This window comes from Petromyzon marinus, unplaced genomic scaffold, assembly GCF_048934315.1.
Source record: "Petromyzon marinus isolate PM22_M1 ecotype Great Lakes invasive population unplaced genomic scaffold, UKy_Petmar_22M1.pri1.0 PM_G_Scaffold_9, whole genome shotgun sequence".
NCBI lineage: Eukaryota > Metazoa > Chordata > Hyperoartia > Petromyzontiformes > Petromyzontidae > Petromyzon > Petromyzon marinus.
Window position 1 is genome coordinate 3,733,313 of NW_027423046.1, and position 60,948 is coordinate 3,794,260.

General features: G+C 45.7%; 1 protein-coding gene, 1 long non-coding RNA gene and 1 pseudogene across 5 annotated transcripts; 2 read left to right on the forward strand and 1 right to left on the reverse strand.

The window, feature by feature from the left end:
• Positions 1-393: 393 nt before the first annotated feature.
• LOC142921840 (uncharacterized) lies at positions 394-2,876 on the forward strand (annotated as a pseudogene).
• Positions 2,877-24,195: 21,319 nt separating this feature from the next.
• On the reverse strand, positions 24,196-32,264 carry LOC142921807 (uncharacterized). Of its 4 annotated transcripts, XM_076063141.1 has the most exons (8): positions 32,055-32,264; positions 29,717-29,857; positions 29,497-29,574; positions 28,371-28,463; positions 28,092-28,197; positions 27,141-27,307; positions 26,447-26,689; positions 24,196-24,952 (listed from the first exon to the last, which is right to left on the reverse strand). In XM_076063141.1, the coding sequence occupies exons 2-8, from the start codon at positions 29,805-29,807 to the stop codon at positions 24,792-24,794; spliced, it is 939 nt and encodes a 312-aa protein (XP_075919256.1). In that variant the 5' UTR covers positions 29,808-29,857; positions 32,055-32,264; the 3' UTR covers positions 24,196-24,791. The 4 variants fall into 4 exon arrangements, with proteins under 4 accessions (XP_075919256.1, XP_075919258.1, XP_075919257.1 ...); XM_076063143.1 differs by lacking the exon at positions 29,717-29,857 and having other exon boundaries at positions 32,055-32,263; XM_076063142.1 differs by lacking the exon at positions 29,497-29,574 and having other exon boundaries at positions 32,055-32,263.
• Positions 32,265-33,786: 1,522 nt separating this feature from the next.
• LOC142921808 (uncharacterized) lies at positions 33,787-38,061 on the forward strand. The gene is made up of 3 exons (XR_012939665.1): positions 33,787-33,846; positions 34,153-34,218; positions 35,350-38,061. It is a non-coding gene; the product is annotated as an uncharacterized LOC142921808 (long non-coding RNA).
• Positions 38,062-60,948: the final 22,887 nt, after the last annotated feature.

Below are 60,948 nucleotides of genomic sequence, written 5' to 3' on the forward strand. Positions count from 1 at the left end.
TGTGTGTGTCTGTGTGTGTGTGTGTGGAAGCGTAATGCATTGTAGTGTATCGGTTAGCGCTACGCTACGAACCCGGCGACCCGAGTTTGATTCCCGTTCACGGCCACCACCGGTGATGATTATTTGAACCGCTTCTGGGCCTCCCCTAGGTCGAATCAGCCTCAAACGAGTAACTGTTGTGGTGTGAACATCGCCACTGGGGAGACAAAGGCGACCGGACGTGGGGATCCAAGTCCCGGGCGAAGCCGGGTAGTACAGCTAGTCATGAATATATGAATGAATATAGACGTGTAAGTCACGTGTGACTGTATATATTAATTCCTCCATGGCTCGATACTGACGTGTAGATGGTGTGGATATTCTTATTTTCTGTCTGCAGCTGAGGCTGGTCTGATGGAGCAAAGGCCCTCAGCACAGCAGCTCGGTACGACAAGTCAACAATGCGACCGGCGTGCATACAGCACGGATCGGACTGGAAATTTGACACAGCACCAGAGAACTCACACAGGAGAGAAACCCTTTAAGTGCACTGTGTGTGACAAAGCATTTGCATGGCCATCAGTTCTTGAGACCCACCAGAGAACACACACGGGAGAGAAACCCTTCAGGTGCACTGTGTGTGGGAAGGCATTTTCACAGTCATCTGCTCTTAAAGTACACCAGAGAACACACACGGGAGAGAAACCTTTCAAGTGCAGTGTGTGTGGGAAGGCATTTTCAGATTCATCTACTCTTCAAAGACACCAGAGAATACACACGGGAGAGAAACCCTTCAAGTGCAGTGTGTGTGGGAAGGCATTTTCAGATTCATCTCATCTTCAGAGACACCAGAGAACACACACGGGCGAGAAACCCTTCAAGTGCAGTGTGTGTGGGAAGACATTTTCAGATTCATTTGCTCTTAAAACACACCAGAGAACACACACGGGAGAGAAACCCTTCAAGTGCAGTGTGTGTGGGTAGGCATTTTCAGATTCATCTCATCTTCAAAGACACCAGAGAACACACACGGGCGAGAAACCCTTCAAGTGCAGTGTGTGTGGGAAGACATTTTCAGATTCATTTGCTCTTAAAACACACCAGAGAACACACACGGGAGAGAAACCCTTCAGGTGCAGTGTGTGTGGGAAGACATTTTCAGATTCATCTGCTCTTAAAACACACCAGAGAACACACACCGGAGAGAAACCCTTCAAGTGCACTGTGTGTGGGAAGACATTTTCAGATTCATCTACTCTTAAAAAACACCAGAGAACACACACGGGAGAGAACCCGTTCAAGTGCAGTGTGTGTGGGAAGGCATTTTCAGATTCATTTCATCTTCAAAGACACCAGAGAACACACACGGGAGAGAAACCCTTCAAGTGCAGTATGTGTGGGGAGACATTTTCAGATTCATTTGCCCCTGAAACACACCAGAGAACACACACCGGAGAGAAACCCTTCAAGTGCAGTGTGTGTGGAAAGGCATTTTCACAGTCATTTGCTCTTAAAAAACACCAGAGAACACACACGGGAGAGAAACCCTTCAAATGCCCTGTGTGTGGGAAGACTTTTTCAGATTCATCTACTCTTAAAACACACCAGAGAACACACACGGGAGAGAAACCCTTCAGGTGCAGTGTGTGTGGGAGGACATTTTCAGATTCATCTACTCTTAAAAAACACCAGAGAACACACACGGGAGAGAAACCCTTCAAGTGCACTGTGTGTGGGAAGACATTTTCAGATTCATCTACTCTTCAAAGACACCAGAGAACACACACGGGAGAGAAACCCTTCAAGTGCAGTGTGTGTGGGAGGACATTTTCAGATTCATCTACTCTTAAAAAACACCAGAGAACACACACGGGAGAGAAACCCTCCAGGTGCAGTGTGTGTCGGAAGACATTTTCAGGTTCATTTGCTCTTAAAACACACCAGAGAACACACACGGGAGAGAAACCCTTCAAGTGCAGTGTGTGTGGGAAGGCATTTTCAGATTCGTCTCATCTTCAAAGACACCAGAGAACACACACGGGAGAGAAACCCTTCAAATGCACTGTGTGTGGGAAGACATTTTCAGATTCATCTGCTCTTAAAACACACCAGAGAACACACACGGGAGAGAAACCCTTCAAGTGCAGTGTGTCTGGGAAGGCATTTGCAAATTCATCAAATCTTCAAGTACACCAGAGAACACAAAAGCATCAGAAGATCCACAAGGAGTGGAGTCTGAAATCGGTTTGTGAAAGTCAAAGTGCCGCAATGAGCCCATCCCTCATGAAACACGAACCGGAAGAAAATCCCAGCTTGGACACTTTTAAAGGTATCGAGGTGAAATATGAAGAGGTGATGGTGAAGAGGGAAGAAGTGAAGGTAAAATGTGAAGATGAAGATTCAACTCCAAAATGGGACCTTCACATCGATGGAGGCAACGTGAAGCATGAGGAGAATTCTGACTGAGGCAGAGCGAGGCAACTCCCAGCAGTTTGTGGAAGTGGAGGTGTGGGTGGACTTGCTCCTAGACAATACAAAGTCAAGTGGAGACCCGGTAGATGTGTAAGCTTGAGATGATGTCGCTCCAATAGATGCACCTTTGTCATAGGCCTTTAATGACAAGAACGTGAAGTTGGACACTTTGTGGGCCCGTGGGTTGGGTAGATCTGTAACCAGGAGCGAGAGACAATAAGCTCCCAAGCATTCACTATGTTATAATAATAATTGCATTTACACGGTGCTTCCTTAACCGCCTCAGCAACTCGGAGTTTTGTGTCGTACCTCGTTTGAAACACTCGAGCATCCCCAAGTAGCAGCTGCCCCTGTGTGGCACAAGGTGGTGGCCCTGCACCAGCCTGCATGTCGACAAGAACCTATCAGTAGGGGGCGATGATTGATGCGTCATCTCAGTTGTGTAGTTTGTAGGTAATCTTGATTCGAAGCTTTCGTGGCTGCAGGAATCCACACTCTTGAGTTCTTTCGGTAAAGTCACCACGTGGGTAGAAACATAACAGATCACGGCGTTTAGATCACAACACAAGCAATCGTCATCAGGTGGGACAACCACAGCAAGAGAAACTGCTGAAGTAGTAGGCGCCTACTCCAGCAGTTTCTTATTATTGCTGCTGTGCTTGTCCCACCTGATGATGATTGCTTGTGTTGCCATCGAAGTGCCGTGATCTATTATTTGTAGCGTAATGTTTAGAATTTGATACATTTTGACCAAGACGCCAGCATGCAACGGCCTACTCATTTTGAATGACGCAACAATAGTACGGTGTACATACACTTTTGATTTAAAGCTTTCGTGACTGCAGGGATTCATATTCTTCGTTCTTTTGGTAAAGCCACGTAGAAGGGAAACAATAAAATAATAAAAATATAAAACAACAGAATTCTCACGACGTTTCGACTGCAGTGAGAATTTTGTTTTATATTTTGATTATTTTATTGTTTCCCTTCTACGTGACTTTACCGAAAGAACCAAGAATATGTACATACACTGTTAAGCAGACGGTGCGCATTTTTAAAAATAGCTTCTTGTTCATACGATGTAACCTGATGCAGGATATTTCACTGCAGTAATTAAATTTTGTTAATATGCTTGTCAATAATTAAGAATGAATACTTGTCTGATTGTGCGTGTACATGTAACATTTTTCTATGAGTGTCAAACATTGATTAAGTGTTCAAATCTAGATTAAGTGATGTTAGGACAAAGTGTGTGTGTGTGTTTGGAAGTAACCTGTACAGATCACTCGGGTGAGACCCGTTGTTCTTGTGATACAGGTCAAAGGGTACTTTTGTGTTTCACGAAGTGTCTGCCTCTCGAGCAACTCATCGTCTTTGAAATAGGGAGCACGCTCGGATCATTCATCAGTTACAAGGCATACCACTTGAAAGTTACACGTATAGGAGGAGGTACATTCCCTACAACACGAATTGTAGTTTTGTCTTACGTGTTGACGTAGATTTTGTCTAACTGGGACTAGAAATGCTCTTTGCTGATTAACGTCTGGATGTTCGGACCTATCGGTTGAAGCAAACCCCACTGCTATTGTTGAGACGCTGTGCACCAATAATGGTCCAACACATTGACGGCCTTCAGGCCAGGAAAGTCACAACATTTGCACACGAAGGACGCATTCACGCAAGTACCCCATGCTCCGTTTTGAAGTTTTAAAATGAAACATCTTCGAATTGTGTTGTTTTGAATTAGATGATTTTATTTACTCATTAAAAGCTTGTATCAATTTACATCTGGAAGACTTCATTGAAAAGTACATTTCGTGTGAATTTTCTCTCGTCATTAAGTAAATGGCCTTGCCGGGGGTTAGGTTCAATGTGGACACAAACAGGGTACATACACAGTGTATACACACAGTGTATACACAGTGTACACACACAGTGACACACACAGTGTACACACACAGTGACACACAGTGACACAGTGTACACACACACAGTGTACACACTCAGTGACACACACTGACACAGTGACACAACAACAACCGCCATTCGCCACTAAGTGGCGGTGACGTCACCACGACGCTTGTGCCAGGCACAGTGACACACACACAGTGACACAGTGACACACACAGCGACACACAGTGACACAGTGTATACACAGAGTGTACACACAGTGACAGTGTATACACAGTGTACACACACACACAGTGTACACACACAGTGACAGTGACACAGTGACACACATAGTGTGCACACACAGTGACACACACACAGTGACACACAGTGTACACACACAGTGTACACACAGTGACACAGTGACATACACAGTGACACAGTGACGTAACAACCGCCATTCGCCACTAAGTGGTGGTGACGTCACCACGACGCTTGTGCCAGGCACAGTGACACACACACAGTGACAGTGACACACACAGCTACACACAGTGACACACAGTGACACACACAGTGTATACACACAGTGTACACACGCACAGTGTACACACAGTGTATACACACGCAGTGTATACACAGTGACACACAGTGTACACACACACAGTGTACACACACAATGTATATACGTACACACAGTGTACACACACTGTACACACACAGTGTACACACACAGTGTACACACACAGTGACACACACAGTGACACAGTGTACACACACATAGTGTACACACACACAGTGTACACACACACAGTGTACACACAGTGTATACACAATAATGTCCACGTTGCTGAGCCCACGCACCCAAGGGAGGGAGCTATGGAAAATGAATCTAAATCAACTTAAACTCCAACCCTGTGACGTCACCACTCTGCATTACCTCATCGGCGTGAAACGCCAGGGGGAGGTGTACCTCGCTAGTGACGTCATGTCACCAAGGTATTCACCCCAACCCCGCCCACCGCGCTCTTGAGCGTGACGTCACCGCTTGGGTCACTGTCGATATCGTTCCAGTGGCAATCCTTATTTGGGCAAAGCTACGCCCAGTACTCTTTGGTTCTATTGGGTAAATTCTAGATTTAAAGCTTTCGTGACTGCTAGGATCCATACTCTTTGGTTCTATTGGGTAAAGTCACGTAGGTGAAAATAAAATAAAAAAATTAACAAAAAATCACGACGTTTCGGCCACAACACAAGCGGCCTTCATCAGGTGAAGGGACGAGACTGTCTGGAGGACAGCGCTGGAGTGGAAGAAGCCACGCTTAGATCACGACCTTTAAGCTGTGTGAGAAGAAAAAGACCAATCGCCTTGACAAAGGAATTAGCATATAATTTGGCATTGAAATGGCTCATTGAAATAGCTAAGTTAAAGTATACACATCCGCAGAGGTACCCCTTGATAAAGGAATTAGCATCGAATTTAGCATTGAAATAGCTGAGTGATTAGCTTGTAACTGGTCACAGAAATAGCTATGTTAAAGTCAGAGCATATACATTCAACGAGGCACCTAGTACTCATCACGCCCAGTGACTGGCGGCTCATTAACATAATGTGTCCGTTAAAGCCGTCGCGAGTTTATTGCGACGGGTTCAGCGCTCACGCCCCTGTCCCTCCACTATGGGCCGGCCTCATTAACATAATTTATTCAGTTGTAGAGCCGCTCTTGGGAGGGAAGTGACGTCATACTACTTCCTGCTGTCGCGAGGTAACAGGAAGTTGCCGTTTGTGCGCTTGCACTGAAATGAGAAATTCTCAGCGTTGTGGTGGTTGTGGTGGTGGTGGTTGTTGTTGTTTACCAAGGTAGAGCCTCTCTCTCTCGTAGGGATGTCAATTGAGTAGCAACGAGCATGGGAATCGATGTCCAGGTTGGAACTTTACAACGCGGGGCCTAGCCACGCGGGGCCTTGCCTCCTGCCCTCGCCTGATTGCATTCACTTTAATTATCTCGCTTAAGTTTAATTTGTCTTCACCCGGCTCGCCACTTTGTAACTTTGTTTTATTGTCAATATTCACGCAGTTTTTATTTTCGTTCTTTTGTTACCAGGCCAAGCCCGCTTGAGCTGCTATACCGCTCTTGTTATCAGAAGCGACCTGCCCACAACAACACAAGGTGAGGCTTTGTCAACGTGTGTGAATGTTTTGACTTAAAACTTTGGTGACTGCAGGAATTAATATTCTTGGTTCTTTCGGTAAAGTCACGTAGATAGAAAATAAAATTAAAATAACAATAAAATAAAAAATTGAAAATAAAGCAAAAAACCCACGACGTTTCGATCGCAACACAAGTGGTCTTTATCTTATTGAATTTAATCTGTTATTTTTATTTTCTATCTATGTGACTTTACTGAAAGAACCAACAATACGTGTGTCAATGTGTCTATCGGTCAAAGACGCTAAGCGCGTGCCGCTGTTGACTCTGAATGTGTGGAGGGGAACACTTCACCACGGGGAGAGAGAGAGAGAGAGACACGGATAGCCTCGGCTATGTTGATGATCCTCGATTCATTACTTGGTGGAGTGAGGAAGAATTAATGCTGAGCAGATGAAGGTGGCCAGGCATGGTTCTGGTCACACCGCCACCTGTTTACCCATGGCAGTGTGTGACAGTGTCAAGTTTGTGTTTGAAGTAAAGTCTATTAACTCTGTTGAACACGGAGGTTATATCAAAACAATAGTTTATTTTTGTTTTCCTCTGGAACTCTTACTAAGAATGGAAACAGGAGGTGAACACAGCACACACATGCAGCTGAATTCGGAACTGTTCATCCCAGCATTCAAGGACATCTGAGCCTGGATTCACACCTCTAAGTTGTGATTGAACATTAATTCATGCATTTATGCAAACCACAAATAGTATTGTTTTCAACACCATTTGCTATGTCAGCTGAATTTAGCTTTCATAAATATTCATTTTGTAGTCAGACAGCCAAATTTGTGTGCTTAGAGTTTTGGGTTAGCATTCATCTTGGAAGATATGAAGGCTTCCAGGCATATTAATGACATTTTCCCTCTCATTGTGTGCCATAGCAGCCCGTGGAGAGAAACCCTTCAGGTGCACTCTGTACGTGAAGGCGTTAGCACGTTCATCAAATCTGATGAATTTGAGAAAATTTTCATTACATCATGAATATATTAATAAGTATAGACGTGTAAGTCACGTGTGCATTCCTCTGTGCCTGACGTGTAGATGGTGTGGATATTCTTTTTTTCTGTCTGCAGCTGACGCTTCCTCTGCAGAATTGGTCTGATGGAGCAAAGGCACTCAGCGCAGCTCGGTACGACAAGTCAACAATGCGACCGGTGTGCATACAGCACGGACCGGACTGGAAATTTGACACGGCACCAGAGAACTCACACAGGAGAGAAACCCTTCAAGTGCACTGTGTGTGGGAAGGCATTTTCAGATTTATCTACTCTTAAAAAACACCAGAGAACACACACAGGAGAGAAACCCTTCAAGTGCAATGTGTGCGTGAAGGCGTTTACACAGTCATGTAATCTTGTAACACACCAGAGAACACATACGGGAGAGAAACCCTTCAAGTGCAGTGTGTGTGCGAAGACATTTTCAGATTCATCTGCTCTTAAAAAACACCAGAGAACACATACGGGAGAGAAACCCTTCAAATGCAGTGTGTGTGGGAAGACATTTTCACAGTCATCTCCTCTTGTAACACACCAGAGAACACACACGGGAGAGAAACCCTTCAGGTGCAGTGTGTGTGGGAAGACATTTTCAGATTTATCTACTCTTAAAACACACCAGAGAACACACACGGGAGAGAAACCCTTCAAGTGCACTGTGTGTGGGAAGGCATTTCCAGATTCATATAATCTTCAAAGACACCAGAAAACACACAGGAGAGAAACCCTTCAAGTGCAGTGTTTGTAGGAAGGCATTTTAACGGTCATCTGCTCTTAAAAAACACCAGAGAACACACACGGGAGAGAAACCCTTCAAGTGCAGTGTGTGTGGGAAGCCATTTTCACAGTCATCTGCTCTTAAAACACACCAGAGAACACATACGGGAGAGAAACCCTTCAAGTGCACTGTGTGTGGGAAGGCATTTTCACAGTCATCTGCTCTTAAAAAACACCAGACAGCACACACGGGAGAGAAACCCTTCAAGTGCAGTGTTTGCGGGAAGGCATGTGCACATTCATCAAATCTTCAAGTACACCAGAGAACACAGAAGCATCAGAATATCCACAAGGAGTGGAGTCTGAAATCAGCTTGTGAAAGTCAAAGTGCCGCAATGAGCCCATCCCTCATGAAACAAGAACCGGAAGAAAATCCCAGCTTGGACACTTTTAAAGTTATCAAGGTGAAATATGAAGAGGTGATGATGAAGAGGGAAGAAGTGATGAGCGAAGAAGTGAAGGTAAAATGTGAAGATGAAGATTCAACTCCAAAATGGGACCTTTACATCGTGAAGCAGGAGGAGAATTCTGACTGAGGCAGAGTGAGGCAACTCCCAGCAGTTTGTGGAAGTGGAGGTGTGGGTGGACTCTCCGAGACAATACATAGTCAAGTGGAGACCTGGTAGATGTGTAAGCCAGAGACGATGTCGCTACAATAGATGCACCTTTGTCACAGGCCTTTAATGAAAAGAATGCGAAGTTGAACACTCAGGTCCTAGGTTCAACCTGCAGAGTAAGAGCGGCCAGTCTTTGTGGACCTGTGGGTTGGGTTGATCTCTAACCAGGAGCGAGAGCCAATAAGCTCCCCAGCATTCACTATTTTATCAATTGCATTTATATGGTGGCTGCTTAATCGCCCCTACGTGACTTTACCGAAAGAACCAAGGAGTATGGATCCCTGCAGTCACAAACTTCAAATAAAGATTACCTCAGCAACTCTGCCCCTGTGTGGTACAAGGTGGTGGCCCTGCACCGGCCTGCATGTGAACAAGATCCTGTCAGTAGCGGGTGTTGGTTGATTTGGCATCTTAGTTGTGGAGTTTGTAGGTAATTTTTCTATTTAAAGCTTTCGTGAAAGCAGGGATTCTTCGTCTTGGTTCTTTCGGTAAAGTCACGTAGAAGGGAAATAATAAGATAATAAAAATGAAACATAAAATAAAATTCTCACGACGTTCGCAAGAAGCCAAAACGTCGTGAGAATTTTATTTGATTATTTGATTATTTTATTATTTCCCTTCTACGTGACTTTGTAGGTAATGTTTAGAATGTTATCAATTTTGACCGAGATGCCAGCATGCAAATGGCAATAGTACGTTGTACATACACTGTTAAGCAGACGGCGCATATCTTTTAAAAATAGCTTTTTGTTAATACGATGTAACCTGATGCAGTCTATTTCACTGCAGTAATTCAATTTTGTTAAAATGCCTGTCAATAATTTAGAATGAATACTTGTCTGATTGTGCGTGTGCATGTAACATTTTGTCTGAGGGTCAAATCTAGATTAAGTGATGTTAGGACAAAGTGTGTGTGTGTGTTTGGAAGTAACCTGTACAGATAACTCAGGTGAGACCCGTTGTTCTTGTGATACAGGTCAAAGGGTACTTTTGTGTTTCACGAAGCGTCGGTCTCTGGAGAAACTCATTGTCTTTGAAATAGGGAGCACGCTCGGATCATTCATCAGTTACAAGGCATACCACTTAAAAGTTACACGTATATGAGGAGGTACATTCTCTACAACACGAATTGTAGTTTTGTCTTACGTGTTGACGTAGATTTTGTCTAACTGGGACTAGAAATTCACCTTGCTCATTCACGTCTGGATGTTCGTACCTATCGGTTGAAGCAAACCCCACTGCTGTTGAGACGCTGTGCACCAATAATAGTCCATCACATTGACGGCCTTCAGGCCAGGAAAGTCACAACATTTACGGCACACGAAGGACGCATTCACGCAAGTACCCCATGCTCCGTTTTGAAGTTTTAAAATGAAACATCTTTGAATTGTGTTGTGTTTTGAATTGGATGATTTTATTTCTTCATTAAAAGCTTGCATCAATTTACATCTGGAAGACTTCACTGAAAAGGACATTTCGTGTGAATTTTCTCTCGTCATTAAGTGGATGGCCTTGCCGGAGGTTCGGTTCAATGCGGACACACAGTGTACACACACACACACAGTGTACACACAGTGTAGACACACACAGTGTACACACAGTGTACACACACAGTGTACACACAGTGTACACACACAATGTACACACACACAGTGTACACACACACAGTGTACACACACACATCCCTCCCAAATTATATGCTAATTCCTTTGTCAAGGCGCGTGGTCTTTTTCTTCTCACACAGCTTAAAGGTCGTGATCTAAGCATGGCTTCTTCCACTCCAGCGCTGTCCTCCAGACAGTCTCGTCCCTTCACCTGATGAAGGCCGCTTGTGTTGTGGCCGAAACGTCGTGATTTTTTGTTATTTTATTTTCACCTACGTGACTTTACCCAATAGAACCAAAGAGTATGAATCCTAGCAGTCACGAAAGCTTTAAATCTAGAGCTTGAGACAGGTTCAACCTGCAGAGTAAGAGCGAGCGGCCAGTCTTTGTGGACCTGTGGGTTGGGGAGATCTCTGACCAGGAGCATTCACTATGTTATCATAATAATTGCTTTTACACGGTGCTTGATAAATCACCTCAGCAACTCGGAGTTTTGTATCTCGTCTGAGACGCTCGAAGAGCATCCCCAAGTAGCAGCTGCCCCGGTGTGGCACAAGGTGGTGGCCCTGCATGAAATAAAATAAAGATTCATCTGTTTGTGCGAAGCGGCAAAAACTCTCGAACGCTGACACTCCGACATCATGAAATTTCTTCTTTGGTTCTTTCGGTAAAGTCACCGCGTAGAATGAGAATAACATAATAAATTAATAGAATAAAATAACACAATAAAATTCTCACGACGTTTCGGCCACGACACAAGTGGCCCTCTTCAGGTCGGACGACAGGTCTGTTCCTTTCACCTGAAGAGGGCCACTTGTGTTGTGGCCGAAACGTCGTGAGAATTTTATTGTGTTATTTTATTTATTATTTTATTCTCATTCTACGTGGTGACTTTACCGAAAGAACCAAAGAAGATGAATCCTTGCAGTCACGAAAGCTTTAAATCGTCATGAAATTTGCACAGCTTACGCCGTCTGGAATTTCTAAGGGAACGCGACAATTTTCAGCTCTTCTTTGTTTTTTTCGGTAAAGTCAGATAGAATGAGAATAAAATAATAAATTGAAAAATGAAATAACACAATAATATTCTCACGACGTTTCGGCCACAACACAAGCGGCCTTCATCAGGTGAAGGGACGAGACTGTCTGGTAGCACAGCGCTGGAAGCTTTAAATCGAAATTTTCAGCTCGCCACGTCATTCCCCTTCCGAGTTGCCTGGTTAAGGTTCAATTTCCTTAAGTGAAAGACATCCGATTTAGTTAAATTGATTTGTTTTGAATGTTTTTCCTTCTTGCAGGCATCAATGTTTTTTCAGGGTTTTCCACTGAAATAAAAGGGAATATTAAATTAATCCAAGACGATAATCCAAGTCCCCGGCGAAGCCGGGTAGTAAAGCTCGTTCATAATAAAGGCTGTCACAAGTCCTACCTGCCTCATGTGGATTTACAATTCCATTTACGTACGAATAAGGTACGCAGAGGTTGATCAAATACAACTGTAAAAGCGAGGTATTGTTGTATAAGCTGAGCAGGATTAACTTCGTATTGTCTTACTCGGGGCCAAGAGGTTGATCAAATACAAATGTAAAAGCGAGGTGTTGTTGTATAGCTGAGCGGTATTAACTGCGTATAGTCTTACTCGGGGTCAAGGGGTTGATCAAACACAACTGTAAAAGCGAGGTGTTGTATAAGCTGAGCCGAATTAACTGCGTATAGTCTTACTCGGGGTCAAGAGGTTGATCAAATGCAACTGTAAAAGCGAGGTGTTGTTGTTTAAGCTGAGCAAGATTAACTGCGTATAGTCTTACTCGGGGTCAAGAGGTTGATCAAATACAACTGTAAAATCGAGGTGTTGTTATACAAGCTGAGCGGTATTAACTGCGTATAGTCTTACTCGGGGTCAAGAGGTTGATCAAACACAACTGTAAAAGCGAGGATATTGTTGTATAAGCTGAGCGGTATTAACTGTGTATAGCCTTCCTCGGGGTCAAGAGGTTGAACATTCAAATGAAAGTCGAAGGTCGACTTAGGCCATAATACGTCAGAGGCGATAACAAAAAAACCGAGCACCACAAAGGCCCTTCTCTCTTAAAACACACATCCCGAGTAGGCGTGTGTATTAATATATAACGCGAGACACGGTCGTGCACACATCAAACTCTCCCGTGCCGCAGCCTGAGCTGTCAATGCGCCCAGTCGCCGCTGTCCACATCTTCAGTTGCATTGTCGTCGTAAGACGCTGTTTGTAATCGGTCGTCTTTCGCGTCGCAGCAATGAGGGATCTTCACGACGAGCTCGCAGCTGCCGATCTGGGAAGGGTGGCGGCAATGCTTGGGTGAGCAGCAGCAGCAGAAGAAGAAGAGACGCTTTGAAATGGGTTCCATTGCCAAAGAAGTCAGCGGCTCTCGTCTGGTACGGCCACCAAGGGAGGAGGAAGTGGGGCAAGCCCCCCCAAGTTTCGGGTTTGCTCCGACAAGCCCACAGCTGCGAGCCACAGCGGTCTCCGCCGCTGGCAGCAAACTCTGAGTCTGAACCGACGACGTTCCACAAATACGCAGCCCCCTACGCGCCAACACCGACGTCGCATCGAACAAACATCCACTGAATTAATCATTGTTTTTTTCGGTAAAGTCACGTAGAAATAAGAAAAAATAAAATTACATAACATACGATGTTTCGATTGCAACGTAAGCAATCATCAGCAGGTAGAGGAAACACGTAACCGCAGATATATATACAGACCTTAAGTAGAGGGAATTAACACAGATATACCAGGGGATACAGAGAGACGGAGCATCACACTTATCAAACAGGGTTTAGCAAAATTTTGAAACTGTATAAAGCAACACAGACGGTCGGTTAAAACACAATTAACACATGGTCTGGTTGAATACACTATTTCAAGATTGTTAAATTGTAAGTTGAGTGTGAAATTTAAGATAGTGATAGAATACATACCATAGAGAGACCTATGGGGGGAGACACGCACACAGTTAAGAGGTGAAGCAGCTCTGTACCGAGGCCTTAAATAGCCAGATATGGAGGGACTGGGTTTCAGAGAGAATGGGACACAAATTAGCATGTACCGAGGCGCAAACCGTTTAGCTATTGCGAATCGTGTGTTGTGTTTCACATCGATATTCTTGGTTCTTTCGGTGAAGTCACGTAGACGTAGACTGCAAATGAGGAATATTTTAATTCCTGCAGCCGCGAAAGTTTTTGGTTGTCGCCGCGGTGAGCGCGGTGCGCGATGAACTCGACCGCCCGAGTTTGATTCTCCGTCACGGCTAACCGTCAAGTGGCGAGTGACACCTGAGCCAGACCTGGACACCCCCTCATTCAGTATTTGATCCCCTGCTGATTTTGTACGTTTTCCCGCAGACGAAGAAATGATCAGTCTGTAATTTTAATGGTAGGTTTATTTGAACAGTGAGAGAACAGAATGACAAGAAAATCCAGAAAAACGCATGTCAAAAATGTTATGAATTGATTTGCATTTTAATGAGGGAAATAAGTATTTGAACCCTCTGCAATTTGTTGCTAATGTTTAGAATTCGCCAGCATGCAGTGGCCTACTCGTTTTGAATGAAACTATAATAGTATGTTTTACATCCACTGTTAAGCAGACGGTGCATATTTTTTTAAATAGCTTCTTAATCTGATGCAGTATATTTCACTGCAGTAATTAAATGTTGTTAAAATGCCTGTCAATTATTTCGATTAAACACTTGTCTGATTTTGTGTGTACATGCATCATTTCATTTATAAGGGTCAAACATTGAATAAGTGATGTTAGGACAAAGTGCGTGTGTGTGTTTTGGAAGTAACCTGTACAGAGAAGTCAGGTGAGACCCGTTGTTCTTGTGATACAGGTCAAAGGGTACTTTTGTGTTTCACGAAGCATCTGGAGCAACTCATTGTCTTTGACATAGGAAGCACACTCGGATCATTCATCAGTTACAAGGCATACCACCTTAAAGTTACACGTATAGGAGGAGATACATTCTCTACAACACGAATTGTAGTTTTGTCTTACGTGTTGACGTAGATTTTGTCGAACTTGGACTAGAAATTCTCCTTGCTGATTAACGTCTGGATGTTCACAACCATGGCTTGAAGCAAGCCCCACTGCTGTTGAGACATTGTCCACCAAAACCGGTCCACAGTTGGCTTGCACACACAGTGTACACACACAGTGTACACACACATAGTGTACACACACACAGTGTACACACACACAGTGTACACACACAGTGTACACACAGTGTACACACACACATAGTGTACACACACAGTGTACACACAGTGTACACACACAGTGTACACACACAGTACACACACAGTGTACACACACACAGTGTATACACACAGTACACACACAGTGTACACACAGTGTACACACACACAGTGTACACACACAGTACACACACAGTGTACACACAGTGTACACACACACAGTGTACACACACAGTACACACACAGTACACACACACACAGTGTACACACAGTGTACACACACAGTACACACACAGTACACACACACACAGTGTATACACACACAGTGTACACACACAGTGTACACACATAGTGTACACACACATAGTGTACACACAGTGTATACCCTGTGTATGTACATACAGTGTATATATACGTACACACAGTGTACACACACACAGTGTACACACATTAATGTCCACGTTGTTGTAGCTGAGCCCACGCACCCAAGGGAGGGAGCAATGAAAATGAATCTAAATCAACTTAAACTCCAACCCCACTCTGTGACGTCACCACTCTGCATTACTTCATCGGCGTGAAACGCCAGGGGGAGGTGTACCTCGCTATTGACGTCATGTCACCAAGGTATTCCACCGCGCTCTTGAGCGTGACGTCACCTCCGCTTGGGTTACTGCCGTTATCGTTCCAGTGCCAATCCTTATTTGGGCAAAGCTACGCCCAGTGACCGGTAGCTCATTAACATAATGTTTAAAGCCGTCGCGAGTTTATTGCGACGGGTTCAGCACATATATATCGAATGGTACATTAACATAATTTATTCACACTCTAATTTATTTATTTACGGAGAAGCTCATTGTGGGAGGAGCGTGTCTCGTTCCCCGGAAGTGATGTCATGTCACCTGCTACCGCGTGACGTCACGAGGTAACAGGAAGCTATCGCTTCCTGCACTGAAATCCGAGGTGAGAAATTCTCATTGTTGTGGTGGTCGTTGTGGTTGTTGTGGTGGTGGTGGTTGTTGTTGTTTACCAAGGTAGAGCCTCTCTCTCTCAGGGATGTCAGTTGAGTAGCAGCGAGCATGGGAATCGATATCCAGGTTGGAACTTTACAACGCGGGGCCTAGCCACGCGGGGCCTTGCCTCCTGCCCTCGCCTGATTGTGTTCACTTTAATTATCTCGCTTAAGTTAAATTTGTCTTCACCCGGCTCGCCACTTTGTAACTTTGTTTTATTGTAAATATTCACGCAGTTTTTATTTTCTTTTTCACCAGGCCAAGCCCGCTTGAGCTGCTATACCGCTCTTGTTATCAGAAGCGACCTGCCCACAACAACACAAGGTGAGGCTTTGTCAACGTGTGTGAATGTTTTGACTTAAAACTTTGGTGACTGCAGGAATTCATATTCTTGGTTCTTTCGGTAAAGTCACGTAGATAGAAAATTGAATAAAAATAACTATTAAAAAAATTGTAAATAAAGCAAAAAAACTCAAGTCGTTTTGATCGCAACACAAGTGGTCTTTATATAATGTAATTGTATTATCTGTTATTGTTATTTTCTATCTGCGTAACTTTACTGAAAGAGACAAGAATACGTGTGTCAATCTCTATCGGTCAAAGATGCTCAGCGGAGAGACACGCAAACTCCAAATATATAGCAGGCGTCAGGGTCGGGATCGAACCCACGACTTCCTGTATACCAGGTGAGGTAGTTAACATCTCACCACGGAGAGAGACACGCAAACTCCAGTTAGCCTCGGCTATGTTCGTTGATCCTTAATGACTTGGTTTAGTGAGGAAGAAATAATGCTGAGCAGATGAAGGTGGCCAGGCATGATTCTAGACACGCCACCAACTGTTTAACCAGTGACAGTGTACAGTTTGTGTTTGCAGTAACGTCTATTAACTCTGTTGAACACGGAGGTTATAGCATAACAATAGTTTACTTTTGTTTTCCTCTGGAACTCTTTATAAGATTGGAAACAGGAAGTTTACACAGCACACACATTCAGCTGAAGTCGGAACTGTTCATCCCAGCATTCAAGGACATCTGAGCCTGGATTCACACCTCTAAGTTGCGATTGAACGTTAATTTATGAATTTCTGCATAACACAAATAGTATTGTTTTCAACACTTTTTGCTATGTCAGCTGAATTTAGCTCTCATAAATATTCCTTTTGTAGCCAGACAGCTGAAATTGTGTACTCAGAGTTTTGGGTGAACATTCATTTTGAAGATACGAGGGCTTATAAGAATCCACCCATTTTTTCGCCATATAGCATTGTGATATATAACGACTTATGGTTGGTAGCTTAGCTGATTGGAGAATATAGAGTTTATTGATAACATGAAGGTAATTTATATTTTAGTTTTTATTGGTTCACTATATAGTACTGTGAATAGCTCAGATGTGTAGTCATTTCTGTGACCAGTCACTAGCAAATCACCCAGTTATTTCAATGCTAAATTCGCCTAGTTATTTCAATGCTAAATCTCCTGTTTGATTTGTACTAAGTGCCTCGGTGAATGTGTATGCTCTGACTTCAACGTAACTATTTCTGTAGCAGTTACAAGCGAATCACTCAGCCATTTCAATGCTAAATTCTATGCTAATCCCATTGTCAAGGGGTGCCTCTGCGGATGTGTATGCCTTAACTTAGCTATTTCAATGCTAAATTCTATGCTAATTCCTTTTAACAATGGGTGCCTCTGCGGATGTGTATGCTTTAACTTTTAACATAGCTATTTCTGTGACCAGTCACAAGCTAATCATTCAGCCATTTCAATGCTAAATTTTATGCTAATTCCTTTGTCAAGGCTCTTTGTTCCTCTCACACAGCTTAAAAGCCGTGATCTGAACGTGGCTCTCTCACTCCAGCGCTGTCCTACCAGACAGTCTCGCCCCCTTCACCTGATGAAGGCCGCTTGTGTTGTGGCCGAAACGTCGTGAGAATATTATTGTGTTATTTTATTTTATCAATTTATTATTTTATTCTCATTCTACGTGACTTTACCGAAAGAACCAAAAAAAATGTTTAGAATGTTATTAATTTTGACCGAGACGCCAGCGTGCAAATGGCAATAGTACGTTGTACATACACTGTTAAGTAGACGGTGCATATTTTTTAAAAATAGCTTATTGTTAATACGATGTAACCTGATGCAGTATATTTCACTGCAGTAATTAAATTTTGTTAAAATGCCTGTCAATAATTTAGAATGAATGCTTGTCTGATTGTGCGTGTGCATGTAACATTTTGTCTGAGGGCTAAACATTGAATAAGTGATGTTAGGACAAAGTGTGTCTGTTTGGAAGTAACCTGTACAGAGAACTCGGGTGAGACCTGTTGTTCTTGTGATACGGGTCAAAGGGTACTTTTGTGTTTCACGAAGCGTCGGCCTCTGAAGTAACTCATCGTCTTTGCAATAGGGAGCACGCTCGGATCATTCATCAGTTACAAGGCATACCACTTAAAAGTTACACGTATAGGAGGTACATTCTCTACAACACGAATTGTAGTTTTGTTACGTGTTGATGTAGATTTTGTCTAACTAGGACTAGAAATGCCCTTTGCTGATTCACGTCTGGATGTTCGTACCTATCGGTTGAAGCAAGCCCCACTGCTGCTGCTGCTGAGACGCTGTGCACCAATGAGGGTCCAAGCATTTTAGGGCCTTCGGCCAGGAAAGTCACAACATTTACGGCACACGAAGGACGCATTCACGCCAGCGCCCCGTGCTCCGTTTTCAAGTTTTAAAATGAAACATCTTTGAATCGTGTTGTGTTTTGAATTAGATGATTGTTATTTCTTCATTAAAAGCTTCTTTCAAGCATATTTCGTCTCTAACAGCGACTACAGGGACCACGTGATTGTTAAAAAAAAATGTCTTTGATTATAACTATATTTGCCTACAATTCGTATTGTGTAGCTTATTTAGACTATAATTTATTCACTACCCAAACTGTATTGACTTGAAAACATAGGAGCTGATATTTGTAAGCAATGTCTTTGTTATTTATACGTTTGACAAAAAAATATTTGCACAAATTGAACTTGTTCAGATACAAGGTGAATTCACAAGGCTTTGTAAAAAATCCAATATTTCAGAATTTTGCCTTAACGGAGAATATTTTTTTTAAATGTTGGTAAAAATAAAGATTCAGAAATATATATTGTGCCGTGTCTACAATTTTATTGTAAAGTGGAATTGGTAAAAAAAAAAATGTATTTGTACACGTAGAGGCGTTGTGGTCCATAAGTCTGGTGACACAGAAGTTTAATTTATTAGGTATAGCCCTGTGAGCCATGCGGCTCATAAGTCGGGTGCAACCGCAACAAACATAAGTCTGGTGACACAGAGACGTTGTGGTCCATAAGTCTGGTGACACAGAGACGTTGTGGTCCATAAGTCTGGTGACACAGAGGCGTTGTGGTCCATAAGTCTGGTGACACAGAGACGTTGTGGTCCATAAGTCTGGTGACACAGAGGCGTTGTGGTCCATAAGTCTGGTGACACAGAGGCGTTGTGGTCCATAAGTCTGGTGATACAGAGGCGTTGAGGTCCATAAGTCTGGTGACAGAGGCGTTGTGGTCCATAAGTCTATGGGCTGTGTTGAGTCTATGGCAGTGTTGAGTCCATGGGTAGTGCTGAATCTATGGGCAGTGTTGAGTCTATGGGCAATGTTGAGTCTATGGTAGTGTTGAGTCTATGGTAGTGTTGAGTCTGTGGGTGGTAGTGTTGAGTCTATGGGTGGTAGTGTTGAGTCTATGGTAGTGTTGTGTCTATGGTAGTGTTGAGTCTATGGGTGGTAGTGTTGTGTCTATGGTAGTGTTGAGTCTATGGGTAGTGTTGAGTCTATGGTAGTGTTGAGTCTATGGTAGTGTTGAGTCTATGGTAGTGTTGAGTCTATGGGTGGTAGTGTTGTGTCTATGGTAGTGTTGAGTCTACAGTGAGGGAAAAAAGTATTTGATCCCCTGCTGATTTTGTACGTTAGCCCCATGACAAAGAAATGATCAGTCTATAATTTTAATGGTAGGTTTATTTGAACAGTGAGAGACAGAATAACAACAAAATCCAGAAAAACGCTTCGCTACGTGGCCACGAGTGACGGTGAAATATGAAGAAGGGGCGACCCTGAAGCGTGAAGGTCAGGAATCTTCTCCGGGTGCTCCTCCTCCCACGTTTGCAGGCGCCTATCACCGTCATCACAGCATCCCAATGGCAGTATTCTCGACACGAATATCTCGAGACTCAAGGAGGCTATTCTGGACAAATTCATTCGCGTTATTCTTATTATTATTGTAATCCTCATGTGTGTATGTTGAACTTCTTTCGCACAGTACGTAGCAAACCTTGCTATACATCCTAAATAGAAGAGTCATCCTATGCAGAGGCCGGTGCCTGCCAATAAATGTATAATTTCCACCCTCAAGCTCAGATGAGAGCCGTCAAATGTATATTTGACAATGGTGACACTTTGATTTGTGTTTCTGGATAAGGTTAACATATAGGTTGCATTTTGCATTCAAACAGATGCTTATACAGGAATACAGCTTCTGACCTTCAAGTGTGCATAACGTTAATTTTATTTAAGCCGAGATGCCATTCATTAATGTGAATGGAAATAAGCTCAAATATATGTTTTATGGAAGTATACCACATTGATGAAATGTATGGTGTGCATTATTGAAGGTCTGTGAACTTTCTAACAGTTTTCCCAGGAAGTGAAGAAACTTGTCAAGCATTTCTAAAACACTTTATATAAACAAGGTTAATGTTTTAATGTTATCTGTGAAAGCAGAGGATGGAGCTCTTTTTTCATCAGCGGAGTACGGTGCCCACACTCCTCTTACACAGCAACTCTTTGAGTTATGGATCACGCAGAGATCGTAAAACTCTGCACGCCCGACTTGCAGGGCAGCACTGTGGTGTCTGTAAGAGCATTCATTTTTATCTATGCACGTAGTCTTCAGTCTCAGTGGTGCTTTCCTGGGTAAATATTCTAATGAAATATGGATGATGAACGTTAGCAACTGCTCAATCTGCTGTGTGTGTATATTTACATTTCTGCTCTAATTTGATGCGTGAGAAGGGGAGATCCATTTTTCACTTAATGGGAACCAGTCTCCCCGAAAAAAGACTGCAGTATAGTGGTTGTACAAATATACTTACAGCTTTGTTGAACAGCACCACTCACCTTCATTACAGTGGAGATAACCCATGTATATCAGTTCACCAACATTGATCTGTTGTTCACACATTACTAAGGTTGTGGTTATGGTGGTGGAAACAGAAAAATGCATTTGTGGGGGCTACCGTCCCCCGCCATCACCGAATTGTCGGGGCCGTTGGCCCCCGACTCCCCCGTTAAATTCATACCACTACCACAACTGCAACACCCGTTGTATGATTATGCCCGTGGGTACCCGTGTACCTCACGGCGCAGCTCTACTCACGCGGTAACCACCGCCAGCAGCATCGCGTGCTTGAATTGTGTAATCTTGTTTCATTTACCTTCGCAGCCGGTCGGAAGCAACTAATTAGGCCGCGCTGCGCAATTCCCGGCACGCGCGGCGCGTGCCGTGAGCGCCGCTGCTCCTGCACGTCCCCGTACTGGCGCGGGCGAAGTGCAACCAGTACCACACAATGCAGAGGCTCACCACACCACGCACGAGTGCATTTAATGATCGAAGGACCCGTACTTTAATTCCCAGGGCGATAGCACGTTGCTGCTGCCCCGGCATGCGCGTCAAGCCCCGAGTGGACTCACCCGTGCGAGCGTAAACACGTGGGTAAAATTACTCACTCACGCGCAAACAAAAAAATCACCGCGGGCAGGCTCGCCACACCACGCACCGCCCCTCCGTACTCACAGAGACAACACGATACGGTTTATACCCTACGGACGGTTTATTCCCCACGAATAAACGAACTAGACTGTGCGTGTCAGTACGGACCAGCAGGACAGGTCTAACCTATCTCGCTACTGCCTGATACTTAATCGACCTGTCTGCCCTCTATTTTCTCTCCCCGTGCTTCCCCAAAGCGTCCCTTTTTATCCTCCTTTCAAAGCCCTCGCACCGCCCATCCGCGGTGCATCACGGGTCAGGCCGTTAATTCGCGGTGCATCATGGGTAGGGCCGTTAATCCGCGGTGCATCATGGGTAGGGCCGTTAATTCGCGGTGCATCATAGGTAGGGCCGTTAATCCACGGTGCATCATGGGTAGAGACGCTAACCCGCGGTGCACCATGGGTAGAGACGCTTAACCCGCGCTGCCCCGCTCCCCACCTGTCTGCTGGTCCGCGTGTGTTCTAGGCATCTCCTCACTGCAGTTCTCAGCGAGTTCTCCATGGTCATTTAATTCTAAGTTAAGCCACGGCGCCGCAGTGCCATTTGGCCTGGGGGGGGGGGGTGCCTGCCAATTCCCTAACCCTGAGAAACCGTGGAGCACCCCCACGAGGGGGCCTCTCGGGTAACAACTCAGGGCAGGTGCCCCCCCCCTCCCCATGAGGCCCTACTTGAGTGTGTGTGTGTTTAGGTGGGGGGGGGGGGGCAGGGGAAGTGCTGTGATGGGAGCCAGGTGGCTTCTCGGTCGCAGCAGCACAGCGACTGCCCCGGTTTCGACGGAGCGGCTTCTCTGTTGTGGCACCACAATGGCAATTGTCATCCCGGCCGAGGGGCGCCTGACAGCGAGGGACATCCGTCGCTTCATTACTGAGAACTTCCCCTTCTATCAGAACAATGACAAGAAGCGGGGAAACTCTGTCCGTCGCTGCCTCACGTTTGAAGACTGCTTCGTTAAAGTGCCCAGAAGGCCGGGCCGGCCGGGCAGAAGCAATCACTGGGTCGTGGACCCGGCGGCTGCGAACATCTTTGATGACGGCTCGTATCAGCGCAGGAGGAAGAGGTTCAAACGGTGCGGTGTGGTGTGGGGTGAGTGGGCGAATGACTGGATGGGTAGGTGAGTGGGTGGGTAGGTGAGTGGGTAGGTGAGTGGGTGGGTGAGTGGGTGGGTAGGTGAGTGGATGGGTAGGTGTGTGGGCGAATGACAGGGTGGGTAGGTGAGTGGATGGGTAGGTGAGTGGGCGAATGACTGGGTAGGTAGGTGAGTGGATGGGTAGGTGAGTGGGTGGGTAGGTGAGTGGGTGGGTAGGTGAGTGAGTGGGTAGGTGAGCGAGTGGGTAGGTGAGTGAGTGGGTAGGTAGGTGAGTGGGTGGGTAGATGAGTGGGTGGGTAGGTGAGTGAGTGGGCGAATGACTGGATGGGTAGATGAGTGGGTGGGTTGGTAGGTGAGTAGGTGGGTAGGTGAGTGGGTGGGTAGGTGAGTGGGTGGGTAGGTGAGTGAGTGGGCGAATGACTGGATGGGTAGATGAGTGGGTGGGTGGGTAGGTGAGTGGGCGAATGACTGGATGAGTAGATGAGTGGCTGGGTAGGTGAGTGGGTAAGTGAGTGAAAGGGTGGGTGAATCGGTTGGTGGGTGAGTGGGAGGGTGGGTGTGGATGTGTACTGTGATGCATCTGCCAATTGTCTCAAGTGAGTCAACCCATGGCATCTGGGTCTGTCCCGTGACCTGTCAGCGAACTTGGCCTAAGCTCCGTGGTGATCTCACGGGTGGTCGGGGCATTTAAACTGGAGCATGATGTTTATTTTGCTCCCCATAGAATGTGGAGATTTTACGTGGTAACAACTTCTTTAAACACCACCGAGGCGTCGTTAAGCGTCTCTTTCAAACCGTGATAGTTTGCGAACGGTAGTTTCCCTTATCTCCAGATATATAAAAGGCAAAGTTGTGATTATGTGTGTCTGTTCAAAATGTTTAGCGTACTTCCCGACATGCAACAAACTTTAAATTTGCCATGTGGGTACTTTCCAGACTGTACACCGTGCAAACATTATAAAAATACACTTTTAGCTTCTATTTTAGGGGGGGAGGGGATCTCAATAATGCATTTATTTTTTGCACGGCAAGTGAGCTGTGACATCAAATCTGTCACGTGACCCGCGCACGTGGAAGCGTAACGCATTGTAGTGTAGCGGTTAGCGTTGTCTGTGTGTGTCTGTGTGTGTGTCTGTGTGTGTCTGTGTGTGTCTGTGTGTGTGTCTGTGTGTGTGTGTGTCTGTGTCTGTGTGTGTCTGTGTGTCTGTGTGTGGCTGTGTGTGTGTCTGTGTGTGTCTGTGTGTGGGGGGGGGAGCGGTAGTGTAGTGGTTAGCGCTACGCTGCGCTACGAACCCGGCGACCCGAGTTCGATTCCCGCTCACGGCCACCACCGGTGATGATTATTTCAACCGGTCCTGGGCCTCCCCTAGGTCGACTCAGCCTCAAACGTGTAAATGTTGTGGTGTGAACATCGGGAGACAAAGGCGGCCGGACGTGGTGAATCCAAGTCCCGGGCGAAGCCGGGTAGTTAAAGCTCGTGCTGTTATATTCACAATCAGATGTTTTTATTTCGACTCGAGGAAAATCGGTGAAATCGGAAGCCAACGATAGGCCCCAGTTGTGGGCCCTTCTTAACCTGGTAACAAAATAATATTCTTAATCAGTGATGTCCTCACCTAAGCGTGTGAGACGAGACGGACGCACAAGACTCTAGTCTCCCTTTGCTGTACATCACTCACAGAGCACCACAGCGCCCCCCCCCCACCCACCAGATCCACAACAGCGTTCGCCCCGCAAGACTAAGGCAGCTTCTCCCTGCCTCAGCTGGACCATCAACAACGGCAACATTTGTGTCAACAACAGCAGCAACAGCTAACTTGGCGCCTTTATCATTACGTCTTCAGCACGGCAGCAGCAGCACGGAACAACTTCAGGGCATGACTCAGTCGCAACTCGCGTTTAAAATCGTCACGCAAGACGGCTCTCCGCGAGACGTCGCGGGCACACGGCGAGTTACTTTTTTCCCCGAATAAAACTCGGGACAACGTGAATGCGTGGAAACGAGAAACGATGTCGGAACGCAACGGGGCATCGCAAATCGTAAAGATTTTTGCGAGAGCGAGAAAGAAAAGCTTCCTTCTAGACGTCGCCGCCGCGCGCCAACGACGGCACCAGCGCGAGCAGAAGCGCCGTGGGCCAAGCGGCACCGGGGCAGCAAGACGCCTTGCTGGTGGCGGACGCCCGCCCCGCTGACGTCGTCACCACTGACGTCGTCGCCGCTGCTGATGACGCCATCGCCGCTGCAAAGGGGCAAGCGGAGAAACGAGACGTCAGTCGCCATCGCTACGATGAGAGCGATGTACGAGTACCGGGGGGGCCTCCTACAACCCTCCGCCTCCTCCTCCATTTCCACCACCACCAACAACACCAACACCACCAACACCACCAACACCAACACCACCACCAACATCACCACCAACACCACCACCAACATCACCACCAACACCACCAACATCACCACCAACACCACCAACACCACCACCAACATCACCACCAACATCACCACCAACACCACCACCAACACCACCAACACCCCACCACCACCAACACCACCACCAACACCAACACCACCAACACCAACACCACCAACACCACTAACACCACCACCGCCACCACCTCCTAGGGGATGGAAGATTTGTTGGAGGTTGTTGGTAGTTGAGACTGAAACCTCTTCCTCACTTGTTCACTCAGCCACTCACCCACCCACCCAATCACTCATTCAGAGAGACGATCCATCACACTACGTTTAAAACTATTTGGTAAATTAAAACGCCGACTGTCACATCATCGACGTCAGGTGCCCGATTGTAACTCCTCTGCGGTGAGCGGTGGACCACCACCACCACCACCACCGCCACCCGCGTGTCAACAACGCTCTTTGCCAAAACAGCAAACCCCTGCCCAGAGTTGCGATGCTGAGAATCGTTTTATTGTCAAAGCGTTATTTTATCTCCGTTTGACCGCAAATTGGTTGACTGCCCTCGATGTGTGCACCTCCATGAGTCCATGGGAGCCTTTAACATTTAAGTCTATGGGAGCCTTTAACATAGAAGTCTATGGGAGCCTTTAACATTGAAGTCTATGGGAGCCTTTAACATTGAAGTCTATGGGAGACTTTAACATTGAAGTCTATGGGAGCCTTTAACATTGAAGTCTATGGGAGCCTTTAACAGTGAAGTCTATGGGAGCCTTTAACATTGAAGTCTATGGGAGCCTTTAACATTGAAGTCTATGGGAGCCTTTAACATTGAAGTCTATGGAAGCCTTTAACATTGAAGTCTACGGGAGCCTTTAACATTGAAGTCTACGGGAGCCTTTAACATTGAAGTCTACGGGAGCCTTTAACATTGAAGTCTACGGGAGCCTTTAACATTGAAGTCTGTGGGAGCCTTTAACATTGAAGTCTGTGGGAGCCTTTAACATTGAAGTCTATGAGAGCCTGTAACATTGAAGTCTATGGGAGCCTTTAACATTGAAGTCTATGGGAGTCTTTAACATTGAAGTCTATGGGAGCCTTTAACATTGAAGTCTATGGGAGCCTTTAACATTGAATCCAAGCATGAATGGAGCAAGCACTTGGGAACCCGAGCAGCCAATGGAGATTCACGGGGTGGCCAGAAACCAAGTTTTTTTAAAACCCAGGACTTTCCGCGCCGCCGATCTCATTGGGCTGACCACGGCCATTTGCATCGTCAGGGTGGTCAGACGATCCAAGCCGCCGCCCTCCCGCGTACCTGGCGAGGTAGCTAACAGCTCGTCGTCGTGATCCTCGCCATCGTCAGCACCGCCGTCACGGCCGCTACCGGCGTTGGGGGCCGATGGCGAGGACGTAGAGGCCTCCTTGCCATCGTCCTGGCCCTCCTCCTCGTCCTCCTCCTTCTCGTCCTCCTCCTCGTCCTCCTCCTCGTCTCCCTCCTCGTCCTCCTCCTCGTCCTCCTCGTCCTCCTCCTCGTCCTCCTCCTCACCGCCCGGCGCCACTGTGGGGGTGGTTGTGGGGGTGATGGTGGTGGTAGTTAATGGTGGCGGTGGCGGGTGTAGCGGTCTACACCGCGCTACACCGCGCTACGAACCCTGCGAACCCGAGTTCGATTCCCGCTCACGGCCACCAACACGCGGTGACGATTATCTGAACCGGTCTTGGGCCTCCCCTAGGTCGACTCGGCCTCAAACGAGCACCCGGCGCGGTGTGTGGCGAACATCGCCAGCACCGGGGAGACAAAGGCGGTCGGGCGTGGCGCCGGCCACCCGCCCCCTCGTGCGCCGTGCCGGCCTTCACAGGCGCCGCTCGCTAACGGCGCTCGCCCCCGCGGCCTGTTGAGGCTACACGGCGGAGGATCTTCGTCTTCGACGGCGGCGGTTAATGGCTCGGCGCCGGATCGGAGAGGGATTCCGGCCGGCGGGTTTGTTGCCGGCGGCGACTTTGCTCACCTTCAACGGAGAGGTGCGCCCGCAGCTGGTCTGTGTTGAGGTTGTTGGTGGCGAAGCAGGTGTAAGTGTCCGTGTCCTCGCGCCGCAAGTCCAGGATGCGAAGGGTGCCGTTCTCGAAGATCTGGAAGCGCTCGCCCTCAACATTCAAGCTCCGGTAGTTCCTGAACCTGGCGGTGCGCGGGAAGGCGTGGGGGGCGTGGGGGGCGTGGGGGGCGTGAACCGTTGCGGTTTGACGGCGATGCCGTCGGGGGATTTGAGATCCGGGGTCGGCGGCTTCGGGAGACGCGGAGGCGAACGTCCCGCGGGACGTTGGAGCGGCGAGGTTCACGCGGCCCTCCGCCGCGTTGAGTGCCCCTCTCACTCTCTTGCTCTGAGCCACGTCCGCGTGGCGGCCATCGACAGTCACCCAACCCCACCCCCGCGCGCGCGAAATTATAAATGTTAGCCTATGGGAGCCTTTAACATTGAAGCCTATTGGAGTCTTTAACATTAATGTCTATGGGAACCTTTAACATTGAAGTCTATGGGAGTCTTTAACATTGAAGTCTATGGGAGTCTTTAACATTGAAGTCTATGGGAGTGTTCTATGTTGAACTTCTTTCGCTCCGTACGTGGCCAGCCATGCAAACCCGCTGGCGGCATTCACAAAACAGACTCAACCCCCGTACCTCTGATTAGCACGGTTGGCCACGTAGGGTGCGAAAGAAGTTCAGGGCACGTACAGCCCTCGCGACAGGGAGCGTCGAAGCGCGATGACGGTGTGCCGAATGAACGAGGAGCCTCTTCGTCGTCAGGGCTGTCGTTTGCGACATGGCCGGGTAGCTTCTGAAAAACAGCTGCACGGCTCGGTGGGCATCAGGCGGTGAAATAAACAAAAAGAGTCTCCAGCGAGCGGAGAGCGAGAGGAGAGGCGGAGAGGGACGGACGCTCAGGCGCAGCGTTCGGTCTCACCACAGGATGGTGGCGGGCGGCCACACCGAGCACTCCATGTACACCGCCTCTCCCTCTCTCGCCCTGTACATCCTGTCTGGCTCCGTCAGCATCGACGGGGGGCTGGCTGTGTGAGGCGGTGGTGGGGGGGGCAGAGACAGCGAGCGGGCAGAGGTCGCTCCCGAGGGTGGGGGGGGGGGTCGCTCCGGGCCGAGCAAGTACTTGCAGTGCTGCACCTTAACAAACTGCGTACTCAACTGGGCCCTGTACGTGTGTGTGTGTGATGTCGCAACCGTGCACCTTTCCGTCGTGTGTCCGGAGGTTGCTGCTTTGCTGCATACACCTGATGTGAGCTTCTTTGGTACCGTACGTGGCCAGAGATGATAACCGCAGCTGCGGGCGAAAATACAGCAGAGTGTTAGTAGGGTCTCTGTGTGAGTAGTGTGTGGGTCTCTGTGTGAGTAGTGTGTGTCTCTGTGTGAGTAGTGTGTGGGTCTCTCTGTGTGAGTAGTCTGTGGGTCTCTCTGTGAGTAGTGTGTGGGTCTCTCTGTGAGTAGTCTGTGGGTCTCTATGTGAGTAGTGTGTGGGTCTCTGTGTGAGTAGTGTGTGGGTCTCTCTGTGTGAGTAGTGTGTGGGTCTCTGTGTGAGTAGTGTGTGGGTCTCTGTGTGAGTAGTGTGTGGGTCTCTCTGTGTGAGTAGTGTGTGGGTCTCTCTGTGAGTAGTGTCTGGGTCTCTATGTGAGTAGTGTGTGGGTCTCTGTGTGAGTAGTGTGTGGGTCTCTGTGTGAGTAGTGTCTGGGTCTCTATGTGAGTAGTGTGTGGGTCTCTGTGTGAGTAGTGTGTGGGTCTCTCTGTGTGAGTAGTGTGTGGGTCTCTCTGTGAGTAGTGTCTGGGTCTCTATGTGAACAGTGTGTGGGTCTCTGTGTGAGTAGTGTATGGGTCTCTGTGTGAGTAGTGTGTGGGTCTCTCTGTGTGAGCAGTGTGTGGGTCTCTGTGTGAGTAGTGTGTGGGTCTCTGTGTGAGTAGTCTGTGGATCTCTGTGTGAGTAGTGTATTGGGTCTCTGTGTGAGTAGTGTGTGGGTCTCTCTGTGTGAGTAGTGTGTGGGTCTCTGTGTGAGTAGTGTGTGGGTCTCTGTGTGTGAGTAGTGTGTGGGTCTCTGAGTGAGTAGTGTGTGAGTCTCTGTGTGAGTAGTCTGTGTGTCTCTGTGTGAGTAGTCTGTGTGTCTCTGTGTGTGGGACCCAGACACTACTCACTCAGAGACCCACACACTACTCACACAGAGACCCACAGACTACTCACTCAGAGACCCACACACTACTCACAGAGAGACCCACATACTACTCACACAGAGACCCACACACTACTCACACAGATACCCACACACTACTCACACAGAGACCCACACACTACTCAAACAGATACCCACAAGTGTTTCGAGTACTCGGCCCCGCTTGAACGTCGAAGTGCTTCGTTGAAGCTATCATTTGCAAGAGCCGGGGTGCTTCTGAAAAAAAAAGAGCCACGAAGCTCAGTGGGCATTGCCTGGTGAAGTCAAAAGAGTCGAGTTTAGTCGATGGCCTTTAGTGGGAGTAGCGTTGAGAGGGGGCATCGTCTCAAGTGGGGTAGCGGCACTGTTTGCTACTCACGGTCAAGGGGCAGGGCGAAGGGGTTGTGACGGTCGCCCAGCACAACGACCAGCAAGGCCACTAAACGGGTGGTGGTGTGGAAAGTCTCCATGGTGGGGGGGGGGGTGACAGATGGTCGGCCTGGCGGCTTCCTTCACTTGGCTAGGAGGGGTGAAGGGGAGGGAGTAGGAGGAGCAGTGGGAATGATATTTATTTAGACTGCAAGAGGAGGAATCCAAAGCGCTATGAAGCTCTTTTTTCACAGATGTCCAGCTGTGGCGCTGGGTCAGAAACATGACAACACAAAACAAAAACACGGCGTGAGTGCAGAGTTACAGGAAGAGTAAAACAAATCACTTTAAAAAAATATATATACTAATAAAACTAACCAATGTTTAATCTTGCCACGCGAAGCACACCACCGTGCTACATAGCTCTTTTTAAGAAGAGACATTGGCCCATAAACGGTGGGCTGATATCAAGTGGACATTTAGGGCAAAATACTCTAAACGCGTGGCGTTTCTGAATGTGGAGGGGAAAAAACCGGAGGACTCTGGGAGAGAAATCCACGCGGCCGCGGGGCGCGAGAAACGTCAACTCCAAAGATAGAGCAGGGAATGTCAGGGTCGGTATCAAACCCCACGACCTCCTGTACACCAGGTGACAACCATGCCGGGTTAAAGACCTCCTCCTTCACAACGGGACAATTGGAGTCATGCCTAAGGCTCCCTCACTGATGGACACGTTCCTCCTGTGTTGAGCAAAATGTTTAGGTTCTCATCGTTTCGCAGAGGCTGCATTTTTTGCCACCGCAGAAAACGAACGTTGGGGGAAACGCCTCCTCGCATCGGACTCTTTGTTTTTTTTGCTAAAGTCACGTAGGTAAAAAAAAATCTATAAAATAAATAAATGAAAAAAACAACTCAATTAAAATCACGACGTTTCGGAGGCAGCAGCACAAGCTTCCGTCTTGAGGTGGAAACCGTCACGGCAAAATTGCTGCATCAGGTGAAGAGAACTCTAAGACACCCGAGATTGTATACAGGTTAAGGGGGGGGGGAGATAAGAAGGGCCGTGGGGGGGGGCTAAGTTAAGCCGCCTTCTGTTATGCTGCAGGGGGTTGGGGGGGACGGAGAGATGGCCGTGTGCAGGTTGAAGAGCGTTACACACATGAACCAGAGGCAGGGGGCAGTAGTTAAGCTGACAAACTGGTTGCCTTGCAGAGCATACTGCTGTAAACTATAAGGCTGCTAAAGTTTAACTTGGGTTTAACTTTATTTTTTTTACCTCTGCGGCTTTACCGAAAAAAATCCAAAGAGTATGAATCCTTGCACATCACGAAAGCTTCAAATCTAGCGCCTCACATCGTGTTAGTTTGGCACCGATGTTCGTGCTGATGTTTTAAACTAGATCAATAAAACAACATTGATTACAGCCCCAGCTCAGGTTTTTTTTCCCATCAATGAAACACCCCCTGAAGTGAGAGCACCTTCCAGGATATAAACCAACACTGCCGCACGTCTGTCCAAGAGCTGTGTAATAAAAACAATTGAGTTGAAAAAAATGTCAAGCTGACAGGGAAAGGGGCTCCTGGCAACTGTGACCGCCAGCCAGGTCGATGTATTGGTAATGAGAATGTGCAATTTGTTTTATCCTTGGAAACACGGACTATGAATAAAACGAGATATTCTTAACTCTTTCGGTAAAGTCACATTGAAGGGAAACAATAAAATAATAAAATATATAAAACAATAAAAATTCTCACGACGTTTCGACCATAACACAAACGGTCGTCATCAGGTTGAAACGTCATGAGAATTTTTATTGTTTTATATATATTTTATTGTTTCCCTTCAACGTGACTTTACCGAAAGAGCTAAGAATATGAATTACCGCAGTTACGAAAGCTTCAAATCAAAATTTAAAACGAGATACTCGCAGAGTTTATGCTTCTGAATGTGCACTTGTTCAAGCGATTCACTCGGGTCTAAGAGGCAGACGCACGGTAAATTATTGGGCGCACTTTGTAAGCTCCTAAGGTAGACAAAGCGAGCTTGAACACGACGCGCTCGAGTGAAGTCTTTGAGCGACGCATCACCACATTGACACGCGTGCATCGCAAACAATTCAAGTTTAAAACACGCAGCAAAGATTCGTTACAAAAGCCTAGCGGCAGCCTTCAGGCATCCTTTGGAAGCTTGCTAACCCACAACATAACCTAGAGACCATCTTCCAGGTCTCTATGGAGACCATCGCATGACAGCGGCATCTGTAGCCGGCCAAAGTGCCGCCTCGGCCGGCTGGGCAATCTAGCCGAGACCGGTGACACTCCCGGAATAGGCCTCAACACGGCACTCACCAGCGCAACGCTGCGTAGGTGTCTGGGGGGGGGTCTTGAGCTATATCCTCCTTCGTGGTGAGGTTACAAACAAAGCAATGTCCTCGTGTGGTCGTGGTGGAGGAGGAGATTCGACGTTCCGTGCCTCGAATCACGGGCAGGCGACTCGGCGGGGCTGTTATCACGTGAGGCCTTAGCAGGGCGCTTTTATAAATCGTAGTGCGGATAGGCGAACACGCAGTGCGAGCGAGGCTCAGATTCTGTAGAATTGATAAACACTGCCCATAGACTCATCACTGCCCATAGACTCAACACTGCCCATAGACTCAGCACTGCCCATATACTCAACACTGCCCATAGACTCAACACTGCACCATAGACTCAACACTGCACCATAATAGACTCAGCACTGCCCATAGACTCAACACTGCCCGTAGACTCAACACTGCCCGTAGACTCAACATTGCCCATATACTCAACACTGCACCATAGACTCAACACTGCCCGTAGACTCAACTCTGCCCATAGACTCAACACTGTCCATAGACTCAACACTGCCCATAGACTCAACACTGCCCCATAGACTCACCACTGTGATCTCTACATTTGGGTCAAACTTAACATCTCTTAATGTTCGACGGCTTGTGCACCAGATCTTATTTATTCACGATGTACTTACAAAAAATTCCGCAGACTACCTACTGGATTTCCTCTCTGTTTCAAAGAACAAATTTGACCTCAGGTCTTCGCTCATTTACCAGCTTCACATTCCCTATTGCCGTACAAAAACTGGAGGAAGGGCCTTTGCTATTCATGACCCCAGGGTCTGGAATGCTATTGCCAATAAACTGCAACTTGAATCACTACCTATGAGATCTTCACTCAAAACTGCTCTAGAGGAGTTGTACACCCCTAGCTGCCACTGCTATTCAGTGGCCTAAAATATGGCTCTAGATTTTGGTGTTATAATTTATTCATGTAGTTTATTGTAAAAAATTCGGTCACACTCCCTATGATCACTGTTACATTGCATTTATGGCTTTTATTTTGGTGATTTCGAAAAGTTTTTTTGGTTTAGGCCATGTTAATGTTTATTGTAGTACGGAGTTAGACTGATGGCCTTAATCTTAGTTATCTACATAATGACACCTTGCCGATATTAACTATGTTAACCTATTTGTATTTTTTTTATTTTTAAATTATATCTTAAAGCTATTTTATATTCGATATTTATTAAATTTTATATACTTTAGCCCCTTGGTGTTATACTTTTAACCCTTATTATTATAGTAAGACTTGTTTAAAACTTATTTAAGATTTTAGATTCCTATATGTTGAATGTATGCACCATCCTGCCAAAGTAAATTCCGTGTCGGTGTGAACTTTCATGGCGAATAAAACCCTTTCTGATTCTGATTCTATTGTGGTTGTTGTTATTTGACTTGCATCCCACTGGGGTTTTTGCACACAGAGTTGGTGTACGGTGCTATTTCAGGAATATTTTGATATTTTTTTCCTGTATTTTCTGTTTGCACAGTCACATAATCATTTTAAGATGTTTTCTTGTTCATGTTTTTTGTTTGTTGCGGTTGCACCCGATTCAAGAGCCGAATGGCTCACAGGGCTATACCAAACAAATGAACAAATGAACTAAAATGAACTAATATCGAAAGGCACATTAACATAATTTATTCATACTCTAATTTATTTATTTACGGAGAAGCTCATTGTAGGAGGGGCGTGTCCCGTTCCCCGGAAGTGACGTCATGTCACCTGCTGCAGGAAGCTATCGCTTCCTGCACTGAAATCCGAGGTGAGAAATTCTCATTGCGATTGTGGTTGTTGTGGTGGTGGTTATGGTGGTTGTTGTTGTTTACCAAGGTAGAGCCTCGCTCTCTCTCGTAGGGATGTCAACTGAGTAGCAGCGAGCATTGGAATCGATGTCCAGGTTGGAACTTTACAACGCGGGGCCTAGCCACGCGGGGCCTTGCCTCCTGCCCTCGCCTGATGGCATTCACTTTAATTATCTCGCTTAAGTTTAATTTGTCTTCACCCGGCTCGCCACTTTGTAACTTTGTTTTATTGTCAATATTCACGCAGTTTTTATTTTTTTCACCAGGCCAAGCCCGCTTGAGCTGCTATACCGCTCTTGTCATCAGAAGCGACCTGCCCACAACAACACAAGGTGAGGCTTTGTCAACGTGTGTGAATGTTTTGACTTAAAACTTTGGTGACTGTAGGAATTAATATTCTTGGTTCTTTCGGTAAAGTCACGTAGATAGAAAATAAAATGAAAATAACAAAAAAATGTAAATAAAGCAAAAAAACTCACGTCGTTTTGATCGCAACACAAGTGGTCTTTATATAATGTAATTATATTATCTGTTATTGTTATTTTCTATCTACGTAACTTTACTGAAAGAAACAAGAATACGTGTGTCAATGTCTATCGGTCAAAGACGCTAAACAGAGTGACACAAACTCCAAATATACAGCAGGCGTCAGGGTCGGGATCGAACCCACGACTTCCTGTATACCAGGTGAGGTAGTTAACATCTCACCACAGAGAGAGACACGCAAACTCCAGTTAGCCTCGGCTGTGTTCGTTGATCCTCAATTAATTACTTGGTGCAGTGAGGAAGCATTCATGCCAAGCAGATGAAGGTGGCCAGGCGTGATTCTAGACACGCCACCGCCTGTTTACCCAGTGACAGTGTACAGTTTGTGTTTGCAGTAACGTCTATTAACTCTGTTGAACACGGAGGTTATATCATAACAATAGTTTACTTTTGTTTTCCTCTGGAACTCTTTATACGAATGGAAACAGGAAGTTAACACAGCACGCACATGCAGCTGAAGTCGGAACTGTTCATCCCAGCATTCAAGGAGATCTGAGCCTGGATTCACACCTCTAAGTTGCGATTGAACATTGATTTATGAATTAATTTATGAATTAACACAGATAGTATTGTTTTCAACACCCTTTGCTATGTCAGCTGAATTTAGCGCTCATAAATATTCCTTTTGTAGCCAGACAGCCGAAATTGTGTGCTCGGAGTTTTGGGTGAACATTAATTTTGAAGATACGAGGGCTTCCAGGCATGTTTATAACCATTTGCCCTCTCATTGTGTGCCATAACAGCCCTGTGATTAATTTGGGAAAGTTTTTACTACATCATGAATATATGAATATAAACGTGTAAGTCACATGTGACTATATATGCATTCCTCTGTGCCTCGATACTGACGTGTAGATGGTGTGGATATTATTTTTTTCTGTCTGCAGCTGACACTTCCTCTGACGCTTCCTCCGCAGAATTGGTCTGATGGAGTAAATGCAGTCAGCGCAGCTCGGTAGGACAAGGCTCCAATGCGACTGGTGTGCATACAGCACGGATCGGACTGGAGATGTGACACGGCACCAGAGAACTCACACAGGAGAGAAACCCTTCAAATGTACTGTGTGTAACAAGGCATTTGCATGGCCATCAGTTTTTCAGAACCACCAGAGAACACACACAGGAGAGAAACCCTTCAGGTGCAGTGTGTGTGGGAAGGCGTTTTCACAGTCATCTCCTCTTGTAACACACCAGAGAACACACACGGGAGAGAAACCCTTCAGGTGCAGTGTGTGTGGGAAGACATTTTCAGATTCATCTACTCTTAAAAAACACCAGAGAACACACACAGGAGAGAAACCCTTCAAGTGCAGTGTGTGTGGGAATGCATTTTCATGGTCATCTCGTCTTAAAACACACCAGAGAACACACATGGGAGAGAAACCCTTCAAGTGCACTGTGTGTGGGAAGGCATTTCCAGATTCATATAATCTTCAAAGACACCAGAAAACACACACGGGAGAGAAACCCTTTAAGTGCAGTGTTTGTAGGAAGGCATTTTCACAGTCATCTGCTCTTAAAAAACACCAGAGAACACACACGGGAGAGAAACCCTTCAAGTGCAGTGTGTATGGGAAGCCATTTTCACAGTCATCTGCTCTTAAAGCACACCAGAGAACACACGGGAGAGAAACCCTTCACGTGCACTGTGTGTGGGAAGGCATTTTCACAGTCATCTGCTCTTAAAAAACACCAGAGAACACACACGGGAGAGAAACCCTTCAAGTGCAGTGTTTGCGGGAAGGCATTTGCACATTCATCAAATCTTCAAGTACACCAGAGAACACAGAAGCATCAGAAGATCCACAAGGAGTGGCGTCTGAAATCAGCTTGTGAAAGTCAAAGTGCCGCAATGAGCCCATCCCTCATGAAACACGAACCGGAAGAAAATCCCAGCTTGGACACTTTTGAAGGTATCGAGGTGAAATATGAAGAGGTGAAGGTGAAATATGAAGAGGTGATGGTGAAATGTGAAGAGGTGATGGTGAAGGTAAAATGTGAAGGTGAAGATTCAACTCCAAAATGGGACCTTCACATCGTGAAGCAGGAGGAGAATTCTGACTGTGAGGCAGAGTGAGGCAACTCCCAGCAGTTTGTGGAAGTGGAGGTGTGGGTGGACTTCCTCCGAGACAATACAAAGTCAAGTGGAGACCCAGTAGATGTGTAAGCCAGAGACGATGTCGCTCCAATAGATGCACCTTTGTCACAGGCCTTTAATGACAAGAACGTGAAGTTGAACACTTTGTGGGCCCATGGGTTGGGTAGATCTGTAACCAGGAGCGAGAGACAATAAGCTCCCAAGCATTCACTATGTTATAACAATTGCATTTACACGGTGCTTCCTTTATCGCCTCAGCAACTCAAAGTTTCGTGTCGTACCTCGTCTGAAACACTCGAAGAGCATCCCCAAGTAGCAGCTGCCCCTGTGTGGCACAAGGTGGTGGCCCTGCACCGGCCTGCATGTGGACAAGAGCCTGTCAGTAGGGGGCGATGATTGATGCGTCATCTCAGTTGTGTTGTTTGTAGGTAATCTTGATTCTAAGCTGTCGTGACTGCAGCAATCCACACTCTTGAGTTATTTCGGTAAAGTCACCACGTGGGTAGAAACATAACAGATCACGGCGTTTAGATCACAACACAAGCAATCGTCATCACGTGGGCCAACCACAGCAAGAGAAACTGCTGAAGTAGTAGGCGCCTACTCCAGCAGTTTCTTCTTATTGCTGCTGTGCTTGTCCCACCTGATGACGATTGCTTGTGTTGCCATCGAAACGCCGTGATCTATTATTTGTAGCGTAATGTTTAGAATTTGATACATTTTGACCCAGACGCCAGCATGCAACGGCCTACTCGTTTTGAATGACGCAACAATAGTACAGTGTACATACACTGTTAAGCAGACGGTGCGTATTTGTAAATAACTTCTTGTTAATACGATGTAACGTGATGCAGTCAATTTCGCTGCAGTAATTCAATGTTGTTGATATGCCCGTCAATCATTTAGAATTAATACTTGTCTGATTGTGCGCGTACATGTAACATTTTGTCTGAGGGTCACACATTGAATAAGTGATGTTAGGACAAAGTGTGTGTGTGTGTGTGTTTGGAAGTAACCTGTACAGAGAACTTGGGTGAGACCCGTTGTTCTTGTGATACAGATCAAAGGGTACTTTTGTGTTTCACGAAGCGTCTGCCTCTGGAGCAATTCATTGTCTTTGAAATAGGGAGCACGCTCGAATCATTCATCAGTTACAAGGCATACCACTTGAAAGTTACACGTATAGGAGGAGGTACATTCTCTACAACACGAATTCTAGTTTTGTCTTACGTGTTGACATACGATTTTGTCTAACTAGGACTAGAAATGCACCTTGCTGATTGACGTCTGGATGTTCGTACCTATCGGTTGAAGCAAACCCCACTTCTGTTGTTGAGACGCTGTGCACCGATAAGGGTCCAACACGTTGACGGCCTTCAGGCCAGGAAAGTCACAACATTTGCACACTAAGGACGCATTCACCCAAGTACCCCATGCTCCGTTTTGAAGTTTTAAAATGAAACATCTTTGAATTGTGTTGTGTTTTGAATTAGATGATTTTATTTACTCATTAAAAGCTTGTATCAATTTACATCTGGAAGACTTCATTGAAAAGTACATTTCGTGTGAATTTTCTCTCGTCATTAAGTAGATGGCCTTGCCGGGGGTTTGGTTCAATGTGGACACAAACAGGGTACATACACAGTGTATACACACAGTGACACAGTGTACACACACACAGTGTACACACTCAGTGACACACAGTGACTCAGTGACACAACAACAACCGCCATTCGCCACTAAGTGGCGGTGACGTCACCACGACGCTTGTGCCAGGCACAGTGACACACAGTGACACACACATCTCTTAAAACACACCAGAGAATACACACGGGAGAGAAACCCTTCAAGTGCAGTGTTTGTGGGAAGACATTTTCACGGTCATCTGTTCTTAAAAGCACCAGAGAACACACACGGGAGAGAAACCCTTCAAGTGCACTGTGTGTGAAGGCATTTTCACATTCATCTGCTCTTAAAACACACCAGAAAACACACGGGAGAGAAACCCTTCAAGTGCAGTGTGTGTGGGAAGGCATTTTCACAGTCATCTGGTCTTAAATCACACCAGAGAACACACGGGAGAGAAACCCTTCAAGTGCAGTGTGTGTGGGAAGGCATTTTCACAGTCATCTACTCTTAAAAAACACCAGAGTACACACGGGAGAGAAACCCTTCAAGTGCAGTGTGTGCGGGAAGGCATTTGCACATTCATCAAATCTTCAAGTACACCAGAGAACACAGACAGGAGAGAAACCCTTGAGGTGCACTCTGTGTGGGATGATGTTTGCACAGTCATCACATCTTAAAGTACACCAGAGAACACACACGGGAGAGAAACCCTTCAGGTGCACTCTGCGGGAAGGCGTTTGCACATTCATAAAATCTTCAAGTACACCAGAGAACACGGAAGCATCAGAAGATCTGCAAGGAGTGGAATCTGAAATCAGCTTGTGAAAGCCAAAGTGCCACAATAAGCCCATCCCTCATGAAACAAGAACCGGACGAAAATCCCAGCTTGGACACTTTTAAAGGTATCGAGGTGAAATATGAAGAGGTGATGGTGAAGAGGGAAGAAGTGATGGTGAAGAGGGAAGAAGTGAAGGTGAAATGTGAAGATGAAGATTCAACTCCAAAATGGGACCTTCACATCGATGGAGGCAACGTGAAGCAGGAGGAGAATTCTGACTGTGAGGCAGAGCGAGGCAACTCCCAGCAGTTTGTGGAAGTGGAGGTGTGGGTGGACTTCCTCCGAGACAATCCAAAGTCATGTGGAGACCTGGTAGATGTGTAAGCCAGAGACGATGTCGCTACAATAGATGCACCTTTGTCACAGGCCTTTAATGACAAGAATGTGAAGTTGAACACTTTGTGGGCCCGTGGGTTGGGTAGATCTCTAACCAGGAGCAAGAGCCAATAAGCTCCTAAGCATTCACTATGTTATAATAATTGCTTTTACACGGTGCTTGCTTAATCGCCTCAGCAACTCGGAGTTTTGTGTCGTTCTTGCCTGAAACACTCAAAGAGCATCCCCAAGTAGCAGCTGCCCCTGTGTGGCACAAGGTGGTGGCCCTGCACCGGCCTGCATGTGGACAAGAGCCTGTCAGTAGGGGGCGATGATTGATGTGTCATCTCAGTTGTGTGGTTTGTAGGTAATGTTTAGAATTTGCTACATTTTCACTCAGACGGCAGCATGCAATGGCCTACTCGTTTTGAATGACACAATAGTATGTTTTACATACACGGTGAAGCAGACTGTGCAACTTTTTAAAAAAGCTTCTTGTTAATACGATGTAATGTGATGCAGTATATTTCACTGCAGTAATCCAATTTTGTTAATATGCCTGTCAATAATTTAGAATGTATACTTGTCTGGTTTTGTGCATACATGTAACATTTGATCTATAAGGGTCAAACATTGATTAAGTGATGTTAGGACAAAGTGTGTGTGTGTTTGAAAGTAACCTATACAGAGAACTCAGGTGAGACCCGTTGTTCTTGTGATACAGGTCAAAGGGTATTTTTGTGTTCCACGAAGCATCTGGAGCAACTCATTGTCTTTGAAATAGGTAGCACGCTCGGATCATTCATCAGTTACAAGGCATACCACTTAAAAGTTACACGTATAGGAGGAGGTACATTCTCTACAACACGAATTGTAGTTTTGTCTTACGTGTTGACATAGATTTTGTCTAACTGGGACTATAAATGCTCCTTGCTGATTAACGTCTGGATGTTCGTTACCTATCGGTTGAAGCAAACCCCACTGCTGTTGTTGAGACGCTGTGCACCAATAAGGGTCCAACACGTTGACGGCCTTCAGGCCAGGAAAGTCACAACATTTGCACACGAAGGACGCATTCACGCAAGTACCCCATGCTCCGTTTTGAAGTTTTAAAATGAAACATCTTTGAATTGTGTTTTGAATTAGATGATTTTATTTCTTCATTAAAAGCTTGTATCAATTTACATGTGGAGGACTTAATTGAAAGGACATTTCATGTGAATTTTCTCTCGTCGTTAAGTAGATGGCCTTGCCGGGGGTTCGGTTCGATGCGGACTTTCACCTGTTTGGGATTGCGGGATCGAGACAAGGCGACACTGAGCTGGCCGTGCGAGAAGACCGCCGTCTGCAGATCGATTCCAACGTAATCGAACGTCTGTCCCTGCGCCTCCGTCGTCCATGCAGGGGGTGCGTAGGTTTGCAGCGCCCCCTGCATGAAAACAACGGAAAGTGCAGCGTTCATCACAGATAGATAAAGTTGTGCGCTTATATTTAAAATGTTATTCTTTTATAAGGTGATGTTGAAATCGTAAAGTGTTTGGCCAGTTGATGATTTCAATCAGATTTATTCATTTATTATACACCACATATCCGAGCTTTTGTGGTCCTGTTGAGCTCAAGTTGGAAAAAGTCCGTGACTATAACTTCGCTCAATATTGTAAACGTGTTTCTATTATTTAGTTATTGTTTAATATAAACTTCTTCAGATAATGGGTTTCAAGATGTACTTGAATGGCACGTTCGTTGTTCCGGTGTTTAATGGCTTGGACGTCATGGCAAATGGCTTCCAAGGATGTGGAAGTCAATGGTGGATGATAATTTGACATTTCGGTGTTGATTTGGAGTAGATTGTTTAACTGTTGCATACCAGGTGGTGAAATGCTTTGCCGAGTACCTGAACTGTTTGACCAAGTGAATTCATGAAGAGTTCGATACGAGTTTGAGCGTCAATATTCTTGCGGAACAACAAAGGTCGGATATTTTAAAGATTCCTGATCGTACGTTTATTGCGACAACGTTCACGGGGAACACGTGTGGAGGAGAGTTCCGGGTGAAGTCTCCCCTTACCTGGCAACCATGGTGGCTGTCCGCTGATCACTCTCGCTCCGTCACAGCTACGAGCTGTAGGGACGGGACGCTCCACCCTGGCGCTGTTTTAATTCACAGCACCAAGACTGGAGAGCCTCATCCCTATAGTGCCCTCCTGTTGTGCCGCATCATTTACCACGTAACGAGGCAATGTTTTCATGAGCAGTGCGTTCCACTACACACTCACACGAGCGAACCATGTGCAACAGTGTGCGTACATACAGACAGGAACAAACACGCGGGTGCACATACACACACGAGCGCTTACTTGCAAACACGGACGAGTGGAGATGCACGCACTAGTGTGGTCACCACCTGGCTAGCTACACTAGTATACTAAACTATACACTACACTATACATTATACTACTATACACTACACTATACTGAACACTATTATACACTACACTATACACTATAATATACACTACTATACAATACACTATTATACACTACACTATACACTACAATATGCACTACTTTACACTACACTATACACTACACTATACACTACACTATACACTACTATACACTACACTATACACTTATACACTACAATATACACTATTATACACTACACTACTATACAATACACTATTATATACTACACTATACACTTATACACTACAATCAAAACTACAATATGCACTACTATACACTACACTATACACTACACACTACTATACACTACACTACTATACACTACACTATACACTAAGCTATACACTACTATACACTACACTATACACTACACTACTACACTATACACTACACTACTATAAACTACTATACACTGCACCATACACTACTACATACTAGTGCTGCACTAGTCCCCACACTGCAAAGACAAAGGCTCCCCAATGTAGACTGACGCATCCACAGACCCACACGTGGACCCACGGACTCGCACAGAAACCCACGGACTCATCGACTCCCACTGGGCGTGCGCTGTTAGCGAGCACCGGTGAGGGTCGCAATGGAACAACACCAGGGGCTGGTGTGGACAGAACCACGGCTGGCCGCTCGTCTCTCCAATTCTGATGTTAGCACCCCCACCCACCTCACCACCTTCTTAATTATGGCTGAGTCCACCTAAGTGACGCTCGGGACTGCTTCAGGTAAGGGGCCGACCTTAAATGACGTCACGCGATTTTAGAGGATTTTTGACCCCCGCCCCCATCGTCACACGACGTCACAAAGTCAGACCCCTCCCTCAAATATGACGTCACAAAGCTCTCCCCCCCACCCCCCCAAAAAATAAAACATGCTTCAAATCACTTTAAACTATTGTTGTCATTGTAGTGCGTTGTTAATGTGGCGCTGCATACTGATGTTGTAGGTAAAAAACATTCATTACAAAGTCTAATTAAGTAGAACGTGTTTATATTTATTTATAGTTGCGCAATTTGATGTGACGTCACTTTTCTCAAACCCCCCCCCCCTTGTCACACATCGTCACAAATGTCTGACCCCGCCCCCCCCCCCCTCTAGGTGCGTGACGTGATTCACGGACGGCCCCTAATTGTCGCTGGCATTGGCCTTGAGCGAGAATGGCGCAGCGCCGCTAACCGCTACGCCGTGATGGTGCCCTTACCTGCCTGAACGGAGACGCGGTCAGACGATGGGTGAGCCGTTGGTGCGGGCAGGACGAGTGATCTCGGGCGTACCTCCTGACGTGGAATGCGAGGGAGGTCGGAGTGCGCGTGTGAAGAGAGACGGCAAGGGGCGGGAGGAGAGGGGGGCGATCGGACGGAGCGGAAGCAGGAGGACGAGGGCAGGAGAGACAGCGGAGCCGTGGAGGAGTCTGGGCGCGCTTGATGGTGAAAGTTGACGTGGACGCACGCTGCAGAAGAGAAGAAAATCTTCACGCTCGGCGCCACACACAGCCAGACGTAGCTCACCTCATCCGTCTTGCTGACGATGTGAAGGACGACTAGACTCTGATTGTCTTGTAGCTCTGTGGAAAGAAGGAGAGGTGTCAGGTACCACTAGTCAGTATACCTGCTGTAATCATAGCAGGTACCACCACAGCAATATGCACTGCTGTTATCATAGCATAAAAAAATATAACAATACTATCATAGAAGGTTAACTAAACGAGCATACATTTTTAACTAATTTAGGATAAACATTAAACTTAATGAGTATGGATAAATATACTGCATTAGCATACAGATTAAAATTAATTAGCATACCAAAATTAGCATATGACAACTGTTGACCAATCGCTGTGCACCATCGCCGGAGACGCTCCCAGGTTTGCCTCTCGACCAATCGGATCGCTGCCCCCCCCCCTCCCCACTTTGGCACGCGGCGACCAATCAGATCGCGGGAGGACGCTACCATTTTTAATGCCCTACACGCTGAACGCCGCGCGCCCATGTGCGTGTGAGTGTTTAGTTTTGTTTAATTATTTTAATCATTAAAGTTCGCGAGTGTCAAGGTAAGCTACGTTGACTTTTTTTTTAAAGCATTTTCTCAAGAGAACCGTTGTTGCTGCTGCTGTTGTTGTGAAAGGCCCGGTACACCCTGAGGCCTTGCCTAGACTAGGACAGCCTTGATGTCACGTGGGTCCACACTTTTTGCTTCTTTCGGTGAAGTCACGGAGGTAGAAAATAAAATTTATTTATTATTTAAATTATTTATACCTACGTTAAATTTAATAATTTTTATTAAGTTAATTGAAACTTATTTTATACCTACGTATTTTTTTTGTAAATGAATGAGTTTTTATAATTTAATTAAAATTTATTTTATACCCACGTTAAATTTAATTTAAATTGTAATAAATTAAATTTTATTTCATACATACGTTAAATTAAATTGAATTTTTTTTATAAATTAAATTTATTAAATGTATTTTATACCTACGTTTAATTTCAATTTTTAATAAATTACATTTATTTTATACCTACGTTAAATTAAATTTTTAATAAATTACATTTATTTTATACCTATGTTAAATTATTTTTTAGTAAGTTTGTTTAATTTAAATTTATTTTATACTTACGTTAAATTAAATGTTTTAATAACTAAAATTTATTTTATTTTAATTAAATTTATTTTATACCTACACAGGTACAGTCATTTTAACTGCTCTGACTGCTACAAGCTAAGTGCGGCCTGGAAGCGTATTATTAAGTAATACATTTTACAATTACAATTCCTTATAGAGGAGCCCCATACTAATGAACTGACTACGTATCTATATAATTAAAAGACCACAGGCAGATATCGCAAAAGCGGACACCGTTGTCAATGACACCGATTGCAATACGTCACCAAAGACGACACAATTTTAATTTGACCCCCGGGTCTGATCGCGTTAACTGTGCAGGTGGCGGGTCGAGAGGTGACTTGCACGTGTGTGCAGCTTGTTGAATATTGACGTGCGATGACTTGTGGAGAGGAAGAATGATGATGATGGCGATGCAAGTCTTGAAGTCTGACGTTGTTCTCCGAGTCGTGTAGCCTACCGCGTGCGACTTTGGGGATTGCATAATGTCATTTTAGTTTCCTCTGTGGAACTTTTTTATTTTGTTGATCCTAACGATGTAACTAACGTAGGGCGGGCTTGGGAGCGGTGTTGACGATGTGTTTTGGCGTTACACCAACCAGCACCTTTGCATTCAGAAATTGGAGGTGCTTTGATTGTTACAGCGAGGTGGAATCGTCACCGCCATCGTCATGGGTTTAAGTGGGCACGGAGCCCGTCAAGGGAATGGGTAGGTAGAGGAATGGGGTTGGAGAGTATACACAACTTGCATTTCTAGTCATTTCAACAATTTATGGGCATGCGCATCATTAACAGTATCCTGATTGATGAGCAAAACAAAATCATCAATTTATTGTCATAAATGAGTCCGAAATATCAATAGTCATGCTCAAAACTGCATTCCTATTGTTATAAAAATCATTGTACCCCCATTCATGATGACAATTCCAATATGGTCATTATGATGCTCAGAATTACACTTATATTCTCAGAATCATGAACATTTATTAAAACAGCAGTATGCTCAAAATGCAAATTTACCAATTTCAACATGCACACAATCAATTCCAAGAGTCTTATCAAAGTAAGTCCTATGTATCGTGGTGTTTTCATGCTTATCCATTATTTGCCCCCCCCCCCAAAAAAAAATATATACAAAAGTCTATTTTTATAATGTTTGCATGGTGTACAGTCTGGAAATTACCCACATGGCAAATTTCAAGCTTGGTGCGTATCGGGAAGTACGCTAAACATTTTGAACAGACGCACACATTCACAACTTGCCTTTGATATATATGTAGATTGGTAATAAATTGTTAATTTAACTACTTTCATGTTGATGGATTGGAAATAGGAATAGCACTGGCTCACCACGGGGCTTATCGCGTGGTATCTGGGCACTTCATTTGAAACGTAAACCCCACAGTTTGTGAGTACAATTCCTCGCAAGTTGCGTCCACAGAGACAGACAGACAATGACGTTTCTAGGTAAGAGTAAGAAATGAATCTACGTGTCGAGGAGAGACGAGAGAGCCAAGAGGTCACCTCGGGAGACGGGGCGGCGCGTCAACCTTAGTCACGTGACGGAAGCAGTGTGGGCGTGCCGTGCGTGTGTGTGTACTGTGTGTGTGTACTGTGCGTGTGTTTACTGTGCGTGTATGTGTACTGTGCGTGTGTGTGTACCGTGCGTGTGTGTGTACCGTGCGTGTGTGTGTACCGTGTGTGTGTGTGTGTACTGTGCGTGTGTGTACTGTGTGTGTGTACTGTGTGTGTAACGTGTGTGTGTGTACCGTGTGTGTGTGTACCGTGTGTGTGTGTACCGTGTGTGTGTGTGTACTGTGTGTATACTGTGTGTGTGTGTACCGTGTGTGTGTACCGTGTGTGTGTGTAACGTGTGTGTGTGTGTACCGTGTGTGTGGCGGTAGTCTAGCGGTCAGTACGCTGCTCTACGAACATAACGACCCGAGTTTGATTCCCGCTCACAGCCAACACCCAGTGACGATTATTTGAACCGGTTCTGGGCCTCCCCTATGTCAATTCAGCCTCAAATGAGTGCCCGGTGCGGTGTGTAAACATCATTACTGGGGAGACAAAGGCGGTCGGGCATGGTGCTGGCCACCCACTCCCTTCGCGTGCCGTTCTGGCCTTCATAGGTGGTGCTGCTACTTGCAAACTGCACTTGCCCCAACAGTCTGTTAAGGCTACATGGGGGATCTTTGTCTTTGTATCACCACCCAGGAGTCACGGAGCTTTTGAGGCTCCGAGCCACGTGGGGATCCACAACAGCGTGAGGCGGTGCCACTCACAGGTGAGACGCAGGGATATGTGATTTCTAATCGATAGCCATCCGTCGGTTAACCCATCGCAACTGCTGAGTCTGTCACGCGACTTCCTCCTTCCAGCGAGCCTTTGACACTTCACGTGGCCTCAAAGTGTACACAGTGTGTACGTATACACAATAATGTCCACGTTGTTGCTGAGTTCACGCACTCAAGGGAGGGGGCAATGGAAAATGAATCTAAATCAACTTAAACTCCATCTAGATTTAAAGCTTTCGTGACTGCTAGGATCCATACTCTTTGGTTATATTGGGTAAATAGAACCAAAGAGTATTAAACTCCATCCCCATGACCTCATCGGCATGAAGTGGCAGCTAATGACGTCATGTCACCAAGGTATTCAGCCCTCCCCCGTCCACAGCGCTCTTGAGCGTGACGTCACCTCCGCTTGGGTCACTGCCGATATCAATCCAGTGGCAATCCTTATTTGGGCAAAGCTACGCCCAGTGACTGGCGGTTCATGAACATAATGTGTTCATTGAAGCCGTCGAGAGTTTATTGTGACGGGTTCAGCAGCCACGCCCCTTCCCTCGACATATGGGCCGGGCTCATTAACATAATTTATTCAGTTACAGAGCAGCTCGTTGTGGGAGGGGCGTGTCTCTTACCCCGGAAGTGACGTCATGTTACCTGCTTACCCGCGTGACGTCGCGAGGTAACAGGAGGTTGCCGATCCGAGCTTGCACTGAAATCCGAGGTGAGAAATTCTCATCGTTGTGGTGGTGGTTGTGGTGGTTGTTGTTGTTGTTTACCAAGGTAGAGCCTCGCTCTCTCTCGTAGGGATGTCAGTTGAGTAGCAGCGAGCATGGGAATCGATGTCCAGGTTGGAACTTTACAACGCGGGGCCTAGCCACGCGGGGCCTTGCTTCCTGCCCTCACCTGATTGCATTCACTTTAATTATCTCGCTTAAGTTTAATTTGTCTTCACCAGGCTCGCCACTTTGTAACTTTGTTTTATTGTCAATATTCACGCAGTTTTTATTTTCGTTCTTTTGTTACCAGGCCAAGCCCGCTTGAGCTGCTATACCGCTCTTGTTATCAGAAGTGACCTGCCCACAACAACACAAGGTGAGGCTTTGTCAACGTGTGTGAATGTTTTGACTTAAAACTTTGGTGACTGCAGGAATTAATATTCTTGGTTCTTTCGGTAAAGTCACGTAGATAGAAAATAAAATATCAAATAACAGATAATATTTTTTCTTTTTTAAATGAAGCAAAACACCCCACAACGTTTCTATGGCAACATTAATGTTGAAGATGCGAGGGCTTACAGGAATATTTATGACATTTGCCCTCTCATTGCGTGCCATGACAGTGCTGTTTGCACAGTCACACATAGTCACTGTAAGATGTTTTTCTCGGTCGTGTTTTTGTATTTTTGCTTGTTGTGGTTGCACCCGATTCAAGAGCCAAATGGCTCACGGGACTATAACCAAAATAAATCAAACTGAAAATCAAAAAACTGAAACCGCGTGATGAATTTGGGAAAGTTTTTCACTGCATCTCCAAATATATATAAAAGGCAAAGTTGTGATTGTGTGTGTTGTCTGTTCAAAATGTTTAGCGTACTTCCCGACATGCAACAAACTGGAAATTTGCCATGTGGGTACTTTCCAGACCGTACACCATACAAACATTATACAAATACACTTTTGTGTTGTTTTAAGGGGAGGGGGGGAGGTCAATAATGTATAAATTTTTTGCACGGCAAGTGAGCTGTGACGTCACATCTGTCACGTGACCCTCGCACTTGGAAGCGTCACGCATTGTAGTGTAGCGGTTAGCGTTGTCTGTGTGTGTGTCTGTGTGTGTGTTTGTGTGTGTGTGTCTGTGTGTGTGTGTGTCTGTGTGTGTGTGTGTCTGTGTGTGTGTTTGTGTCTGTGTGTTTGTGTCTGTGTGTGTCTGTGTGTGTGTCTGTCTGTGTGTGTGTGTGTCTGTCTGTGTGTGTCTGTGTGTGTGTCTGTCTGTGTGTGTCTGTGTGTGTGTGTGTCTGTGTGTATCTGTGTGTGTGTGTGTGGAAGCGTAACGCATTGTAGTGTAGCGGTTAGCGCTACGCTGCGCTACGAACCCGGCGACCCGAGTTCGATTCCCACTCACGGCCACCACCGGTGATGATTATTTGAACTGCTTCTGGGCCTCCCCTAGGTCGACTCAGCCTCAAACGAGTAACTGTTGTGGTGTGAACATCGCCACTGGGGAGACAAAGGCGGCCGGACGTGGTGGATCCAAGTCCCGGGCGAAGCCGGGTAGTACAGCTAGTCATGAATACATGAATGAATATAGACGTGTAAGTCACGTGTGATTGTATATATTAATTCCTCCATGGCTCGATACTGACGTGTCGATGGTGTGGATATTCTTATTTTCTGTCTGCAGCTGATGCTGGTCTGATGGAGCAAATGCACTCAGCACAGCAGCTCGGTACGACAAGTCAACAATGTGACCAGTGTGCATACGGCACGGATCGGACTGGAAATTTGACACAGCACCAGAGAACTCGCGCAGGAGAGAAACCCTTCAAGTGCACTGTGTGTGACAAGGCATTTTCAGATTCCTCGACTCTTAAAAAACACCAGAGAACACACACGGGAGAGAAACCCTTCATGTGCAGTGTGTGTGGGAAGGCATTTTCAGATTCATCTACTCTTAAAAAACACCAGAGAACACACACGGGAGAGAAACCCTTCAAGTGCAGTGTGTGTGGGAAGGCATTTTCAGATTCATTTGCTCTTAAAACACACCAGAGAACACACACGGGAGAGAAACTCTTCAAGTGCAGTGTGTGTGCGAAGGCATTTTCAGATTCATCTCGTCTTCAAAGACACCAGAGAACACACACGGGAGTGAAACCCTTCAAGTGCAGTGTGTGTGGGAAGACTTTTTCAGATTCATCTACTCTTAAAACACACCAGAGAACACACACGGGAGAGAAACCCTTCAAGTGCAGTGTGTGTGGGAGGACATTTTCAGATTCATCTACTCTTAAAAAACACCAGAGAACACACACGGGAGAGAAACCCTTCAGGTGCAGTGTGTGTCGGAAGACATTTTCAGGTTCATTTGCTCTTAAAACACACCAGAGAACACACACGGGAGAGAAACCCTTCAAGTGCAGTGTGTGTGTGAAGGCATTTTCACGGTCATCTGCTCTTAAAACACACCAGAGAACACACACGGGAGAGAAACCCTTCTTGTGCAGTGTGTGTGGGAAGACATTTTCTGATTCATCTGCTCTTAAAACACACCAGAGAACACACACGGGAGAGAAACCCTTCAGGTGCAGTGTGTGTGGGAAGACATTTTCAGATTCATCTACTCTTAAAAAACACCAGAGAACACACACGGGAGAGAAACCCTTCAAGTGCAGTGTTTGTGGGAAGACATTTTCACGGTCATCTGCTCTTAAAAAACACCAGAGAACACACACGGGAGAGAAACCTTTCAAGTGCACTGTGTGTGTGAAGGCATTTTCACAGTCATCTGCTCTTAAAACACACCAGAAAACACACACGGGAGAGAAACCCTTCAAGTGCAGTGTGTGTGGGAAGGCATTTTCACAGTCATCTGGTCTTAAATCACACCAGAGAACACACACGGGAGAGAAACCCTTCAAGTGCAGTGTGTGTGGGAAGGCGTTTGCACGTTCATCTGCTCTTGTAACACACCAGAGAACACACACGGGAGTGAAACCCTTCAAGTGCACTGTGTGTGGGAAGGCATTTTCACAGTCCTCACATCTTCAAGTACACCAGAGAACACACAGGAGAGAAACCCTTTAAGACACTGTGTCTGGGAAGGCATTTGCATGGCCATCAGTTCTTCAGACCCTCCAGAGAACACACACAGGAGAGAAACCCTTCAAGTGCACTGTGTGTGGGAAGGCATTTCCACGTTCATCTGCTCTTGTAACACACCAGAGAACATACACGGGAGTGAAACCCTTCAGGTGCACGATGTGTCGGAAGGCGTTTGCACATTCATCTACTCTTGTAGAACACCAGAGAACACACACGGGAGAGAAACCCTTCAAGTGCAGTGTGTGTGGGAAGGCATTTTCACTGTCATCTGTTCTTAAAAAACACCAGAGAATACACACTGGAGAGAAACTCTTCAGGTGCATTTTGTGTGGGATGTTTGCACAGTCATCAAATCTTCAAGTACACGAGAGTACACACATTGGAGAGAAACCCTTGAGGTACACTGTGCGGAAAGGCATTTTCACAATCACCACATCTTAAAGTACACCAGAGAACTCACATGGGAGAGAAACCCTTCAGGTGCGCTCTGCAGGGAGGCGTTTGCACATTCATAAAATCTTCAAGTACACCAGAGAACACGGAAGCATCAGAAGATCTGCAAGGAGTGGAGTCTGAAATCAGCTTGTGAAAGTCAAAGTGCCACAATAAGCCCATCCCTCATGAAACAAGAACCGGAAGAAAATCCCAGCTTGGACACTTTTAAAGGTATCAAGGTGAAATATGAAGAGGTGATGGTGAAGAGGGAAGAAGTGATGGTGAATAGCGAAGAAGTGAAGGTGAAATGTGAAGATGAAGATTCAACTCCAAAATGGGACCTTCACATTGTAAAGCAGGAGGAGAATTCTGACTGTGAGTCAGAGTGAGGCAACTCCCAGCAGTTTGTGGAAGTGGAGGTATGGGTGGACTTGCTCCTAGACAATACAAAGTCAAGTGGAGACCCGATAGATGTGTAAGCCAGAGACGATGTCGCTACAATAGATGCACCTTTGTCACAGGCCTTTAATGACAAGAATGTGAAGTTGAACACTCAGCTACTAGGTTCATCCTGCAGAGTAAGAGCGGCCAGTCTTTGTGGGCCCGTGGGTTGGGTAGATCTCTAACCAGGTGCAAGAGCCAATAAGCTTCCAATCATTCACTATGTTATAATAATTGCATTTACATGGTGCTTGCTTAACTGCCTCAGCACCTCGGAGTTTTGTGTCGTACCTCGTCTGAAACACTCGAAGAGCATCCCCAAGTAGCAGCTGCCTCTGTGTGGCACAAGGTGGTGGCCCTGCACCGGCCTGCATGTGGACAAGAGCCTGTCAGTAGGGGGCGATGATTGATGTGTCATCTCAGTTGTGTAGTTTGTAGGTAATGTTTAGAATTTGCTACATTTTCACTCAGACGCCAGCATGCAATGGCCTCGTTTTGAATGACAATAGCATGTTTTACATACACTGTGAAGCAGAATGTGCAACTTTTTTTTAAAGCTTCTTGTCAATACGATGTAATGTGATGCAGTATATTTCACTGCAGTAATCCAATTTTGTTAATATGCCTGTCAATAATTTAGAATGTATACTTGTCTGGTTTTGTGCATTCTTGTAACATTTGATCTATAATGGTCAAACATTGAATAAGTGATGTAAGGACAAAGTGTGTGTGTGTTTGGAAATAACCTGTACAGAGAACTCAGGTGAGACCCGTTGTTCTTGTGATACAGGTCAAACAGTGTTTTTGTGTTCCACGAAGCGTCTGCCTCTGGAGCAACTCATTGTCTTTGAAATAGGGAGCACGCTCGAATCATTCATCAGTTACAAATCATACCACTTGAAAGTTACACGTATAGGAGGAGGTACATTCTCTACAACACGAATTATAGTTTTGTCTTACGTGTTGATGTAGATTTTGTCTAACTGGGATTAGAAATGCTCCTTGCTGATTCACGTCTGGATGTTCGTACCTATCGGTTGAAGCAAACCCCACTGCTGTTGTTGAGACGCTGTGCACCAATAATGGTCCAACACATTGACGGCCTTCAGGCCAGGAAAGTCACAACATTTGCACACGATGGACGCATTCACGCAAGTACCCCATGTTCCGTTTTGAAGTTTTAAAATGAAACATCTTTGCATTGTGTTGTGTTTTGATTTAGATTATTTTCTTCATTAAAAGTAAATTTTACATCTGGAAGACTTCGTTGAAAAGGACATTTCGTGTGAATGTTCTCTCGTCGTTAAGTAGACGATGGCCTTGCCGGGGGTTCGGTTCGATGCGGACTTTCACCTGTTTGGGATTGCGGGATCGAGATGAGGCGACACGGAGCTGCTGGCCGTCTGCAGATCGATTCCAACGTAATCGAACGTCTGTCCCTGCGCGTCCGTCGTTCGCATGCAGGGGGCGGGTGTAGGTTTACACCGCCCCCTGCAGGAATACGACGGAAAGTGCAGCGTTAATCACGGATAAAGTTGTGCACTTATTTTTTAAATATTATTCTTTTATAAGGTGATGTTGATATCGAAAACTGACACATAGCTGGCATGCCATAAATAGGAAATGAACTCTGCTTATTCGAATCAATGTATTCATATATGTTGATGAACTGTTTTCAAGCAGATTTTGTGTCTCTAACGGCGACTACAGGGACCACGTTATTGTTTAAAAAAGTCTTTGATTATAACTATAATTGCCTACAATTCGTCATGTGTAGCTTCTTTAGACTATAATTTATTCACTACCCAAATTGTATTTACTTGAAAACATAGAGCTGATATTTATTCTTGGTTATTTCGGTAAAGTCACGTAGAAGGGAAACAAAATAACAAAAATATAAAACAATTAAATTCTCACGACGTTTCGACTGCAACACAAGCAATCATCATCAGGTGTCACACACAGGCACACACACAGAGACTCAGGCACACACAGAGATACAGGCACAGTGTGTACACACACACAGTGTACACACACACAGTGTACACACAGTGTACACACACACAATGTAGACACAGTGTATACACACAGTGTACACACACAGAGTACACACACACAGTGTATACACACAGTGTGTATACACATAGTGTACACACACACAGTGTATACACATAGTGTACACACAGAAACAGTGTGTACACACAGTAATGTCCACGTTGTAGTTGCTGAGTTCACGCACGCAAGGGGTCTCTGTTCAAGAGATGGAGCAATGGAAAATGAATCTAAATCAACTTAAACTCCATTCCCGCTCTGTGACGTCACCACTCAGCATGACATCACTGTGAAACGCCAGGGGGAGGTGTGCCTTGCTAGTGACGTCATGTCACCAAGATATTCACCCCACCCCCGTCCACCGCGCCCTTGAGCGTGACGTCACCTCTGGTTGGTCACTGCCGATATCTGTTCTGGTACAATCCTTATTTGGGCAAAGCTACGCCCAGTGACTGGTGGCTCATTAACATAATGTTTTCGTGAAAGCCGCCGCGAGTTTATTGGGACGGGTTCAGCACCCACGCCCCCATTCCTCGACATATGGCCCGGGCTCATTAACATAATTTATTCAGTTACGGAGCCGCTCGTGGGAGAGGAGTGTCTTGTACTCCGGACGTGACGTCATGTCACCTGCAGCTGCCGCGTGACGTCACGAAGTAACAGGAAGCGATCGCTTCGCTCTTGCATTGAAATCCGAGTTGAGAAATTATTATCGTGTTGGTGGTCGTGGTTGTGGTGGTGGTGGTTGTTGTGGTTGTTGTTGTTTACCAAGGTAGAGCCTCTCTTTCTCTCGTAGGGATGTCAGTTGAGTAGCAGCGAGCATGGGAATCGATGTCCAGGTTGGAACTTTACAACGCGGGGCCTAGCCACGTGGGGCCTTGCCTCCTGCCCTCGCCTGATTGCGTTTACTTTAATTATCTCGCTTAAGTTTAATTTGTCTTCACCCGGCTCACCACTTTGTAACTTTGTTTTGTTGTAAATATTCACGCAGTTTTTATTTTCTTTTGTTAGCAGGCCAAGCCCACTTGAGCTGCTACACCGCTCTTGTTATCAGAAGCGACCTGCCCACAACAACACAAGGTGAGGCTTTGTCAACGTGTGTGAATGTTTTGACTTAAAACTTTCGTGACTGCAGGAATTAATATTCTTGGTTCTTTCGGTAAAGTCACGTAGATAGAAAATAAAATAAAAATAACAATAAAATAAAAAACTGAAAATGAAGCAAAAAACCCACGACGTTTCGATCGCAACACAAGTGGTCTTTATCTTATTGAATTTAATCTGTTATTTTTATTTTCTATCTACGTGACTTTACTGAAAGAACCAACAATACGTGCGTCAATGTCTTTCGGTCAAAGACGCTAAGCGCGTGCCGCTGTTGGCTCTGAATGTGTGGAGGGGAACACCTTCACCACGGGGAGAGAGAGACAGAGACACGGATAGCCTCGGCTATGTTCATTGATCCTCGATTCATTACTTGGTGGAGTGAGGAAGAATTAATGCTGAGCAGATGAAGGTGGCCAGGCATGGTGCTGGTCACACCACCACCTGTTTACTCATGGCAGTGTGTGACAGTGTCAAGTTTGTGTTTGAAGTAAAGTCTGTTTACTCTGTTGAACACGGAGGTTATATCAAAACAATAGTTGATTTTTGTTTTCCTCTGGAACTCTTACTAAGAATGGAAACAGGATGTGAACACAGCACACACATGCAGCTGAAGTCGGAACTGTTCATCCCCAGCATTCAAGGATATATGAGCCTGGATTCACACCTCTAAGTTGCGATTGAACATTAATTTATGCATTTCTGCATAACACAAATAGTATTGTTTTCAACACCCTTTGCTATGTCAGCCGAATTTAGCTTTCATAAATATTCCTTTGTAGTCAGACAGCCGAAATTGTGTGCTCGGAGTTTTGGGTTAACATTCATTTTGCAGATATGAAGGCTTCCAGGTATATTTATGACATTTCCCCTGTCATTGTGATGAATTTGGGAAACGTTTTCACTACATCATGAATATAGTAATAAGTATAGATGTGTAAGTCACGTGTTACTGTGTAATATGCATTCCTCTGTGCCTCGAAACTGACTTGTAAATGGCGTGGATATTATTTTTTTCTGTCTGCAGCTGACGCTTCCTCTGCAGAATTGGTTTCATGGAGCAAAGGCAGCAGCTTGGTACGACAAGTCAACAATGCGACCAGCGTGCATACAGCACGGACCGGACTGAAAACTTGACACAGCACCAGAGAACTCACACAGGAGAGAAACCCTTCAAGTGCAGTGTGTGTGACAAGGCATTTGCATGGCCATCAGTTCTTGAGACGCACCAGAGAACACACACAGGAGAGAAACCCTTCCAGTGCACTGTGTGTGGGAAGGCATTTTCACGGTCATCTTCTCTTAAAAAACACGAGAAAACACACACAGGAGAGAAACCCTTCAGGTGCATTCTGTGCGGGATTGCGTTTGCACAGTCATCACATCTTAAAGTACACCAGAGAACACACACGGGAGAGAAACCCTTCAAGTGCAGTGTTTGTGGGAAGGCATTTTCACGGTCATCTTCTCTTAAAAAACACCAGAGAACACACACAGGAGAGAAACCCTTCAAGTGCAGTGTGTGCATGAAGCCGTTTGCACATTCATCTGATCTTGTAAAACACCAGAGAACACACACGGGAGAGAAACCCTTCAAGTGTACTCTGTGCGGGAAGCCGTTTGCAGATTCATCAAATCTTCAAGTACACCAGAGAACACAGAAGCATCAGAAGATCCACAAGGAGTGGAGTCTGAAATCAGCTTGTGAAAGTCAAAGTGCTGCAATGAGCCCATCCCTCATGAAACAAGAACCGGACAAAAATCCCAGCTTGGACACTTTTAAAGGTATCAAGGTGAAATATGGAGAGGTGAAGGTGAAATGTGAACAAGTGATGAGCGACGAAGTGAAGGTAAAATGTGAAGATGAAGATTCATCTCCAGAATGGGACCTTTACATTGATGAAGGCAACGTGAAGCAGGAGGAGAATTCTGACTGAGGCAGAGTGAGGCAACTCCCAGCAGTTTGTGGAAGTGGAGGTGTGGGTGGACTCGCTCCTAGACCATACAAAGTCAAGTGGAGACCCGGTAGATGTGTAAGCCAGAGACGATGTCGCTACAATAGATGCACCTTTGTCACAGGCCTTTAATGACAGTAATGTGAAGTTGAGCACTTTGTGGGCCCGTGGGTTGGGTAGATCTCTAACCAGGAGCAAGAGCCAATAAGCTCCCAAGCATTCACTATGTTATAGCAATTGCTTTTACATGGTGCTTGCTTAATCGCCTCAGCAACTCGGAGTTTTGTGTCGTACCTCTTCTGAAACACTCGAAGAGCATCCCCAAGTAGCAGCTGTCCCTGGGTGGCACAAGGTGGTGGCCCTGCACCGGCCTGCATGTGGACAAGAGCCTGTCAGTAGGGGGCGATGATTGATGTGTCATCTCAGTTGTGTAGTTTGTAGGTAATGTTTAGAATTTGCTACATTTTCACTCAGACGCCAGCATGCCATGGCCTACTCGTTTTGAATGACACAATAGTATGTTTTACATACACTGTGAAGCAGACTGTGCCACTTTTTTTAAAAGCTTTTTGTTAATACGATGTAACGTGATGCAGTATATTTCACTGCAGTAATCCAATTTTGTTAATATGCCTGTCAATAATTTAGAATGTATACTTGTCTGGTTTTGTGCATACTTGTAACATTTGATCTATAAGGGTCAAACATTGATTAAGTGATGTTAGGACAAAGTGTGTGTGTGTTTGAAAGTAACCTGTACAGAGAACTCAGGTGGGACCCGTTGTTCTTGTGATACAGGTCAAAGGGTACTTTTGTGTTTCACGAAGCGTCTGCCTCTGGAGCAACTCATTGTCTTTGAAATAGGTAGCACGCTCGGATCATTCATCAGTTACAAGGCATACCACTTGAAAGTTACACTATAGGAGGAGGTACATTCTCTACAACACGAATTGTAGTTTTGTCTTACGTGTTGATGTAGATTTTATCTAACTAGGACTAGAAATGCTCCTTGCTGATTGACGTCTGGATGTTCGTTACCTATCGATTGAAGCAAACCCCACTGCTGTTGTTGAGACGCTGTGCACCAATAATGGTCCAACACGTTGACGGCCTTCAGGCCAGGAAAGTCACAACATTTGCACACGAAGGACGCATTCACGCAAGCACCCCATGCTCCGTTTTGAAGTTTTAAAATGAAACATCTTTGAATTGTGTTGTGTTTTGATTTAGATTATTTCTTCATTAAAAGTTAATTTTACATCCGGAAGTCTTCGTTGAGAAGGACATTTCGTGTGAATTTTCTCTCGTCGTTAAGTAGATGGCCTTGCCGGGGGTTCGGTTCGATGCGGACTTTCACCTGTTTGGGATTGCGGGATGGAGATAAGGCGACACGGAGCTGCTGGTCGTCTGCAGATCGATTCCAACGTGATCGAACGTCTGTTCCTGCGCCTCCGTCGTCCATGCAGGGGGTGCGTAGGTTTGCAGCACCCCCTGCATGAAAACAACGGAAAGTGCAGCGCTCATCACAGATAGATAAAGTTGTGCGCTTATATTTAAAATGTTATTCTTTTATAAGGTGATGTTGAAATTGAAAAGTGTTTAGCCAGTTGATGATTTCAATCAGATTGATTCATTTATTATGCACCACATATCTGAGCTTTTGTGGTCCTGTTGAGCTAAAGTTGGAAAAAGTCCGTGACTATAACTTCGCTCAGTATTGTAAACGTGTTTCTATTATTTAGTTATTGTTTAATACAAACTACTTCAGGTAATGGGTTTCAAGATGTACTTGAATGGCACGTTCGTTGTTCCTGTGTTTAATGGCTTGGACGTCATGGAAAATGGCTTCCATCGATGTGGAAGTCAATGGTGGATGATGATTTGACATTTCGGTGTTGATTTGGAGTAGATTGTTTAACTGTTGCATACCGGGTGGTGAAATGCTTTGCCGAGTACCTGAACTGTTTGACCAAGTGAATTCATGAAGAGTTCGATACGAGTTTTAGCGTTAATATTCTTGCGGAACAACAATGATCTGATATTTTAAAGATTCCTGATCACACGTTTATTGCGAGAATGTTCACGGGGAACACGTGTGGAAGAGAGTTCCGGGTGAAGTCTCCCCTTACCTGGCAACCATGGTGGCTGTCCGCTGATCACTCTCGCTCCGTCACAGCTACGAGCTGTAGGGATGGGACGCTCCACCCTGGCGCTGTTTTAATTCACAGCACCACGAGCGGAGAGCCTCATCCCTGCAGTTCCCTCCTGTTGTGCCGCATCATTTACCGCGTAACAAGGCAATGTTTTCATGAGCAGTGCGTTCCACTACACACCCACACGAGCGAACCACGTGCAACAGTGTGCGTACATACAGACACGAACAAACACGCGGGTGCACATACACACACGAGCGCTTACTTGCAGACACGAACGAGTGGAGATGCACGCACGAGTGTGGTCACCACCTGGCTAGCTACACTAGTCACGTGATAACTAGTATACTAAACTATACACTACACTATACACTACACTATACACTACACTATACACTACACTCTACACTGCACTATATACTACATTTCTATACACTACACTATACTCTACACTACTATACACTACACTATACTAAACACTATTTTACACTACACTATACACTTATACACTACAATATGCACTACTTTACACTATACACTACACTATACAGTACACTATACACTACACTATACACTACTTTACAATACACTATTATACACTACACTATACACTACACTACTATACACTACTATACACTACACTATACACTATACACTACACTATACACTACACTATACACTACTACACACTAGTGCTGCACTAGTCCCCAAACTGCAAAGACAAAGGCTCCCCAATGTAGACTGACGCATCCACAGACCCACACGTGGACCCACGGATTCGCACAGAAACCCACGGACTCATCGACTCCCACTGGGCGTGCGCTGTTAGCGAGCACCGGTGAGGGTCGCGATGGAACAACACCAGGGGCTGGTGTGGACAGAACCACGGCTGGCCGCTTGTCTCTCAAATTCTGATGTTAGCACCCCCACCCACCTCACCACCTCCTTAATTATGGCTGAGTCCACCTAAGTGACGCTCAGGACTGCTTCAGGTAAGGGGCCGACCTTAAATGACGTCACGCGATTTTAGAGGATTTTTGACCCCCCATTGTCATACGACGTCACACAAAGTCAGACCCCTCCCCCTCAATTATGACGTCACAAAGTTCTGCCCCCCTCCCCCCCCCAAAAAAAAACATGCTTCAAATCCCTTTAAACTGTTGTCATTGTAGTGCGTATTTAATGTAGCGCTGCACTCTGTGTGTGTGTGTGTACACACACACAGTGTGTACACACATACACACTGTGTGTATGTACACACACACAGTGTGTATACACAATAATGTCCACGTTGTTGCTGAGTTCACACACCCAAGGGAGGGGGCAATGGAAAAATAATCTAAATCAACTTAAACTCCATCCCCGCTCTGTGACGTCACCACTAGCATGACCTCTTCGGCATGGAGTGCCTACGGGAGGTGTAACTCGCTAGTGACGTCATGTCACCAAGGTATTCACACTCCCCAAACCCGTCCACGGTGCTCTTCAGCGTGACGTCACCTCCGCTTGGGTCACCGCCGATATCAATCCAGTGCCAATCCTTATTTGGGCAAAGGTACGCCCAGTGACTGCCGGTTCATTAACATAATGTATTTGTTGAAGCCGTTGAGTGTTTATTGCGACGGGTTCAGCAGCCACGCCCCATCCCTCGACATATGGCCCGGATTCATTAACATAATTTATTCATTTACAGAGCCGCTCATTGTGGGAGGGGCGTGTCTTACCCCGGACGTGACGTCATGTTACGCGCGCGACGTCGCGAGGTAACAGGAGGCTGCTGGTCCGCGCTTGCACTGAAATCCGAGGTGAGAAATTCTCATGGTGGTAGTGGTGGTGGTTGTTGTTGTTGTTTACCAAGGTAGAGCCTCGCTCTCTCGTAGGGATGTCAGTTGAGTAGCAGCGAGCATGGGAATCGATGTCCAGGCTGGAACTTTACAACGCGGGGCCTAGCCACGCGGGGCCTTGCCTCCTGCCCTCGCCTGATTGCATTCACTTTAATTATCTCGCTTAAGTTTAATTTGTCTTCACCCGGAACGCCACTTTGTAACTTTGTTTTATTGTAAACATTCACGCAGTTTTTATTTTCTTTTGTTACCAGGCCAAACCCGCTTGAGCTGCTATACCGCTCTTGTTATCAGAAGCGACCTGCCCACAACAACACAAGGTGAGGCTTTGTCAACGTGTGAATGTTTTGACTTAAAACTTTGGTGACTGTAGGAATTAATATTCTTGGTTTATTCGGTAAAGTCACGTAGATAGAAAATAAAATTAAAATAAC

Excerpts from the sequence above, each read along its gene's own strand:
- LOC142921807 (XM_076063141.1), bottom strand. The coding sequence starts at position 29,807 with ATGGAGACTTTCCACACCACCACCCGTTTAGTGGCCTTGCTGGTCGTT. Across the intron at positions 29,575-29,716 it reads CTTCGCCCTGCCCCTTGACC|AAGCACCCCGGCTCTTGCAA; the intron begins GTGAGTAGCAAA and ends TTTTTTTTTCAG. Across the intron at positions 26,690-27,140 it reads GGCGCACCTCTCCGTTGAAG|TGGCGCCGGGCGGTGAGGAG; the intron begins GTGAGCAAAGTC and ends CCACCCCCACAG.